General features: G+C 41.0%; 2 protein-coding genes across 5 annotated transcripts; one reads left to right on the plus strand and one right to left on the minus strand.

The window, feature by feature from the left end:
• The first annotated feature begins 1,327 nt into the window (after positions 1-1,327).
• On the plus strand, positions 1,328-13,586 carry MFSD9 (major facilitator superfamily domain containing 9). 4 transcript variants are annotated; one of them, XM_062607015.1, is made up of 6 exons: positions 1,328-1,517; positions 3,719-3,806; positions 5,549-5,592; positions 7,130-7,259; positions 9,016-9,225; positions 9,737-13,586. In XM_062607015.1, exons 1-6 carry the CDS (start codon positions 1,353-1,355, stop codon positions 10,525-10,527), a joined length of 1,428 nt encoding a protein of 475 aa, XP_062462999.1. In that variant the 5' UTR covers positions 1,328-1,352; the 3' UTR covers positions 10,528-13,586. The 4 variants fall into 4 exon arrangements, with proteins under 4 accessions (XP_062462999.1, XP_062463003.1, XP_062463000.1 ...); XM_062607019.1 differs by lacking the exon at positions 1,328-1,517 and adding an exon at positions 1,660-1,865; XM_062607016.1 differs by lacking the exon at positions 1,328-1,517 and adding an exon at positions 2,181-2,455.
• A 3,895-nt stretch (positions 13,587-17,481) lies between these two features.
• SLC9A2 (solute carrier family 9 member A2) lies at positions 17,482-51,401 on the minus strand. The gene is made up of 12 exons (XM_062607034.1): positions 51,008-51,401; positions 44,992-45,455; positions 39,149-39,399; positions 33,739-33,956; positions 32,378-32,580; positions 29,574-29,663; positions 28,202-28,272; positions 25,702-25,863; positions 24,999-25,095; positions 23,969-24,100; positions 21,999-22,089; positions 17,482-19,945 (listed from the first exon to the last, which is right to left on the minus strand). The coding sequence occupies exons 1-12, from the start codon at positions 51,288-51,290 to the stop codon at positions 19,575-19,577; spliced, it is 2,433 nt and encodes an 810-aa protein (XP_062463018.1). The 5' UTR covers positions 51,291-51,401; the 3' UTR covers positions 17,482-19,574.
• Positions 51,402-63,606: the final 12,205 nt, after the last annotated feature.

Consider the following 63,606-nt stretch of genomic DNA (forward strand, 5'->3'; position numbering starts at 1 on the left):
GTTACCCTATCGCCAGTCATTGATTAATCATTCTCAAACTTTATCAACTGGGGGTAACTTTTAAAATGTGATTCATTATAATTTTTCAAAAGCTTTCCTGATAATTAAAAACAAATTAAAGCATGTTTCTTTTAAAAAAAGTATTTAAAACTGCAGTCCCTTCATTGATGCCCAGCTTAGCAGCTATATATAAGGAAAAAATCCCTTCCACCTCCAACATAAACTGCAGAATCACAGAAAGGCTTGGATTGGAAGGGACCTTCAAAGGCCATCTAATCCAATCCCCCTACAATGAGCAGGGATATCTTCAACTAAATCAGGCTGCCCAGAACCACATCCATCCTGCCCTTGAAAATCTCTCAAGGACGGCATATCCACCACTTCTCTGGGCAACCTGTGCCAGTTTTACCACCCTCACTGTAAAAAACTTTTTTCCTCGCATCCAGCCTGAATCTCTCCTCTTTTAGCTTAAAACCATTACCCCTTGTCCTGTTGAAACAGGCCCTGCTACAAAGTCTCTCCCCATCTTCCTTAAAGGTCCCTTTTAAGAACTGAAAAGCCACAGTAAGATCTCCCAAAAGTCTTTTCTTCAGACTGAACAACCCCAATTCTCTCAGACTTTCTCTGTACCCTCTCCAATGGGTCCATATTTTTCCTGTAGTGAGGACACCAAAGCTGGACACAGTATTTTGCATGTCACAATTACTCCACCTGTGCATCTCAGAGATTTAAGAATGTTGGTTTACTATTTTGGATGCTAATACGTTATAATGCACAATCCAGCTACCCCTGACTTTAACAACGTGAAGCACAGCTGTGCATGTGCCAAGGATAAAGAAGGATGCCCTTCTTCCCTGGCTCAATACAACAACTACCAACCACCCAACAAGGCAGGAGAACACTGCCATCAGAAACACCTGGCACCTGGCTGAATCCCATGAGGCCCAAGAGGCAGCAGTGAGGCATAGCCACTTTCCGCATGGATAAGGCAGGCTCGGCAATGCCCAGGTTCAAAAGTTGTATTTGTATAGCAACTAACAGAAAGGTGCAATGGGACAGTTACCACGCTCCCATTCCAAAGGCCCTCCACCCTATCTAGCTTTTCCTGCTTTCCTTCGAGCTCCAGGCCCTGAATACACAGGTTGCAAAACCCTCCACATAAGAAAACGCCAAGAAGGGCAAAGTCCTGCAGGGTAGCAGAGGAGGGGGCAAGGATCCTTATTCTTCCTCCTCGCCTGAAAAAGAGGAAACACGGAGAGTACGTCCATTAACACAACCACACCACCAAACTTTGCCACTTCCCCCCTACCCCATCACCTCCATGTTTACCCGCCGCGCCCCCCACACTGCGCATGCCCAGCGCCGCCGCTGCGGAGCGCCGGTCCGCGGCCGCATTTGGCCGGATGGAAGAGGAGGACGAGGATGGGGGCCGGGGAGCCTCGGAAAGCGCGGCGGCGGCTGCTGCTGCCGCAACGTCCGGCCGCTTTGTGCGGTGCCTTTACGCGGTGGGCTTCCTGGTAAGCGGAGAGGCGGGGTGCGGCTGCGGGGGTGTTCTTCCAGTGCGGCCTCCTTCGGGCAGCTCCGTTTGAGTAGGGAAATCCTCCCATCCCCACCTCGCAGGGCCCGCTGCTGGGCCCCGTGGCAGGAGCCGTGTTAGAGATGGGAGAAGGGCGATGGGCCCGTAGCTTGTTTCGGAGCCTAGAGGTCCCCTCGGGAGATGCTGCAAAGCCCGGGGACTGTCCCCATAGGCCCCCGTACTTTCCTCCCCGTGGCCTTTGCCGGGCTGAATCTCGCGGGCACCCTCGGACCCCGGCTGGTAGCGGTACCCCCGGCCCATTGCACGCCAGATCAGGCTTGGGTTTGAAGTACATCCCTTCACCTGCCTCCTTCTTGCAGTTCTAATGTTGGTAGTGGTATTGGTTGGTTGCTACTGTGTTGTCTTACCCGTGCAAACAGTCGTGCAGCTTCATACACGGATATGGTTTTCGTTCTGTAAATACAACGGAGTAGTTTAGCACCCTGACAGCTAAGTCTTGCCTTGTGCTTGTCAGAGCTGTTCTGTTTCCTTGAAATACCAGTGGCTGATGTAAATTAAAATAAGTTAAAAAGTCCATGCTTTTTCGGTGAGGGGAGGAGGGTGATTTTAGAGAAGGCTTGTATTCATGAGCCTCAGGAAAATGTTATTTAATGAATTTAAAACTAAAAGGTTTGACTTGGAAAATGAGTACAAAATGAGTATGACCGTGCACCGTGAAATGTGGATATATTGCCCAGCTTACCTTTAGGCTGGGACGTAGAAACAGTGCAGTTGATTTGTGTCCTGGAGCAAATATTCTAGGAAAGAGTGCATTTAGAATAAGCTTTGCTTCTTAGCTAACTTAAGTACCGTGGTTCTCCAATCCTGTAATAAGTGTGCTGACACTGAGCTGGAGTACACACTGAAATCAGTCAAGAAGTGAGTATCCTTTTAGAGGGTGCACCTTATGGTGAAATATCATAATGAAGAGCTGTTGCCTGTGACGCAAGCTTCCTGTAACCAGGCAAATACAGAGTATTTATTATTTGACCTAAGACATTATAGGTGAAATGAGAAATAACTACCCATCAGAGGATACTGGTTAGTAGGTCTTGCTCTACCTATATGCTTATAAAAGTCCAATACTGCCAGGATGTATTTGGAGACTTGGATGTCTCTATTGATGACCTGGACAAAGTCATTGAACCTCTCTTCAGGTTTGTAGAGGACACCTAAGATTGTGTCATTGAAGATCTTCATAAGTTGTGTGCTCTGTTTGCTGGAGCTAATATATTTAGTAATGATTCTAACCTTGTAAGCCTCAATTTCAACCATCAAAAGGTACTTAATGACAGCCTGTGAGAATTTACGTAGCAATGCACATTGTTACAGTTATTCAGGCTATGGGCTTTAAAGCCTTTTCAGCTTTCATACTTTTTCAGCTCAAGTAGTCCTTGATAAAAGGTGAGCTTACTCCACTAAGTCTGTAAGGTTCTGCTCTGATATAGGATATCATATACTGTGCCAGGTAATAGTAGCAAAAGAACTCCTGAGTTGATGTGGTTAGCTTAACAACAGTTGAAAAATCAAAAGGAGTAGGAGATTCTTCTACTGCTAAGGATGGGCAGTGACCTTTGCCCTCCTCTTACAAAACATTTATGACTTAAGCTTTGCTTCCCCCCCCCCCCCATGTGTCTGTCTTTTCAGTACATTTCTTAAATTATGCACAAAGACAGTAGGTAGGTTTAGATCTACCATAGCTTCATCCCATTGTGGATGAGAGCTAAAATACTGTAGATTTTACAAGTATACTGTCTTTGCCCAAATAAAAAACTATTTGTAGGCAATTGAAATTACAAACCACTTTGAATTTAAAATACTGGTACCAAGTACTTTTCTTGTGAAACAGATAAAGTTTAGTATATATTTAAGGAATATTTAAATATATATCTTAAAAATTACTGTATCTGACAGGGGAAAGAAGATTGCTGTTTCCATAGTTTTAACTCCTTTATGTGCTTTTGCAATTTTGTACATACTGAATGCATTTTAAAAGTTAGAACGTACCACATTGGCCAGAAAAGAATTCTTTTAATCTTCTACTGCTATGGAACTTTTTTAATATCGACTGTTACTAAGCCAGGTTGCCATCATCTTTGTAAACGTGATCATTTATGAAAACTTTTCCTGCCTTCTTTTCAGGATTTATTTGGTGTGAGCATGGTTGTTCCTTTGATGAACCTTCATATCAAATCTCTAGGAGCAAGTCATACAGTTGCTGGTATAATAGGTGAGTTGCAGTACTTGACTGATTTACTGAAGAATAAGATAATATGACCTGAATTATGCCTTACTGCAGTTTGGAAGTTGTAACATAATTCTTCCTTGCTAGTAGCATAATACAAAGTAAGGCCAATTTCCCAATAAAACTGCCATACTTTGTTAGATGCAAAGACCTGTCCAGACTTGCATGCTGACAGTGCTTGGGAAAGAGCAGTCTTGGAAAGAACAAGCAAGTCTTGCAGTAGTACTTGTGCAGGTGCTTTTTCAGCATCCAAGAATTCACAGCTCAGCAACTTTGTGAGCCAGAGGTGTTGCTTTTAGTTTTATTGTTATTTACAGGCTTTGCAAACAGTACTTCTGTAGCTGATTCTCCTGAGCTTTACAAAGCCTGTGATTGCTCCCTGTTTGATTAAATTTCTTGCAGCTGTCTTTTGGCAAAATATTTAATGTCTTTACTAGTGTTTACAAGTAAATTCTGAAAGTTTGGGATTTTATCTTAAAAAATAACTGATAATTTTTGTTGTTTGAAGTTCTTGTTTATATTTTATGGCTCTGTTGATGGTTTGTAATGATATTTTTTATAGCTATGTGGTTGACATGGGCTCTGTTATTCAGCTTTTTATTACCATCCTTTTTTATTTTGAATGAAATTTAGCACTTTTCATGAATAATTTGGGTTCTGTGCTGAGTTGAGTATTATTTTAAGCAGCAGTTCATCAAAAATGTGAGAAATAGTATGGCTTGTTTACTGATGGGTCTTGCCGTATCGTGGGAAAGCATCAGAGATGGAAAGTAGCTGTATGGTGAGCCTTATGACAAGTGCAAAAACTCCTGAAGGAGAAGGCATGTCAAGCCATTTTGCAGAGGTGAAAGCCATCCAGTTGGCCTTACACTTTACTGAACAAGAAAAATGGCCAGTACTTTATACTGACTTGTGTATAGTAGCAAATACCCTATGGAGGTGATTGCAGCAATGGAACCAGTGTAATTGGCAACGCAGAGGTAAACCCATTTGGGCTGCTGCACTGTGGCAAGATATCACTGCCTGGATGGAGAGCCTGGTGTTGAAGGTATGCCACATAGATGCTCATGTCCCAAAGAGCTGGGCCACTGAGGAACATCAGAACAACCAACAGGTGGATAAAGCTGCTGAGATTAAAGTGGCTCAAATGAATTTAGATCGGCAACATAAGGGTGAATTATTTTTAGCCCATGGTGGGCCCATGACACTTAAGGCCATCAAGGCAGAGATGCAACATACAGATGGGCTCATGATCAAGAGGTGGACTTAACAATGGACAGTATTGCCCAGGTCATTCATGGATGTGAAATGTGCTACAATTAAGCAAGCCAAGCAGCTAAAGCCTTTCTGGTGTGGAGGATAATGGCTGAAGTACAAATATGGGAAGGCCGGGCAGACTGACTGTATCACACTCCCACCGACCTGCCAAGGCAAGTGCCATGTGCTTACCATGGTGGAAGCAACCACCATGTCATTCTTGTGTCATGCTCAGGTCTCTCAAACTTACCCAGAAAGGTTCTGAGTTACTGTCTGAGCTTAAACTGTGAGAGTCCTTGGTTATGTGCTAAATTCTACCCTTGGTTTGTCCTGCTCCCTCTTCCTGTTATTCTAGTAAATTATTTCCAGAATGTCTTTCATGTTGCCCCATTTAAAATTTTGTGTGGTTTTCATTTTCTTAAAAATGAAGTTAAATTTTTAACGTTGTTAATTTTACTTGCTTGTTTTAGGATCTCTCTATGGTATAATGCAACTATTTTCCAGCACATTTGTGGTGAGTTCTAACACAGCATTTCTGAACATGTTGGTATTTCTATGGATTTTAAAGGGAAAAGGGGTGAGGTTAATAATAGCATTTCTTGATGTTTTGAAAACATTTATAGTCTTCATCTAAGCATTTTTACTTGAAGGATCTAGGTTTTAGTTTGCATGGAACATGTTTGTTTCATTTCTAGGAAATTGCCAGATTTTTCAGAACTAAATAGAATACGATCTTTGGTCAAAAACTAGAATCCAGATTTGGTCTCAAATACGTTACAGAGTATGTTGCAGTCACACAGGGTTCTTCTTCAATGTTGGTGCTAGTAAAGCTGGAGTTTCCTTCAGTGTGGTAGCCTGTCCAAAAAGCAGTCTCACAAGTCAGCTGTTCATGAGCTTGTTACCTAGAGTTTGCTTTGCCTGCTTGACAAGCAATGCCTTGTAATTTGTCATTTAAATTAATGTAATACATCTTTGAGCTTTGTTTGGTTTTGTTTTCTGTTAGCTGTTGATTTTTTATATCCTAATCTAAGCAAGAGTGCAGAGACTAAACCTCCTGAATGTATGCTTTACCTATCAATCCCTTAGATCCCTCCTTAGCCAGGAGCACCTTTAATATTGCCCTGATACCTCCTAGCCTTTTTAAGAGAAGAGACTTTGAGCATCTCATGAAAAAACTGTTTGGTATGCCACCTGTAATAATTTGCTTCTATGATCTTATGGCATTTTCTTTTGAACTGCAAGACCATTGCCTTCTTTCTCAAAAAAACCTGTTGCCTTTTTGGTATCAAGATGATTTACAAGAATCATAGAATAGTTAGGGTTGGAAAGGACCTTAAGATCATCTAGTTCCAACCCCCCTGCCATGGGCAGGGACACCTCACACTAAACCATCTCACCCAAGGCTTTGTCCAACCTGGTCTTGAACGCTGCCAGGGATGGAACTTTCACAACTTCCCTGGGCAACCCATTCCAGTGCCTCACCACCCTTAACAGGAAAGAATTTCCTCCTTATATCCAATTTAAACTTCCCCTGTTTAAGTTTGAACCCATTACCCCTTGTCCTGAAGAATGTTAAACGCAAGTTTACTGTTTGCCCTTCTCTTAATTACTCCCTGTCTGCACTCAGCTGACAAACTCCTCATAGCTAAGATCATTCGTTTTAGGATGCTCAACAAGTATCTAATACATTGCAACCATTGATGCAAACAAATATTAGTGGTTGGTTGTAATAACATTTTCAGAGTGCCCTTACTACTACTATTTCATGATGTATATTGCAGGACTGTACTTTTAAAAGAGGAAAATTATTTTTTAAAAAGCTCTATGCATGACATTAAATGGAATCATAGTTTCAGCAGGTGCACTGGTGGCAGGACAGAACTCTGCTTGTGACTTCAGGAATTTAATCACTTAGTTGTGTAATAAACTTATTAAGCTTTCATTGACAGTCCTTTCATCTCTTTTCTCAGTTTAATTTAGAAGTATTGGTTGTTCACTGTACATAGTTAAGTGTTTTAAAAAGCTAATCTTAATTTCCTGATTTGTGAAAGGGCTGCTGGAGTGATATAGTAGGAAGACGGTATTCCCTGCTTGCTTGTATTCTTCTCAGTGCTCTGGGTTACTTCGTTCTTGGAGCATCCACCACTGTGTTCCTGTTTGCCATTTCTAGGGTGCCTGTAGGTGAGTAAACACATGGGATTTTGGAGTTTAAATTCCCCATAGTTGCAGTTTGAGAATTACTACTAGGAAAAACATGGTATGTAGATGGCTACATAGCATCATCACCCAGCAGTACCAACCTTAGTAACTGAAAAATCTCCACAAATCAAGTATTCTCGTGACCTTTTTCTGAAAGTAACTTGAAATGTTGTTGTGGTTTAACCCAGCAGGCAGCTAAGAACACCACTCACACACATAGCTGTATAGGGGAGAAAATCAGGCGGGGGGAGAGGGGGTGGGAGAGGAGGGAGAATGTAAAATTTGTGGGTTGAGATAAAGACAGTTTAATAGGACTGAAAAGGAAGCAAAATAATAATACACAAAACAAGTCATGCACAATACAATTGCTCACAACCAGCCGACTGATGTGCAGCCAGTTCATGAGCAGTGGTCCCTAGCCAGCTTTCTTCCTACTTTATGTCCTGAGCATGACATCACATGTTATGGAATATCCCTTTGGGCGATTGGGGTCAGCTGTCCTCTCTGTACCCCCTCCTAACTTCTTGTGCTCCTCAACCTATTCACTGAGGGGCACTCAAGGTGGGGTGAAAAGCTGAAGAGGCCTTTACTTAGTGCAAACTAAAACCTCAATGTGTTATCCACATTATTCTCATCCTAGAGCCAAAATACAGCACTGTACCAGCTACTAGGAAGAAATGAACTCTACCCAACTGAAACCAGGTTAACTGTATATTCAACAACTGTCACAACTTTTATGCCACCTTGAATGGCTGAATTATATGAGGAGTATAGCAATACTTTGAAAGAGGCTATTGTAAGTTTAGTCATAACAGGTACACAACATACCAGGTAACTGCTGGAAATCTTGACCTGCATTTGCAGTAGAGAACAGAATTACATGCATTACTGTTTCTTCTCTTGCTGAAAATATACCTCAAAGTGACACTACAGTATTTGGCTGAAATTTTATGTCACTGCTTCAACAGAATATGTTCTGCAGAAGTGTGTATGTTTGCAGCACAGTTTGTGCCAGGGTTCATTTCAGAGTTCTTAAAATAATCAAACACCTATTGCCTATATTCTGTCATAATAAGCATTGCTATTACTTCGAACACATCTACTAAAGGCCACTTTTATGGCCCATAGTTTTGATTCAGGAGCTGTTAATATTTAAAGACAATTTGCTAATGAATTATTTAATTGATACTTGACTGCTTAGTAGAAATAATACTTCTAAATCCTAGTAGCACTGTGACAGCATTGCCCTGGTCAGAGGGAAGGAATGTAAAAGATAGCATTATTAATATTCCTGCAGTCTGCTTACCCTTCTGTGCCCTTCTTCTGCCACCCACTAGTTTCCCATAGAAATTGGTGTGTTACAATCCTGGAAATCTTCATACTCAGCAAAGTTGGTACAGAGCTATGTTCATATTCAGGCAAGCTGTTCCTACCTCACCATTAACCATCCACAAGTTGCTATTGTAGTGGCTATTTTATTCCTAGTGTGCTTCAACACTCAGCTTAGTTACTTCTCCTTTCAGCAGGGCTGTAGGAGCATAACTTTGAGCAGAGGCATGAACTGGTTGCCTTGATCAAAATCACCTAAGCCAAATCCTTGAACAGCCAGGATGGCAGCTGCAGGACTCTAGCATACCAGTCATGTAGATTTTGACCACTGATATTTCAGATAGCTTCTGTCATTTTTAATCTTTTGGACTGAGCAATATATGTTTATTTTGTTTATATTACATTGCAGGTATCTTCAAACACACACTCTCAATCTCTAAAGCTCTCCTTTCCGACTTGGTTTCTGAGCGAGACCGCCCTTTAGTGATGGGACGCTTCAATGCAGCCTCCAGTGTGGGCTTCATTCTGGGGCCTGTTGTTGGCGGCTACCTGACAGAGCTGAAAGATGGCTTTTATCAAACATCCTTCCTCTGTGCCTGTATCTTCCTTCTGAATGCTGGTAAGTTGTGTGCCATATTTTGCATCTTGGGTGCCTTCATTCCTCACTTTTGTGTTTTTACACTATTTCTAATACCTTGTATTCATAGTGTGTTTATCATATATGGCATACATGTTCTGTCTACCAGTATTACCCTTTGAATTTGAACCTATGTGGAAGGGTGGCAGTTTTGAAACAGTTAACCTCCAGGTGCTTCTCCTTTGTATTCTATGTATCACTTTTACATTCAGATACAGGAAGACCAGAAATCAGCTTTAGCCTTTAGATCTGTTTATATGTTGTGAGTGTGGCATCTTGGTGTATTTCTTCCTTGCTTGCACTGCATTTAAAATTGAACTGATACTGTGAATAGCACTAGACTTAATCTTTGAAAATTTTTAAAGTGAAATGACTGTTAAGTCATTTTTAAACTTTGATCTTTACACTGAGTACATGGTTACAATCAAGCTAATGTCTTCCAAGTAAAATTAATGCAATTGAATAAAATCAGCTAATTTCTTGATCTGTATAGGTCTTGTCTGGATGTTACCCTGGAGTGAAGAAAACACTGGCAATAGGGAATGTCAACAAGGAAAAAAAGGAACAGACAGCTTCTCAGCAAAGGCAAATCATGACCTGCACTTGAAATCGGCAACTAATGGAGCCGTGGCAAGCAACAGTCTTTTCCAGTCTCCATGGATCCAAGTTACAGCAGTGCTGAAGAGGATTAAAGGAATCGCGTGCTCTGATCTGTGGGATATATTTTTAGTGCGGTTGCTGATGTCTGTTGCTATACTGCTGTACTACAGTAATTTTAGCCTGGCCTTGGAGGAGAGATTTGGGCTGAAACCCTTGTTTGCTGGATACCTAATGAGCTATAGCAGTGCACTTGGAGTCCTGGCTGGTTGTCTGCTCGGACCAATAACAAGACTCTATCAGCACAATACATACAGAATTTTGTTGCACTCTAGCACTCTTACCTGCACATTGATTCTCCTGTATGCTTCAGCACGGAGCATATGGTTGGTCATTTTGTCTTCCACATTCTTAGCCTTTTCAACTACTATAGGTCGTACTTGTATCATTGATCTTGAGTTGACCATTGGTGGGAATGAGGCCAGTGGTACGCTCCTAGGTGTTGGACAGTCGGTGACATCAGTGGGACGTATACTTGCCCCACTCCTTTCTGGAATTGCTCAGGAGTTCAGTCCCTGTGGCCCTCCAAGTCTAGGGGTTGGACTAGCTTTAGCAGCTATTTTGATAATGAATGCAAACAAACAAAAATACTGTAGCCATGGAAATGTGAAGTTAAAAAATCAGTAGTTGCAAATTTGGATTGCATAGATGTACCTCAAAGGAGAAGCAAAGTGAATCAACCTGAGGTGGTGCTTAACACTTGCCAGACTTGTACAATAGTAACAGGATCTTTTAAGAGGGCACATTAAGTGCTTACAAATATTTCTGCTGCAGGAATGTTAAATCTAGACAAATGTTATTCTAACTGGTACCACTACAACACTTGTGAGGGGGACAGGTGTTGCTGTATTGTACTGGCTGGGATTTTTTTACAGATTTTTAACCTTTTTGGAGGGAAAAAAGGAATGACATGAAATAACACAAATCCTGCTTGTAGCTCACATTTGGAACAGTGTTTATATTGATAATTGTTGGAAGACAGAAATTGATTCTGATTATTTACTTGAGATTTTTTATTATTTAATCAGAAGGAAAACTTGTAATACAGCTCGTTAGCCTTAATTTCTTATGCTGTGGTCTGCTGCCATTTGTCTGCCATGACGGTAGCTTAATTACCAGCATGCTTGTTTATGTGATTTTATTAAGCATACTTTGTCTACAAAATTTGCTGCTCAGCAGGATTAGGCACTTTGGAGTGGCCATCTGACTGTGCCGATGCCTGCTCTTTCCCAGGTAACAGAGCTGGTTATATGCTAACTTTATATATTAGAAGGCCTAAAATGGATAATTTTAGAATAATACGGGGCCATTCAGGCTGAAACTGAGACCAAATGTAAGCTTTATTGAAACTTGAAGTGGTGGTTTCTGTTTAGTAATAACTTCTGCTGAACAATTTTATCATCAATTATTTGTTAGTATTTCCTGTGCAATTTTTCTACCTTCATTTTAAGAATAAATTTGCTATGACTATTAAAGGTGTACTGAAGCAACTAGCAGTAGTTTGTGGAACTAGATGAATGCATTTTCTCATATCTCTGGAAGCATAAGTGACATTTCAGTGACAAGAGAAAAACTGGTATAATTGTTGGTATTATGGTCTTCATTCGTCTACACCACTGAACTAATGAGAGGTTACTCTCAGAACTATACAATGAGTTGTGGCACTCTCCTGTGTTTAATGTTCAAGCTCACATTACTTACCAGTCACCACTGCTTGCATTGCATTTGAAACATAAAAAAAAATGTATTTTGCACTGATAACATTCCATATGCTTTCCCTCCTATTACTCAATGAAAGTATGAAGTCAACTATGTGTAATTTTGGGTTTGGTTTGTTGGGGTTTTTTTGTTATTAAAAATCAGTTATGTCCTTAAATGCATCCATGTAAATAATGTTGCTGCTTCAGAACAGTCATAGATGGTGTTTTGCATTTTTTTTATTTTTATTTTCTTTACCTTTTCCAGTGCATGTTATTATTTAAACTGTTGTTGAAACCTCAGTGAAACCAGTGGCAGAACCTTAGGGCTACATTTAGAACTCTGAGTTGGTTTAATTGTATATATTGACATAATAAGTATGCCTTATTAATGCTGTGATTTTAGTACATATTCTCAGAGTTCCTCATTATGATAACCTGTGTTTCATTTCTCCCTATGAATGTGAGGCATTTTCAAGTGTCTTATTTCTTCTTGCTTGGTAGATGCCCCAAGACATTCTTTCCCTAAATTTCCTAATTTTTTTATTTTTTTTTTTTTTTACCTAAACCCATCTTTATGTAAGTCAGGGACTTTTGTTTTGAAACTACAGAAGGGGCTAAAGGAGAAGGACAGGAAAAAAAAACCTCAAAAAATAATATATGTGAAAGATTGAGTAATTTTCCTTACACTTGTTGGTTATGTGAGGTTTACATTTACCCTTCTAAGTTGCTGCAGTGATTAAAGCTGAATTCTGTAAACACCATAAAATTCAGTTTATAGTACCATGTACAGCTGCCTGAATATTGCTTATAAAAGCTTCAAAAACTCACTGGTTTTGTTTATACATAACTGAAAAATGTGCTTTCCATGATCTGCAGATATTTTTGTTTTCTTTTGAAAAAAGTTCTCCATATAAGCTAGTTAAAAAATGGAATTAAATAATGAAATTAAGAAATCTATGGAAGGCTGGTCTAAGGGAGATGTTGCCACTGATGTTACAGAAGTTTTTTCTTGTAGGCCAGAATGATTTCTGAAGTGCTGCAGAAACATTTCTTCTTTGTTAAGCCTAAGTTACAGAGAAGTTGCACTACTTTCTTTCTCTTACAATTTTTTTAAGGAATAGAAATAAAACAAAGGCATTCCACATCTATAATTTTGTCTCTGTTTGTTGTCCTGTCCTCTGTTCAATCTACAGCACAAGTCGGTATGATATGCAGGTGTTTTATTTTTTTTTCTTCAAGCTGTTCCTTCAAATGATCATTTGAATCTGCCTGCTTTTCACATAAAAGGCATAGGAGTTAAGGATTCAACCAAGAAGTGGTTTGACAGTATATGAAAAAGAAGTGAGAGAAAATAGAGAACCCACCAGTTCTGAGACAGCATACTTAAAACTACTGTTCTAGTGGCTGTTTGGATCCCTTGTGCTGCCTCTTAGTTGCCATAACTGTGCAAGTTCTGAGAGTGATAAGTAAATGACATCCCTGGAGATGAGATGTGATTTCCCCTTTTAAATTGAGGGAGGAGCAGTTGCAACTATTTTTGGCTACAGTCTAGTGGGTTTTATTGAATTGCTCAGCAGTTCCTTGAATCCAGTTGTGGTATCTGAAGACTAACAAAACAGATCTGAATATGGACTAAAGAAAAAAGTTTCTATCTGCAAATCACTGCAAACAAAGGTTTTTCTCTTGCTTGCTGTTTCTGTTAAGTTTCGGATTGGTTTTCTTGAGCTTGTTAGGGTTATTTCTGCTTTTTACCTTTGGAAATTTCCACTTTTTTAACAGTGACTACTTTTCTGACCTTTATGATCAACTGATGTTAAAGAGGCTGTGAATACAATGTAATAATTTGTTTCTGTAAAACAGCTGGTAGCATATGATATGTACTGATTTTGTTGCTTTTAAATGATTAAGCAAATGTAAGGTTTATTCGTGTTGATGTATGCTGCATACATTTGAAGAGATCCTTTATAAACACACCAATTCTTGTCCTGCGTCTTGCCCTGTTTTCTCTGAATTTCCTCACCGCAGCACCATCACAGAGGTCAGTACCATTCTTGTTTTCTGAGAACAAGCTGACTAGTGAGCATATAATGAGCAACAAAACAGGACAGGTATTGCTTACTAACTGGCTTGCTCATAACTTCAGGCACTCCATAATGCTATATCTCACGTTCCAGCTGATGGGAATCTCTGTGCGTATGTTCAGGAGCTGCTAGCCCCCATTTCACCACAGGTGGAATTACTCCTTTGTAGATGATGCTTCGTATCTTGGCACTTTGGGATTTGAAAACCCATGACTCAACCGTACTGTTACTGCTAGAATTGTAAACACTTACAAAGAGCTGATCATTAATCTTGTAAGGAGTATATTAGAGCCTGAACTTTGAGAGTGAAATGATTGTGAGTAAAGCTTAGCTTGCCTTAGGAACCTGGGCAGGGCTAAGGGCAATGGTGGCTGCACGCCCGCCCCCCCCCCCCCGTATGGAGCACCAGTCCTTAGGGAGCACCAGCAACCAGGAGCACCACCCACAGGGTGGGCAATCAGCAAAGGTGTGGTGCAGCAGTTTGGGTGGCAGCTGAAGCCCTGCCAGCTCTACCAGGGAGCAGTGGTATCAACCTGGCAGAAAGCCATGACCCCTGAGCTCTGCACCCACCACAGCTGACACAGCTGCTCGGGCAGAGCTCTGGGGGGAACTGAAGGTTCCTGGCTGTGGTGTGTGCTCTATGGTACTATCAGATGGCAGAAGTGAGCACACCTACAAGGAGGCATGACAGGTACAGGAACTTACAGCTGCAGGAGGAGGTGAGTAGGTTGCGGAGTATCAGGGAGAACGAGACAGGGAGACTACTGGAATCACACTCTACTTTCCCTGAGACGTGCCCAGCAGCCAGACGGGACACGATACGGAGGATTCCCTATCTTTTCTCTGCCTGGTTGAACACAGTGACATAAGGGATAGGGGGCAGTGGTGACAAGTTCCTGCCTAGCACAGCAGGTGTATCTCCTCCCTCACTGCCCCACCTTCCCAGGGGCCCTTGCACAATAGGTATGAGGCTCTGCAAGTGGAACTGAAAAACAATGAGGACAATGGTTCATCTAGGGTGGAGGTGTCACCGAGGTTAAGTCAGTCTACAACCTGCTCCCATAAAGAAAAGATAGGTCATTGTCATAGGAGACTCCCTTCTGAGGGGAACAGAAGGCCCAAAACTCAGACTGATCCACTTCTTTGGGAAGTCTGCTGTCTCCCTGCAACCCAGGTTAAATGTGAGATGGGGAAGCTTCCTACCTTGGTACAGCCCTCAGATTATTATCGGATTTTTCAGGTAGGTAGCAATAAAGACTTGGAAAAAGAAGTCTGAAGGCAATCAAGAAGACTTCGTGGCCTTGGGACAACAGGTTAAAGAATCAGGAGCACAAGCAGTGCTTTCTTCTATGCCTCCAGTTGCAGGGAATGATGATGGGAGAAACAAGAAGAGCCATCAGATCAATGCCTGGCTCCAAGCCTGGTGTCACTGGCAGAATTTGGGGGTTTTTGATCATGGGTATCAATTTGCACGACACCAGGCCTGCTGGTGTTGGTGAAGGATGGGGTACCCCTTCCTTGTCTCAAAGGGGGAACAGGATCTTTGCACAGGAGTTTGCAGGGCTCATGGAAATAAACTAGATTTAAAGGGGGAAAGGGATAAAAACAGGCTCACTAGAGATAAGCCTGGGGGCACCACACCTATGTTTGAGGGACAACATGCTAGTGAGGCCCTTTGGACTGCTGTACCAGTGGAGGTGGGGGATGGAGATCCACTTGGCATCATAAAACACAAGGGTTATTGATGTGTCAGAAACCACAGAAGTGCCTGAGAATGATCACATAGGAATTAGAGCTTCTCCCCATAAAAAGGTGGTGGGATCCATAGCCCAACTGAAGTGCATGCACACCAATGCACACAGCATACACAACAAACAGGAGGAGCTGGAAGTCATTGTGCAGCTGTGGAAAACTATTATAGATGCCATCATGGAAACATGGGGGGATGACTGCTAAATTGAGGGATAACATCTGAGAGGAATAAATCTCTCCCAGATTTAAACATAACATGAATCAGGTATTCCATGACCTCTGTCCACTGCGTCCTGAAGCAGTTTCTCCTTCTCACGCTTGGGTTTGATACCCTCTGTTTTCCGGCCTGAGCCTCCCATCTATTGTTGGCCTGGCTGGGGCCGTGTATTGCAGATACCATGCTTTATGTACATTCACAAGCCTATCTTTATAGGATCAGACCTCTTGTAGTACAAAAAGCATTCCTCCAGCCAATTTCAAAACACTTCATCTTTTCTTCAGGATGTAGGGGATGTTGGTAGAACTTGGACAATTTTGGAAATAGTGTCCAGCTGAAGCATTTCTTCAGCAGTGTCAGCCTTACAATGCCGCTGGTGTCTGGATTTGGTGGACTTGGCATCTCTTGAAAAACGCAGTGCAGGCTGCAGTGTGTTTGCTCCCAGAGACGCTAACATACCCTTCATAACAGCATGCACGTTATTTTGGCCAAATTTTAAACTTTGTTTCTCCATGTGATTTCTATGTGGCTTCAGTTGAGAAGAATATCAAGTTTCTAAATTGCTATGCAGCATGGTTTTCTTTTGTTGAACACCTGTGGTTTCAGTAGAGTTTGCAGCATACTTTAGTACCAAGTAGTAAAGCCCTCAAGATTTTGCCTTTTATGGCAAGTTATTCTCATTTTCTCTTTCAAATATCTGCTTAAAACACATAACTGGATGTCTATCATCTAATCTGTAGCCCTTCCTGTACCTACTTTCTTAGGTATATTTATATTAACTTTCAATTTATAGGGCTTTTAGCAGGCGAAGGGTGAAAGAAATCCTTGGAAAACCCTAATTCAGTGTAACATATACATTCCTACTGCACCTAAAACTGGAAAATTGGACACTGTGCTTCCTTCAAAAGGCAATAAAATCTCAGTACTACACAGTGTATTGGCGAGTCCATCTGGAAACAAAAAAGAATTGTATGTGGATTTGGCAAGTTTCCCTGTCACTGTTGGAGATGTGGTTTCCTGAAAAACACGTTTCCAGTCAATACATGACTTTCTCCATCAGATGGTGCTCGAGGACAGATTTATTTGGCATTTTATTCTTCAGCAGACAAACTCTCATTAATACAACAGAAAGGAAGTCTCCTCTGAGAGCTAAAGTTAGATAGGCTTTTAGAAAGATCAGAAAGTGCTATTGATCTTGTTTTTCTTTTGCAGGATAGGAAAAGGCAAACCCCTGACTCAAACCAGAGCAAGAGTTGAATGAGGAGGGTGACCTGGGACACAGACTGCGTCACCTGCTGCTGTCATTGCTACTGAAAAGGAGAACACCCAGGAAAGCAGTTCTCAGAGGTGGTGAGGGTCTAGACCAGCGCTAGCGGAAAAGAGCCTGAAAAAGGTGGGAAGAGCAGAAGTAGGGAAGGGAGAGAGCACTTGCAAGGAGACTTGTAATTCTGCTTCACTGCATAACCATGCTGGATATCTGCCTTGATACTTGTATTCTGTGGATCTCAAAGTGCTCTTTAAAGGTAACAATGTGCTAGCGTGTTTCGAAGCACCAGGAACTTATGACCATATTTGATAAAAACAACCTCCAATTTGATCTGCTTGTGCTATGGGACATTCACTTTAAGTACCAGTGATCTGAGCATGCACTGTACTAATGGACAACCAGCAAAGCAGTAAGGTTGCTGAAACCTACGTTCGATATTTAAACTTGTGCCATAAAAAATGACAACCATTTGAAAAAAGGCAGCTTTCCCCAGATATAAGCCAATTGCTTGGTCATTGCCAGTATATGAATGAGAAAACTCCAGAGGGAGTAAAATAAATGCTGATGTACAACATTATACATTTATTTATTTGGTCAGATTTCAGATGGGCCTGATATAAAACATCTAAACAGTCTGATATGCAAGGAGGATGTGGTTTCAAAACTGAAATCCAAACTCAAGGTTTTTTTCTTATTCAGAAATTAAGATCATCCTGATAATGCAGTGACAGAGGACTTGCTGACAATTTTACTGATGAAGCATGTTTTCCTGTTGCAAGACAAATTTAAATTTGTTTTTAAGGCTTGTTGGCTTTGTTTGAACCCAGTTTTATTTCCCTACAGGAGATGAATATTGTCTTCTATAAAAATCATTTGTTGAAAAGAGCCATGAACATTTGACTGAGATTTCAAGGGTTCACACAGCCATCCCTCTGCAGCTCAGACTTCGCATTTGACACACAGCAGAAACTTCCATAGCTGGAACAGAGGAAAAAGACTAAAAGACCTGTGCCAATAAAAGAGTTTAGGAAGGTCTGACATTTCAAATACATATATGAAATAAATATTCTGGAAAAGCTGTTAGAAAAAGGAAAGTCTTAAACCCACATTATAAAACTAAGTCATCAACCCCACCCACAAACATTTGAAAGAAATCTACCCTGTGATTTCAAAAGGAAATTCTGATTTTTAATAGTTATTTCAAAACAAGCTTAAATAAAAAATCTTATTGCCCACAGATTTAGAAATGTGCTAATGAAAAAGAAAAGTTATGATTTCACAGTGTACATTCTTCAATGAAAGTTATCAATCTTGTAACAAATAGAATGAAAATGATTTCTGCATTCTGCTGAAATGTGTATCTGTGCTAAAGCAAGCTCAAAACTTAAGACAGATTAAGTGGGACAGAAAGTGCAAATTCCTGAGAGCTACAGTTAAGTATCATTTATTTTAATGCACCCTCCCTTCCCATATGCACTCAAACGGCAGTCATTTACACTAGGATGAAGAAGTCCGTGTTTCTTCTGGGTGTTATTAAGGTGCTCAGTGACTTCAACTGATTCCAGGGCCCCACTGTGCTACTTTTCTGTACAAACAAATCAGATGGAACACTTTTGTTCCTTAGAGTGTATAGCTCAGACAAAGAAAAGATTATCTTTTCCCTTTTACAGATGAGAAAACAAAAAGCAAAACAAGTTGACCAGGATCACAAGCGTGAGTTTAAGAGCTTTCTTGAGCCTCAGTGGTCCCTGACTCAAACAGACTGCTTGCTTTGTCTACATGCAGCACTTTGCAACTATTCTACTGCTGGGCTTGCACTGCAACCAAGAAACTAAGGTGCAAAAAGCTGTTTTTAATAAGTACATTATTTATCTGCTTGAAGTTTTCTCTTTTTAGGGCTTCTGGTGCCCTGCTAGGTGCTCTCAGCTTTTGTTGACATTACTGAAAGTCAGATTTCCTTTGGTGATCCTCAGTACCTTTCAAAGGTAACATATTGCCAAAAATTCAGGAAGTAAAAGTTCAAGCTATTCAGGTCTTGTCTCTGTTACAGCTCTTTTCTATAAACTGTATTTGCAGTCCTGCTTCTACAGCTTATTCCTTCTCTTCTTCCTCTTTTGCTGCATCACAGCTCTTCAAACAAACTGCACTTCAGGAATATATTTATTCTTCTTATGAAGTCTATACGATAGGTGCATTGTGCATTTTCAGTGTTACTCATAATAAAGCTCTGGTTAAAACAAGTATTATTTGATTATAAATAAAATCTGAAATGATACAATTTTTTTTTTTAAGAATCCATTCATCACCAGACTTTCAACAATGATTTTCAGTGGATAACTGGGTATTGAACAGCACGACTTGGTTCCACAAGAAATGATGTGATAAGGCACATTTCCATCCTGTCCTAATAGTGGAAATAAAGTAATTAAAGCATTGCCATAAGTTATTTATAAAAAGAGATTGTTTTTATATCTTCAGCTTTGCAGTTGCTCCAGTACTCCTTTCACTTAGTTGATGGCATTGACTTTACCCAATGGAAGTGGTCAGATCCACATTGAGGCTTTTTTTCTTTTTTAATGGCTCCCATAGTCTGATCAGATAGAATCCTAATTTGACACATCCGTGGTTTATTACCAATAGTTTTCTTTTTACCATGTTCAGTATGGCTGGTTCTCAGGCTTGTTTCTCTGCCTCTCCCCTTGCGATGCCTGCCTAACTAACCGCGGTGGTGGCACAGGTCTTGCTGACCCATGGTCTGCAGTCAGATCTTCCCTGCTCAAAGTGCCAAATCTTGGTCTCGTCAGCAGTGGCTGCCTGAACCCAATGGATGGCTGAGGCAAGGCACTTGGCTCCTGCTGCTCTCCTCGTCCATCCTGGCTCCCGTCAACTTCATTCTTCCACTCCACCCTAAACTCAGGCAGTGGCCTCTGCTGTCTCAGTCTCTGGTCTCTCAAGATTTTCCCTGCTCTGGGTCTTAGATTGAGCACTGTGGTAGCAGCATCCATCTCAGAGTCGCTGCTGTCACCCACTGTTAATGGAAAACAAAATTAAAGTTTTAGGTGCAGAATATTACTGTTTCAGGAATATCTGGAAAACAGTATTCTGAGCACTAGCAGCCATAGAAGAATGATTCTCTATGTTTCCTAAGTACAGTGCTTTCTGATTAGACTGGTAATAGGCAGTTAACTCTGCCAGGACAGAGGATAGATTTGACTTACAAATATCCTTCCCCTCAAAACTGTGCTCTTTAGAAAGCCCTTACTCAGCTGCTCCTTAATCACCAGGTGCCCCTCCCTGTTTGAGTTGACATTTCCCCAGTTCTGGCTCTGGACATGGAAAAACTGGACATGCCTCTCTGAGCTACCTGGCTTCTAGTCCCTGCTGATGTCCAAGCAGGATACAAAATTAAGATTTCTCACCCTCATATACCATGAAATCTAATCTGAGGCTTTTCCAGAGCACAACATGTACAGGGGATCTAGAAAGCTGAATTTGGAAAAGGAGTGTCTATATTCCACTGAGCAAAGGATCTCCCCAGGTCAGTGTACAGACGGGAGGAAACACCCTGTCCTTAATACCCCTGAATGTACTGTATCAAAGAAAATCCACAGGGCAAATCTCACAAGTTGAAAGTGCAGCAGACTCCTTCACCCCCTCACAGCAGGGCAGAAAATGGTCAAGAGAAAGCTGGCATAATCATTAAGCTGGCATAAAGGCTCTAGGGCTCTAAAATGACCACTATTGGGTAAACCAAGCTGACAACTTTCTGGATGTGCACATGTACATGTTTTCCACAACAGACTTATTTTAAATTGATAAACATCTTAACCAAAACTTGCACACTTCAGTCATTTGATATCCATTTTAACAATCATTTATGACTGCCTCAGTTCTATTCTTAGACTTAAGTCAGATATGATGTTTTAAATATAGCAAAGCAAAGACTTGTGTACTGTGCAACTGTCAAAAGAACGTCTTCCATTGGTAGCCTACATTTTATTTCTTTTAGAAAGGTGAGGAAGAGGTCAAAAAAATGTATCACCACATAATTGTCCATTCACCCAGATAATTATATATCAAGGAGGTTCTTTGTCAGATTGTTTTTGCAGGCCTTTTCCCCCTAAATATGTCAAATAATGTATTTTTTGACAATTGAATAATCTGGAGGCACATTTCCTCTTTAATTCTAGGTGACAGTAGGTGACCTCTGCAGACATAACTACAGAATAAAAGGCATTCTACATTGAGGAGAGCAAAAATGTAATTATTAACAGACAAAAGCATGGTTATTGCTCAATTAATTTGAAAAAGTGGAAAATATTGGGGTGGGGATCAGGAAATTTTTGTGACTGTGCAGAGATTTAATCTTCCCAGCAAGAGATCTTGATGGTTGCTTGTCACGAAAGGAAGCACTCCTGAGGAGTGCATGGCAATGCAACCAGTAATAATCAAAAGTAATATATAGAACTGGGCAAAGTTTTCACATCAAATGGTTGCCTTAGTTTTCTTTTTTGTTGTTGTTATTAGAATTCAAGAACTCCAATATAAAACATTTGTGAGTTTAGGCAGAAAAAATAATATAACGTGTTGGTAGTACACCACAGCATTTTGAGAATTTCTTCATGAGAACTACAAACCAGATCTCATGTCCTCATTCTCCTCTCTGGTTTGGTTCTCAGAGCACTCTCCTTTACCCTGACCCCTGTGAGAAAAGAAACCAAATAAGCCTATAATCCAGAAGGGAGATCTGGACATTATGGGATAAAGACAAGGAGAATGAGCCATGGCACTGTTTCTGGTGCTGAAGTGTGTCAGGCTGCTGCCTGCTCATATGAGGAGACGTGCTGGGAGGACTATACCGCTGCAGCATTTGAACTGGAAAAGCCCCACAAAGCTCGGCTTGCTGGGCATTTCTCTATACTCAAATACCTGGTTTAGAACCAATCGCTTCTAATGTTCTAAGATCCTTGCTAAACATCCAAACCTAGAAATATGCTATGAAGGTATTAACACTAGAATGAAAACATGCACACGTAAAATATTTTGTATTTATTTGAAAACAGCAGAAATTTTTTCATTACCTCTGGAAGATGTTTTATTTCTCACTCGTAGTTTCTCTGGGAGTTTAGTGTTTTTAGGAAGTGAAAGGAATCTTTTTGTATTTGCAGCAGCCTGTGTGGAAAGAAATATAAGAAATGTTAAGCTATTGCAGACTGAAGTAGCTGCATAGTGCATGTTAAAATACATGACTAAGGCTTGAGCAGGTTTATGTAGCTAAAGAGTTGGAGATTAGTTAATATGTGATCTTTTACTACACAGTCAAGTTAACACTGATTGCTGGTTGACATCTGTGCTAACTAAGGTAAAGACTGAATAATCTCAAGCATCTTAATCAAAGAAAAGCCTATTGATATGCCCTCTGAGATCAAAGTTTATAAATGTAAGCTCTCTAACCTCAACTTTACATGTACCAATTTTCCTAAGGAAGCAAACGCTGCAAACATGGCATTACTTCATGCAGTTCCAGTTTGAAACTTCTTATTAGTCAGCTGCAAAAATCAGGTTGAGACTGAAGCTCAGGCACTAATTTGTATTCTGATCCTGCAAGCACTTTATACATATAAATGACTTTATACAGTTGACTAATCACACTGATGTTGATGGGGAAGTTGGGTACCAGCATGATCATTTACCAGTTCAGGACATAAAATCGCTGTTTTCCCCAGACTAAGCTGTAAAGCTGTGGGAGCACACCTCATACTTCCTGGAACATGAGAGGTACTTTCCAGGACAGATTGCATTTTTTTTTAAAGCCAAAAGTTTCTCAAGGGCATTCTTTCTTACAAAGATTTTTAAAAACCTTTACAGTCTACCAGCTCTCCTCTGCTTCCACCATTCATTGCTGCACATTCAATGGGAACCTGAAAGTTATTTTCCATGAGAGATTTTTCCACTTCGGATATTGTTGTGCTGCTCAAGACCGCTCTGCTTCCCTCCATGGTGGATTTACACAAGGATAATTACTTTTAAAATTACAGCCTGTGCATTTTAAAAAGCTGATGGATACCCTGTTTCTCTCCCTGCCCCCAAAACGTCTCAATCCTGCTGAGTCTCTTCATTATTCCATAAGTAAGTAACTTATTTGTATGACAAAGACAAAATATGTAACTGTGGTTCAGAGATAAAAAATAATTCAGGAATAAATTTATTGTCACAACTGACACCATAATAGCCCTGATAATGATCACAAATGAGATATAGTGCCTATCAGGCACATCATTCCAGCCTCAGCTGCTGAAGAGCAACTCTATCAATGAGGACAACAGTCACTAAGTACTTCTGTAACAGGAAAATACATATTCATAGGGGGGTTAATTTCTCTGATACGCAAAATGGGAAAACAATTTAGGGGATCAGCTTCCCTTCTGAATCAGTGTGCTCCACTCAAATATGGTCTGAAGTTTACAGTGAAGGTACTGCACGACTGCATCAGAGAGCCAAATATTATCATACAATACCATTCCTTGTAAGTGGAAGCGGTTTTCCTATTCTGTGTCAAAACCTGAAGTCCTGACTGCATTTTATGAATACTGAAGAGCCCATAACATTTTTCAAGTGAAAAGCTCATTCTGACTCAATTGAAAGTTCTCTTTCCTGTATTTTAGAGCAGTAGCTTTGTGTATCTGAAAGTCATTTTTGACCCTGATCATCCACTCATCAAAATACTGATAGAGAATACTGACCATACCTTAGAAGTACACTATGTGCAGAGCCTGTTCAGCAACTCTGAAAATTATGTCAGCAGATACCTGAAAACTTAAAATTATGTCAGCAGATACCACTCCCATATCACATTCTACAAGACTGAAGCTTTGCTGAAGGGGTCAACAAGAAGTCCATGTGTGCAACTCAAAGTGTTAAGTGTGACATTGTATGTGCAGTTGTCTTCCAAATCCAGGATTTATTTTTTCTGCATTTCAGAAGATTTTCTTTCTGCATGACATTTAGCTATAAAGAACTGCTTTCTACGAAACAACCAAAATGCAAGTACCGGTCTTTCTCTTGACAGGCTGTTCGTTTTCCTCAGGCTCTCCCTGAGGCTGTGCCGCCGACGGATCAGAATTTCTTTGGCCTGCTTTTCATTTGCATCTGCAGCCAGACTGTGTCGGTTATATGACATTGTCTGAAAAATAAAAGCAGTGGTCACACTCTGAAAAGCATAATGTCAAATGCACTGAACTATGTACCCAGTGCAAAACAGGCTTTTTGCTTTAATGTTTTAATAAGCATCATAAATCCTTGTGAACAAAATCATACTGCACATGATTAAGAGCAAGAACAGTAATTACGCCAGCATTTTTTTAGTCATCCCGTTCACAAGCACCCTTTTTTGTTTGTTGCTTTTTTTTAAATTGCTGATCTTTATAATGAAAGAGAAATACGAAAAAGCTGGCTTCATACAGTGTTCACCCCCTAATCTCACTAGCTCATTCAGTATGTCAGTAGTGGATGCACCTTGGAAAGCAATGAGTCACCTAGGGGGAAGTCATTTTTACCTCCAGCAAACTGAAGCTCGCTCCACTTTTGAACGTTTTCCAAGGGCTCAGGCATTCAAACTCTTTAGCCCCAGGAGGATAAATGTGAAATGTCCTTTTGCTTTTATTTCACTATTTTTCCAGCTCATCACCTCTGCTCTTAATAAAAACAACTTCACCACTGGAGGCAAATGGAAAATCTAATCCCAAATCATGAAGTGACCAAAATATTGATGTAAGTAGACAGTGTTGGGTTGAATTTGCACCTATGATTCTCTTTAAATAATGTAAGCAGATTGCAGATAATATGACAAAAACATTAAGGTGTTTCAACAGTATAATATCAAGTAAGCTACTTACATAAAAGAGTATGAATATGTTTCTGTACGTATGAAAGGATATGGATTCATAGGCAATAAAGTAAGTAACAGTGTTAATTATTGTGATACGGTACAGCAGATGTACTAGCCCAAAGATACGTTAGGAAGGTCATCAGTATATTCAAAGAATATTGGGATATTTAAGTATGCAAAAATTCATTCTTACTCTATGTCGTATTTGGTAGAGATTCTTTGTTAGTATTTCCCGCATATTTTCCATTTCAGTAGGAGAAAGTGGCTTTATCTTTCCTTCATGATATTCACTGTGGTAGGATTAAAAAAAAGGTAAATAGAGGAGAGTGGGACAGAGAGAGAGAGAGGAAGAATTTTATTTTTATGATTGAAAACTACATTTGAACTATTTCCTTTGTTAGAGTTGGAAACAGCATTTCAAAGCAACTGAGGAACAGATGAAAACATAACATGTCTAGGAATGAAAGCTTGATCTCATTTGAGTCAGTGGTAAGGCTCAAAACTCAGCCTCCAAGATTTGATAAAAATTACATTCAATTGTAAATTTGATAAGGTACTTTTCAAAATGCCCCTCAGGCTTCCCTTGTAGCTATTCACAGCAGATGGGCAGGCACTGGTTCAAATCCAGCTCCGCTCAACACAGCAAATCAATGTTCCCGTGAGCAGCTGCCCTTGTAAAATTACACACCCCAGACGAGCACAGCTCACCAAGCATTCCATGTGTGAGCTGCAGGCAAAATGCTCTTGTTTCATATCTGCTTAATCTTCAGGTGACATTTGGACACAAGTGTCCCGAGTTAAAGTAATTATTTGATTATTCTGCCTACAGACTGGGCTGTGAAATATATTATGTGACATAGCTGAAATGCTTGGCCATGCTGGCATTGTTTACTTACCTGAGAGACACTGAAGATGGGACCTTACTTATCATTCCACTCTCTGCCATCTCAATGGCATGTTTGATTTCCAGCTTCTTGTATAAAGAAACAATGCTGGATTTGGGCTGGTTCTCCCGGATTAGAAGTCTTCGTAGGTATTTATTGTCAAACTTTTTAAACCTGTATGTGAGGCAAACCAACCCAACCGGTTAATTTTTATGTGCATATTAAGGAAAGCCAATATACTGTAGCTAATGCAATTGTGAAGGCTTTTCTTACCTGGGAATGTGTCTGTTCATATTAACAACCTACAGCTAAGTAACATAAAAAAAGGATCAAATTCATCTTTGTTTCAGATAGTCTTAACCTGTGTTTTGGTTAATACATTAATGGACAGTCTCCCTAGCTAACTTTCAGGTATTCTGTGTTATTAGATAATATTATTTTAATTCTCCATTTTCTTGGAGACAAAGAGAACATTAAATATTTACTGTAATAACAAATAGAAGGTCTAAATTTGCATCGCTGCTTTTTCTTTGAAATTTAGCTTGTTCTGGAAGTTCTCCCTTTCCCCAAAGCAACTGCAACCCTCTTGGATGCTTAGAGAAAAAACATTCATTACAGCCAGGGTGATTTTGTTTGTCAGAAAGTATTCTGCCCTCTGGACATTTTGACATTATTCTTGAATTTCGGTCTGAAGGTCATGAAGAGGTGGGACAAACTTTTGCTCCATAATCTGTTCATTAAAGATCTCACACAGACTGAAGAAGAATAAGGCTGAGTAAAGAAAAGTTGTACCCATGTCATGCACCTGCCAGGAGTGTCCTCACTGTGCTGCCCTCAAGACATTTGGAGAGGGTTCTTCTCCACCCTTCCTGATGGTGCTGTTTCTCTGCGTATAAACCACTTAATTCTTGTTGGAGCAGTGACTAGAAGGTGGGTGAGTAATGCCCATGCTTTGGGTCTAAAGGATTTGGGTGTTAAAAGAGTGTGCTCCTGAGAAAAGGGAGTTAGATCCAAACCAATGATGATGATGATTCAGCAACTAAAATGAAACATGAACAATTCAGGTATTGCCAGTAGTAATCTTCTTAACTAAGTGTTAAATAATACCATCAAGAACTGTGGAGCTGCCTGCCATTAGCATGTCTCATGTACCTCATGCCAGCTACTGCTTTATCTTAGAATCATAGAGTCATAGAATCGTTAGGGTTGGAAAGGACCTTAAGATCATCTAGTTCCAACCCCCCTGCCATGGGCAGGGACACCTTACGCTAAATCATATCACCCAAGGCCTCGTCCAACCTGGCCTTGAACACCAGCAGGGATGGAGCATTCACAACCTCCCTGGGCAACCCATTCCAGTGCCTCACCACCCTAACAGGAAAGAATTTCCTTCTTATATCCAACCTAAACTTCCCCTGTTTAAGTTTGAACCCATTACCCCTTGTCCTGTCACTACAGTCTCTAATGAACAGTTCCTCTCCAGCATCCCTATAGGCCCCCTTCAGATACTGGAAGGCTGCTATGAGGTCTCCACGCAGCCTTCTCTTCTCCATGAACAGCCCCAGCTTTCTCAGCCTGTCCTCATACGGGAGGTGCTCCAGTCCCCTGATCATCCTCATGGCCCTCCTCTGGACTTGTTCCAACAGTTCCACGTCCTTTTTATGTTGAGGACACCAGAACTGCACACAATACTTCAGGTGAGGTCTCACAAGAGCAGAGTAGAGGGGCAGGATCACCTCCTTTGACCTGCTGGTCACGCTCCTTTTGATGCAGCCCAGGATACGGTTGGCTTTCTGGGCTGCAAGCGCACACTGAAGCTGGCCCATGTTCATTTTCTCATCAACCAACACCCCCAAGTCCTTCTCCACAGGGCTGCTCTGAATCTCTTCTCTGCCCAACCTGTAGCTGTGCCTGGGATTGCTCTGACCCAGGTGTAGGACCTTGCACTTGGCATGGTTAAACTTCATGAGGTTGGCATCAGCCCACCTCACAAGTGTGTCCAGGTCCCTCTGGATGGCATTCCTTCCCTCCAGCGTATCAGCCGAACCACACAGCTTGGTGTGGTTCTTCCACATCTTCCTAGAGAAAGTCCCAAAGCTTTTGCATGTTTCCCAACAGACAGGAAACTAACCCCTCACTTAACACTGCAAAGACATACAATTTGTAGGAGGAAAGCTGGATGGGATGAAAGGCTTCACAGAAATACAGGAAACGCTCTTAAACAGTCAGAAAAAGGGAAAGGACACACATCCTCAAGAGGTACCATACTTCACCCTGGGATCAGAGGGCTGCCTTTCTTCCCAGCCGGAGACTTTGTTCTACTTGCTTGTGGTTTAGTAAAGGACATTGTTTTGCTGCTTTCCCTTTGTAACCCACATGTTCTAAAAACAACCATCCACTTTCAAGAACAAAATGCTGAAAATGAAATACGATGCCCAACAGCCTTTGTTTGCTGCTGCTGAGCCAGTTCAGCCTCTTTTGTGTAACAAAGAGATTTAAATGCCATTCTTACTTATCTCTCCAAAAGTTGTGACCCCAGTGTCCACACACATCTTCAATTCCAGTCTTCACATGGTCAAAGAACTAAAGGGAAACATTGGTTCATTACATAAACTTATAAACATCACCTGGCTTGCCCTTAGACATTATTAGTTTCTAATTTACTTCAAAACAAGCACCTGGTCAGAAAATTCAGGATAATGCTTCAGTTTAACTAAATACAGTCTAATCAAACTCAGACAGACTCTGATTTTGCACCTGGAGCTTCCTTTAGCTCACAGCCCCAGAAGGACAGAATTGAGCTGCTAATATCCTCAATGTCGATCTTGCTGAGCTTCTGTCTGAATCTGAAGGTTTTCCCCATATTTTTACTTCTTTTAAGTTCCCTAACCCCTCAAGGCTATGTCTGGGACCTCTCCAGGGACTTCCCCAGGCCTGACAGTGAACCAGGTATGACTTTGCAGAGGAGACAGCTTGAGTGGGCAGCAGCTCCCCACATCAGAACCGGCCCATTGGGATGCACAGAATAGGGCTGAGATATCCAGCATCCAGGTCCTGAGCTCTTATTTTAGGGAACCATGGTTTAGCCTCACCTCAAAGCATCCTCATTACCTAATATTTGAAACAGATTGTTCCTCAGCCTATTACGAATTACAAAAGAGTGAATCAGTTCAGCTAAGATCTTCCTTGATCCCCAGAGGCAGCTCATTTAATCCAAATACTATAGTAGGATCTCTTAAACTCCAGAGGAAATCCTGTACACAGGTCCAAAATATAAATTCTAAAAGGACAGACTTTTAGATGCCTAGATTAACTTCTTTGCTGAATACAGCTGTTATTATTCCTCATTTTTGGAATTCCAAGCCACCTGCCATAGTTATGCTGCAAGAAGACATACATTCAAGAATATACATAGCTAATAAACCTCAATAACTGGAGATGTACACATACCAAATACAAATCCATAAAGAGGCTGATGATGGGAGAGTTAAGTTTAAGAGTGTTTAGCAGTTTGCATTTGTTTAGTTAAACTAACTCAAATGCAAGGTAATGTAATTGCCTTGGCAAACGTTTCTTTGTGTAACAAATTTCCAAAACAACATGTACCTCATAATGTGAAACAAACTAGAGAAATTTAATTTACATCAAGAAGTGAGCAATTAAGAAACTGAAGATTCAAAAACAGTGATACGCAATAATGCCAATTTTAGTAATTGTCAAAAGTTAATATAAGCTTTACAGTTGTTGTGCTTATAACAGCTAGCAAACCTAAAAGAACATGTGTGTCTCTGTAATACTGTATAGTGAATCCTTGCCTTACTGAAAGACACCTGGAATTTCCTCTGTATGCGGGCTTCATCTATGACACTGAAGCTGCAACGTACCCTGTTATAAATTTCTTCACTGACAGCAGGCTGCTTTTTGTTTGACCTTTTGACATCAAGAAACTCCACCAGTGGGCGAATTGTTATTCCCTGTAAAGAGAAAAAAAAATACATGTTTTTTCCATAAACACAAATAAATAAATAAATAAATAAATAAATAAGCCTGGCAGTCTTTTCCATCTCTGCCAGAGCACTGAAAATGGCTGTAGATAGCTTTTTAGCTCTGGATACACTTTCACCTTTCTAACCCCAAAATCCAGCCTGGCACAGTAATTATAACAATGAATTTACTCTTGTCATCAGCAGGTATGCACTTAGCTAGGAAGTCCTTGTCGTAACACAGACTCCATTAATGCAACAGAAGGAAGGAAGGAGCTCCCTAGAGCTAAGTCCAAGAAGGGCAACTTGGCAAACCCCATGCAGGATATGTCACTTGCCCCATCCATTTTTAAACTTGGTTTGTTGGAGGTTTTTTCAGTTCTGTTATGTATTAGAAAAACCCTCACTTTTTTTCTGAATTAACAAATGGATCCCACATCATTCCAAAACAAGCATAGAAATCCCTGTTTTAGTGATTACTTCCAAAACAGGTACTCAAAGATGTGTCAACAGTAGCACTAAAATTTCTATTCAAGATCATGACGCTAATGCTTTTGTCTTTGTCTGACTATTCTCAGAGAAAGAACAGAATGTTTTGGCTATCCCAGAATGATATAATAGTTTTTAATAATTATTTGTGGAAGAATTGACATAATTCGTTTATTTGTATAGGTGCACTGGCACAAGGGAGGGGAATGAATCCATCATAGTGTTAAGATCAGTCCCTACTGTCCCAGACAACCAGGTCACATATTTCTTCTCATAACTGAATCCAGCTTTATCTTAAAAGTAGTTAGGTTTCTCTGCCCCATTGCTCATACTAGAACACTCATCCTGAACTTCATTGTTCTGGTAATCAGAAAGCTGCTTCTTAATTGCATCATGGTCACTTTGTACCACTTTGTTCTTGTGCCAGCATTTGTCTTTTTAGTTTAAATAGTGTTCCTCCTTGGGTGTTCACTCCCTCATATAAACATTAATTATATTGCCTCTTCTTCATTTTGCTAAGGCCAAGGCATTCTGGTCTTTCACGTGACAGGCCTACCAGTCCCACAATCACTCTAGAACATGACACTATTCTCTGATGGCAATACCTGTCTCAGTATGTCTTAAGATCAGCTATGCCTTTATTCTGCTCCCATGGTATTGGTGGCTTAAACTCTACCCCATTATCAGTTAGTGGTTTTTTCCCTATTTTTTTCCAAATGAAAAGGTCTCATTTCATAAGAGAAATCCCTAGTAAGAGAGTCCTAGCAAGATGTTTGCACTTATTACTGCTAAATTTTATTCTGTTTCTACCATATTATCTCTGTTATTCTCTTCTTTCTACATAACACCCCATCTCACAGGAACCCTAAGAACACCTTCCAAAGCCCGCACTCAAGAAACATGAGCAATAAAAAAATCCTGTGTTCATGTGCTATGGTTAGGAATGAGAATATTAAACTAAACCTTCCCCAGGAACCCAGGTTGAACTTTAGAGAAAATACCAGGAGAGGCTGGGGAATCTCCAACCATAGAGATATTCAGAACTCGACATGTCCCCAGGCACATGATTTAGCTTTGAAGGTGGCCTTGTTTTGGGCACAGGGTTGGACTAGAGATCCCCAGAGGTCTTTCTGACCCAAAGAACCATGTGCTTCTCTTTCCCTTTAAAAGAGAAACTGTCAGCCCCTTCCTCATTCACTTTACAATTATCCTAATGTCAATCTAAACCTCAGTTTAATGAGTAGTTAAGCTAACAATCTCCTATGTAGTCCCCTTCCCCAAAGATTTTACAATAGTGAAGTTGGATGAGATTACTCTAGAATATAAACTGGCTTATTAAAGAATAATATCAGGCTTCCCTTTGGTAAACCATGTTGCATTTCATAACGCATTCCATTTATGTCTATATTTTAAATTATTCTACCCTCCAAAATCAATTTTCACAGCTTACATGCTAAGGTCAACTAACAGATTTCCAGCTGCTCCAGCCACCTTTTCCCCTTTCCTAAGCATAAGCACAGATACTTCCCATGGCACATTTATCCATTTAAAAGACAGGCTAAAAATTTTTTTTCCACAGACCTGTAATTCCATGTACTCGCCCTCACATCACTTTCACCTCTCTGGATAATGACTACCCTGAGATGTTTATTTGAGGGTCTTTGCCTCCTCTAAGTTTTGCTGGTTTCAATCTTCCCTCTCTCCTGGTCACTCCTGACCAGGCCTCCATGGCCACATTGACACCAGAGTCCAGTTCCTTACTTTTTTCTGCACACCTGGTATTTTTGGATGGATGTCCAGCTGGTTTGCAGCATCACTGCCTAATACCTAGACTCAAACACTCCAGTTCATCTCTCAGTGCCCTCAGTGTCTTCAATCCCCTGCTCGCTGTGCACCATATCCAACGCAAACTCCTGAGAAATGCACAACTTTAAATATTCTAACAAGGAATTAGTGCTGGGGCTGTACCGAGATTACGCTTTATCTCTACCCCAACCTCACTAGGTCTTAAATGCTTAATGCTACTTACACGTTAGCACAAGTACTTAATATCTGGCATTCTTTTGCTACCTGTCAGCGGTCTGCATAGCATTTTCTTTTAAACTATGACCACAGAGAGTACCTTCAAGTATGTTCCTTCCAGTACATTTGGATTTTTATGCACTGCTTATTTACAAACTGTCCAAGAAGTAAGTCCGTAAGAGAAAGCACATTACCTGAATGAAAACGGTAAAGAATATCACCACAATAACAGCAGTGATGAACAATTTCTTCCTGGGAAACACAGCAGAAGGAAGCAGAAATACAAGTGAAAAACAAATAGCTCCTCGGAGGCCTCCATAGGCAATAATAAATTGGTCCTTAAAAGTGAGAGGAATTGTCCGGAACACATTAATGATCTGAGTCAGAACAAAAACACCTGAAAGAAAAAAACAAAAACAAACAAACCAGAAAAGTAAATTAAATTACACAGAGATCCTCCACAATGCTAACATTTGTTTTAAAACACTTTATTTGCTTCTTACCTATATATTATTGAAGAAATGAGATATTACTCAGAAGCTTGAAAACACCACGGAAGAAAAATTTAAAATGCCTACAGAACATCATCTTAAACATATTCAGTGAGCTAACCACCTTCAGTCAGCTGGATTTAGGACCTGAAGGAACTAATTAATCCCCACAAGACACCTATATGCTAGACTCTGTACCTCTAGAACGGCAATAATTCTCAGTGTCAGTATAGACCAAGACTCCTTTTTTTCTTTCTTTTAATAGGATTTGAGGTGCTTTTGAACCCTTTGGCTTGTCACCTCCATCAATCTGTGCTTTGAACCCTGAAAACTTCTATTCACTTATTTGATTTTACTTGCATAGACAAAAAGGATGCAGGACTGGGGATGGAGGGAAAAGATGCCAGAGCATGCTGGTGTACTGAAGGCAAAGACTCCAAGGCTGTGGTGGAATGGAGTAAAGGTATAAAGGCAGGTAAAGATTGGGGGCCAGGAAGTAAGGGAGCAGTCAGGCTCCTTGGCTGCTTTTCAGCCTAAGGTATTGCGGGGTTGCAGATGCAGGAGGGAAAATAATCAAGATTTCTGCACTGAAGGGAGACTTGGGAGCTGGAAGTAGGGGTGCAGAGGCAGATCAGAACATGAGCTGCCTTGACACATGGAAGGGACTGAGTCATTACAGATGAAACTGGGGTGAGGGGCAGGTTTAAGACCTATGAGCCTTAATTGTTGTACAACTGTTAATTTTTTTAAGCCAAATTTGCTTATTTTAAAATAAATATTTACTTAAATTCATATACTGTACTTAAGTGCATGTACTTAATGCACGTACAAATACAGCAGACTGCCTCTCACTTTAGATGGGCAGGGTCAGGACAAAACCAATTCTGGGGCTCCATTTTGGGTAGAAGGTGGAAATTGACTCTGCAGTCTAGGACACATTGCCAATACGAAAACCATTCTTATAACTGATGGGACTCTGTCTAATGTTTTGTATTTTCTACTTGAGAAGAGGTAAAAAGTTTCACTTGAAAAGAATACTGATACATGGACTGGTAATTGCTTACCTAGTGCCCTCCAGATTAAACAGAAAAGGAGGGTGAAGCTAACGAAGGCCCAGTTCCACTCATGGTTCTTTCCAACTGTAGACACGCCCATAAAGATGAAGATTAATGTTTCACTGACACTGCTCAGCATCTTCATGAAATATTTTATTGTTGTATAGGATTTTTGAGAAACATTTTCTTCCACATATTTATTCATGGTCATGGCACAAGCTGTAATCCTGAAAGGCAAACATTACCCTGTATTTCACTGTTTTAATGTTTTTTTTTGTCTTTCTCGTAACTGCAGAATATTATTCACTTTTCCATAGTTGTCTTTAAAATACAAAAGCATAACTTATTCCATAACCAATCTCAAATATATAGGTGTGGTGAACCTACAGTTTTGGGCACAAGAGTTTTTTCCACAGCGGGGAGTTTTCTGAGAAGACATTAGGTATGGAGTTTTGTCATAGTAAATCCACATATTCTCTGCAGATGTCACACTAACTCTGCATTTTGAATAAGGCAGAGGTGAGGAGAGCCAGGGGCAGCCCTGGAAAACGGGGTGCTGCTTCTCTTGCTGCTGAAGAACACCAGAAAGGATGTTCCTCAAAATTGCATGCCGTGGGGCAGAGCTTCCCTCAGTTCCCACTATCAGCTGTCTCACTAAACCATTCCTCTCCTCAGTGACAGTAGTCAGCTCTTCTTTCCAGGCAATCTAAGAAGCAAGGCTACAGATAATTTGTCATCCTCTGCCACTTCAGGCCACTGTTTGCTTTGCCTCTGCATAGGGCTGCAGATCTAGTCAGCACAAAATAAAATGGCCATTGCCATGCAAAAACTAGCTCCAACCCTAGGCAAACTCCAAGACTAAGAAGAAAGAAAGCTTGACTAAAACTATCGCAGAGCCCCATCTGCATTTCACAGAATCATAGAATCATTTAGGTTGGAAAAGACCTTTTAGACCACACATCCTCTGTGGCCCAAGAGTAGCATGCTGCATGTGAAGCAGAGCTCATTATGGTAACATGGGTCCCACCAGAGAAGAAAGGATGCAGATGATAAGATAAGCATGTGAGCTTCCTCCCTGCAACACTCAGTGGCTTTAGGTAATGTTTCTAGTTTGAGCATGTGATTGGGACAACAGAGGTCCTACATTTTTGACAATCCTGACAGACTGCCAATGTTCTTCACAGCTCTCCTCCTTGTTCTTATCTTACAGTTGCCCAAACTGGGTATTTGTCATAGATCCCGCAAACATATGTGCCTGCATATGTCAGGAAAGAAAGTGGGAGAGGACCTGGGCCATGCATGGATTTTGTCCTGAGGACTGATGACTTGGCAGGACATACACCCGAGCCCGGAAGCTGTCAAACATTCCCAGGTTCTTCGGTTTACAGATAGCTCTGGTGGCCAGCTTCAAAAGAGTATATAAAGAAGGGTCTCAAACCTACTTAACACTTTCACTGTCCAGAACTCACATATTCAGTGGCAAACCAGCTTTTCACAAGCCACAGGTTGCACTGATGATAGACTTACAAATATTTCCATTTATGTCATGACAGCTCTCCTGTGTATGCACTGCTTATCTGCACAAGAAGTCTGATGCATCCCAGCTACCTCCAGCCAACTGTGCATGCAGTGGAGCTGGCAAGTGCAGGGGCAGCAAATGCAATGTAGCAAGAATGTAGTGGGCAGGCTGCAAAACAGCCATTTCCAGACCCACAGTTTATGGGTCTCAAAGCTGCAGCTCACTGCCCAAAGCATTAGGGCTGTCAGGTCTGCATCAAAGGCACTGCAAAACGCTATTTATTAGCTTTTAAAATAAATAGTTTTCATGATTATAGTCACTTAGGAAAGCCCTGCAGCCTGGGGAATGGGGAAGCATGCTCTGGACATGGTTTGTTTTTGGATCCTGAGGTAATGGAGACACTGTAAATAGATGTCTGATAAGAATCTGCCACCAGATTAATCAGGATCCTTGCAAGCTGTAACTTAAAACATCTACTATGCTTAACCACTAGACTTTAAAGGGACAGCACTCTTATAATATTATTTTCAGACACATTTTGCGTTCATTAATTAGTGTTAACTAATTGATGAATTGGTTCAGCAGTGTAACAAATAGTGCTGTACAGTATTTGTTACTCTTCAGTTAAGTAAAATTCCACAGCTAATCACCGCTCACTTTATGAATCTGGTATCTTCTCAGAGTACTAATTTACATGAGAAAAAAAACCCTAACCCTGCTGAATTATCTTCAGTTTTAAAATAATATGGCAGAGTAGTGTTAGAGTTTAATATAAAATCAATTTCTTTGAATATGCAAGATTTTATGCACATTATTATAATGCATTCTTCCCAAACTAAATTTTTACAATCACCATAATCAAAACAAAAGCTTAGGTGTGTTTTATTTTACATTTCTTAACCACATACATTAATTGTGGCTTCTACTTCTGTAACCTGAGGTAGTTGCCTTGGTCAAGAATGGGGAGGAGGGGAACAGACAGTTAGTTGCAATTAATCTGCAACTTTGCGCTTCTGAAGAATAAAAGTCCTCCTGTGCAAACAGTACAGTTTCTGTCATGACTGCAATAAACTAGGCCACCGGGTTCAATCCTCAAGTTTCCTTGACCTACTAAACTTACAGTAGTTTCAATGTTCGTTCCTTTCAGCCTGCTAATTCACTGTTGAAACAAACAAACAACAACAAAAAAAGGCACATATATGCTTAGTTCTGCTGCATCACAGCCTTTATGAGAAATTAGTAAGCAGAAAATGCAGCATTGTAATTAGAAATGGAAGCAAGCAAATAAAGTTCAGAGTCACATCTGTATGTTTTACACCCCTGATCCTGATTCAAACCTGGCTCTAATTACAGTAGAAGCTCTTTCCTCTCTTTCGGAAAAGGATTTTCTCACTGCAGCTCATCAGGACATGGTTCAGTCCCTTCACTATTTCAGCCAGGTGATCTGGTGCTGGGGTTATACAGGGATGCTTCAGGAATTGTTTGTCCTCAGAATGAGTAAACAGACTTATCAGAAGAGGGACAAGCACCTTACATTCCCCTCTACTCCTCTGCCAGTGAATTCCTACTTGCACTTGGTGTATCTATCTTTCTTATTTGGTAACACTGTACATTCCTGCTCATATTCTCCCCCTAAAGTATGGTACAACATGTAACCACAAGATCTTGCTGAGTATCTTTAGAAACCTGCTAATGCAGGAAGTGGGAAATCAGTAGTTTAACAGACTCATGTGGATATGGGTGAGAAAGGGGAGATCAGGCAATTATTCCCTATAGGCTGAACTATAAATGGCCACAGAAGCATATAATGAATAAACAATCTGGGTTGTAAGGGACGCTCAAAGGTCATTTGGTTCAACTACATGCTCAAAGGAGGACTGACTTTGAAGTCAGTCCCAAGCAATCCTGATGTGAGTCACTCACTGCAGAAAACGACAGGGAACTCAATACTGATGCATGCTGTACTGTGACACAGAGCAAAATATTCTCTGCAGTTCAAAGCCCAGTGAAATGTAAAAAGCATGGAGTAGATTTACACCAAGTGGATGCAGAGATTACAGGCGCTTGGAACACTGCTAGGAGGGGGCACGCTTTACATCTCTTGACAGCTGAGACACTATATGGCTGCAGAGAGCCCTTCCTGCTCCCCCCTAAGGCATTACTGATGTATCCAGCTCTGTTAGCGGTTACAAAATACATTTAGAGTTAAATAACATACAGGACATTTTAAAGACAACTTATTTTCTATTGCACTGTTGGAGGGAAAATAAATACTTTGTGTTACCTTTTCAGTTTTGCACTCCCTCAGGATTACAAATGAAAACGACTAGGTTGTTAGTGCCATTGGAAGCACCAGCATACTGTTGCAGGCACTGGCATGCAGTGGGTCCACTGACCCACCAGCTGACCCAGTGTGCCCTTTCCATTGTATCCTGGGTGAAGCATGTCCAAATCAGTATTTCATGCACACTGCCACAATCTTTTTCCATGTACAGTTTAGCCACACGTTTTTGGTTTAGAAGCCCTTTAAGTATTTGATCATAGGATGTCAAGGACATTTGACTTAAGAAGTGGAGGAAACTAGAAACCACACAAATGCTATGAATAGAAGCTAGGGAAAGAGATGGCATATTTATGAACTTGGTCAAAGTGGATGCATATGCTGCTTTATTTAGACTTATATCAGAGAAAGAAACCCATGCAGTCTTTAGCTCTTTACGTATATTAAAGTACTAACCCCTCTTGGTTCATGGCATAGCTCTATTTTTATACCACTGAAATCATCAGCTGTAAATGGCCATGTAAATTGCTTCCCAGTCCCAGCAAACCTTATACTGGCACATCTATGATACCAAACCTCTCACTCGCTTTCCTAAAAGATAATCATCAGATAAGGTATTAACAGTATTAGTGATACTCAGAAGTAACATCTGAGTTTTCATAAAAAGCTGTGCTCCTAATTCCCGAATGACTCCTATTTGCCACTAGAACAATACAAAATCAGAAGGTTGGCCTTTAAAAATATTACTTGGAATCAGAGCAAATCATTTAAGTATATCAAATGTCATAAAGGCTCTTTCTAAAGTTGAGGTTGTTACAGTATAAACAGTATCAAGCTAGAGGCTGTGTTCTCTCTTGACTGAAGCCCAGGAGTGAAAAAACAGGAGTGAAAACATTTTTATCTGTTGGAAGTGGGAAGAATAATATTGTTTTATACATAATGATGTGTAGAGACAGCACTGGAACACACAGGCGCACGTACCAAGATACTAAAGGGTTATATCACCATAGGACTAGACTCTGGAAATCTTACATTCACTCAATCCTTACTGTGCTTGTAATCCAGCAGGAGTTTGCCTTAATGATATATGTATTGTCTTCATTGAATGGTACTTAGTGGATGCTCACATGACTAAGTGTTAAGAAGTAGTTTCACAATATGTAGTTTCACAATGGCATCAGAAGTGAAGCCAGTTCACAAAGTTCCCAACAACCACTCCCACTCCCTCCCAGTCATCGCTGCCCCTACATCACTGTGGGCTACCCCTCAGCCATGCCCTTATGACTAGTTGTAGGGTCACATGAGGACACAGGTCACCAAACTGATTTAAGAATAATTCCACTGAAAATACAAGGGATTATTTTTAACTTGGAGCATTTCAAAGATATGGTTTATGGTGTGATGCCATGACCAGTTTTAGTGACACAGCTGGTGTGGTGGCAAGCCAAGAAAATGGGATGGAAGCGGGAGGGGACAGGCCGGAAATCCTCAAGCCAGCATCACTGCTATGCATGGTGGAATGATGCCATATGGCAAAGTTTGCAAAACCTGGACCATTCTGCAATTTCCTTTGACATTCTTACTTGAGTACTATTAGTACTGAAGTTCAGGGTACTTACGCCATGATGCCTGAGAGATGAAACATTTCAGCTGTTATGTATGACAAGTAACTGTACAGGAAGACAAAGAGTGGCTCAATCACTCGGATTTTATGGGTGAAACGGGTGGTAAAGGCTGCTACAAATCCCAAAAGGATTCCAATCAATACTCCACCGATCCCCACTATAAAGAAGTTAGCAATCCCAGCGAATATGTCAATAACCTTAATTGTGTGCATCTGGCAGAAAGACTTGAACAAATTGTACAGGACCTATGAGGAAAAAAAAAGCACATTATGTTTCTGAACTTTTACATTCCTCTGCTTCAATGTTGAATTTTGAATTTTTCTGTCTATCTTGAGCTCACTTTTAAGATAGGCTGTTGTTTACCTCTGGCATATTACTTGTCCACTACAAATATCAGGGAGATACAGAATCATAGAATCATAGAATAGTTAGGGTTGGAAAGGACCTTAAGATCATCTAGTTCCAAGCCCCCTGCCATGGGCAGGGACACCTCCCATCAAACCATGTCACCCAAGGCTCTGTCCACAAAGAAGAGTAAATATAATTATTTCCATTTTTTGCAAATGGGACAGGTTTCTTAACCTGTGCCATTCTGCAGGCCAGGAGCATAGATCTATCTAATCTTTCTTTAAATCCATTTATTTGCAGAGCTTCTAATTTCTCCACAAATGGCCATTTCAGATTTTCTCCAGATAAAAATAAAATTTAAAAAAAGGAAAAAATACAGTTCCATAATCAGTGAAAAATCAAGAAATCAAGTTCTTTCCAAATTATTCTGATCCACATAAGATATTGAGAGCTGCAGAACTTAACCATACAGATTCATCTGGCATGGGGTGAGGTAGAGAGATGATGGACAGTGAACACCCCAAGGAGTATAAGAAACATGAAACAAGAAACAAGGCATCCATGAAGTACTCTTTCTCTAATTAATTTCTTATTAATTAACTAATTCCTAATTAACCACTAGGAATCCAATAGTTCAAAGACTTTTTGAACTTCAGATTACTTCTAGAGATTGGGATTTAGTTCCTATTAGAAGACCTGTTATTGTGTGTTTCCCCAGTTTAATTTTCAAAGTGTTTGTAACCATCCTCCAAAATAGAGTCCATAGGATTACCATATTTTCTTAGCCAGACAGCCTTTATGGTTTACACAGGAAACAGAATGATGTGAAGTCCACATTTCTCTAATATCAAGTATTTCAGTTACTACAAAACAGACAACAATGGAATCACTTACTCTTAAAGAAACCTTAAAGGGTCTCCCCATCTGCAGACTTATTTGGGAGATTTAAGCATTGCCTGGTGCTGCATGTATGCTCCTAGCCATGAGATAATGTGAGGGCTACGTAGGTCACTTGTACAGATTTAAGCTTGGTCGCAGGCACTTGCTCATGTCACAGTGGGTTCACAGGCTAAGCCACTGTGGTCACAATAAACACTTTAAACATCTTGGACAGCTTGCAGGAGCTAAACCTCCACTTTCTGGACTTCTTAGTAAACCTAATAAGTTACTTTATCAGAAATGGCATTTGAGAGAACAATGTTTTATCAGTACTTGCATTGTGGCAACAATGTAGGTGTTTGAATAGTCACTGGTAAGGATTTGTCATGTTTTCGGTCTTGTTCTCTCTCACGTGACAGAAAGTAAGTTGTGCGGCTCTTCTTGGCCAAAATTGGTCTTACAGAGGTAAAAATTCTCACTATAGACTACTGCAAAGGCATGGCCTATCATGGGTCCTTTGGGCTAAGTGAAGGGAAGGAACTGAAAGAGAAAAGAAAAAATATATTCCAGAGCAAGCATGGAAAAAGGTTAAATCAAGGGCAGCATGGCCACCAGTCATTTTCATTACAAAGCAACAAACAGGACAAGAGCAGGAGCATGAACTATTTAATTGATAATGATGCCCTCAGGACAAGTGCAGCTGAGCGTAGGTAGTGTCCTTTTTCACCTGCACAAACCCCTTCATCTTGCTGCTCTGAGGCAGACTCACAGTCTTTTTGCCCTGCTCCTTCTTACTATGTCCTGTGCAGGACAGGAAAGTAATGTCATAGGCTATGCTGTTTTTCCACCTTGCTTTGCTTTGTGGGCCTTATGGATTTGCATTAAGCAACCCAGAATTAAACCTATTGGGAACAGGTGTGGCTTTGTTGGTCACTTTACAAGGACCTCTCAGTCCACAGACTCCCAGGATGCCTTGAATCATAGACTAAAGAAAAAATACTGTTGAGTTTCATTGTTTGCAACGAGAGGAGTTCCCCTGAGTTACTTGCTGAAACCTGGGACCACCCCAGAATTATGCTGTTCTTCAACACATCTACAGAATTTGACCTGGCAGAATACTTCCTTGGTATGCATCATGGAAGATTATTATTTTCTTTAAGTGGAGTTTTAAACAGCCTTTTTTATATTTTAAAAAGTAACTATATAAATATATATAAAGGCAAGTCTTCAAAATAAGGCCACTAAGAGCTGCTTGTAAAGAAGCATATAATTTTGATCTACTCAAGCAATAGCCTTTCCATAACTTCAACCTCATAGCAAAGTATTCACCCTGCGAACAGAATGGAGTCTGTTGTGTCCACATCCAGACATCTTCATAAATCTCAAATCTGCTGTCGTAAATTATTTGAAAGAAGAAAAGCAATGTTCTCTTTTGTACTTTGGATCAAAACCAGATCGCCATGATAGAAGCAGCAGCTAAGGCTATGGAACGTCATGAACATGATTTTGATCACGTTCCTATTGTTCTTTATTTACGCTGCTGTAAATGAGATAAAAATCAGGTTCGCTTCCCTTTTACTCTATGGCAGTTCAGTTTTACAGCCCTCTCTAAACTTTCAGGTGAGTTAACATCAACTCTGGTCACAATTTGAAGTGCATTTGTTCTGAGAACGTTGGGGTTTTTTCCAGGCTCAAGATTTGCACTTACTCATCATCCTTCAGCTGAACTCACTGAAGGCCACACCAAGAAGTATTAGTCAACAATCACTTTTTAATCTTGTCTCACACTATCTCTGCTCTACCTAGACACTAACTGCTTATTTTCGTCAGCTCTCAGATATTAGTTTTTCATTTTGAAATTACTTTAAAGCACTCTAAAATAATGTTTTCAGCAGAGGCAGAATACAGTGCTCTGCTGTAATGTTTTCTAACATGGGAATAATATTATTGTAATTACACTGGCTCCTTCTTTGTGATTTTAAACCTAGAACTGGAATTTGAACTGATAACACTCCACTTCAAAATATGATCTTGCCATTTAATATCACTGACCCAGTCTTTCTCTAACACACCAACTCTGAACATGAAGCCAACTAGCAAGCATTGTCCTCAGCTGAATTCAAGCTCCAAAATTCCATCAGTGGGGAATAAGTATCATTCAAATGCACAGGCTTATCACAAAAGCTACCAGGCATGAAAGACCACATGAGAAACACAGAAGAGCTGAGATTCCTAAGAAAACACGCCTCGCTTTGCACCTAAAATGCAGAAGTGGTAGTACGTTTTCTAAAAAGAGAAAGCATAGATGACACTGCTATCCTAGTAAAAACTTTTATTAGGAGCAACCAGGCAGTGCAAGCAGATAGGAGGAAGAAGGGCTTAAAGTATTTTGAAAGCATGTTTACTAAAGCCACTGTTCTGCACTGCCCATCTGTTCAGCCCCTGGGTTTTTTGATACTGCAGGGGCTGTAGGCATTAGGCAGCTTCTGTGGATGGCCCGCCCGCATTCATCTCTGCTCCTGCTTTGCCTCTGCACCCCACTGGAGCCACCTGCCACGGTAGGTGAAATTCAAGGGCTCCAGCAGATGAAAGCTGGAAGGTTCTGCACTCTTCCTTCTAGCTGGTTTTATCAGCTGTCCCAGTAACACAACAAGGGCAAATAAAGAGACAGTATTTACAAAACATCATCTCCTTTGAGCAGATAGCTGAGTAACTCTGGCAGCAAGGACTGGTCTGGCAGCACTGCTATGGGCATGGGGTTCCAGGTCTTTTAAGGACACCCCACGGGCAATCTGTGTGACGGCCTGGATCATGTTCTGAGTATAATCACATGATCGCAGGTGTGCAAAATCATAACAAGGAACCATTAGCAGACCACTGCTTAGCATGTAGAAATCACTTGATCTTCTGCCAAGTGCTACCTTTAAGTGATAGCTAGGAAGTAAGACCAAAGGTACTCTAAATTCCTTTCACTCCCTCATGAACATATGTATGGCCAGTGCATTACTGGGCTGGCTCTACAGACTCCTCAGAGTACCACCCCTGTGCTAGGGCATCTGGGCAAGCGTGCCATCAGAAAGGACTACCTCCAAAGAAGGCAGTAATGACACCTACAGGAAAGCCATGCATCATGATTATCAAATTGCTATGCCAGCACCCATAAAAATGGTGTTTTGTAGTAATTTGCCATTGAATTATGGCATGCATGAATAATTCCATCATCAAGATTCAGTGTTTTCCTAGCAAATCCTGCTGGATTAACTGCTGCTCCAGTGGAAAGGTGACTGATTTTTGCAATTGGAAAAAAGTTATTTTGGTTGGAAAAATACACATATGCACACAGAAAACAAAACAAAACAAAACAAAAATCAAAACAGTTTTACATTCACATAAAAACAGACCTTCTTCCCCCAGAAAAACGTGTATGTAGAGCTCCACCGCAGAAGGGGCCATTAGGAGTGAGAAGACAAGGCATGGCTGAACTGATAAGTGTTTTGAAACCTGGTATTTACATTCACTAATTTTCAGGACTGGCTTAAGTACCAGGTAGTTTCAGCTGTAAGCTAGAGAGAAAAGCTAGGCTTTAAGGCAAGCCCATAAGAGAGAAGGTGATTCAGATGACTGGATAGCAAGAGAAACAGGTATAACATGAAGCCTAAGTGAAAAAAAAAACAGTACTCACAACAAACAGTACTCCCATGGGCAAACAAGAAATGGTCAGTACAAAGGCTCAAATTAAAGGATGAGATACACGTGTCAAGCACATGAGGCAAAGTCCTAGAAAGAGGGAAAACTGAAGGACAACAGTGCATAGAACGGAACAGGGTTAAGAAGTGAGTGCCAGAGACAGAGAAGATGCGGACCCAGTTAATAAATCTTTCTGATCCTTCTAGCATATGAAAAACTGAATCTCCATGTCCCACAAAACAGGAAGCATGCCAGGACATAGCTGTCATGGGCAGGTTTTCAAGTAAGGCATGGATAAATGGGAGTAATGTCTGACACACGTTGTCATCAGGTACAAATAAGGGGCACTGGGGTGTTAATGGAATGTGAAGATTGATGCCCTTAGGTCAGAACCACAAACCAAGTGCAGCTAGTTAATGATTAGAAATTACTGCTTCCAGATGGCCGTCCTATCTCATCTATAGCCTGTGAGGAACACATTGGTAGTCTCAGGGTACTTCCAACTGGATGGGCAGATGCAAAACTGTGTCCTGCGTTATCTCAATGATTTGCCCACTCTCCTGTGAACATGCTGGGACACCCCACATTGTGCCTTTTCCCGCTATTGTCCAAAGACATTTCTGCAGTTGAGGAAAACCTCCAGTTTCACTTTACAGAAATAACAGAATTCAAAGATACAGAAACTAAAGAGATCAGGTAGTAAAATCTGTAGAGTAAACATGTTACCGTTACACATTACTCTGGTGTAGTAAAATACCTTACTTTCTAAATCTGAAGTTTAGAGAATTACATAAATACATTAGCACTCCTTGACTTCTGTCTATTGGCAAACTGTAATAACCAGACACAAAGAGATATAGTGGAGTGGCATGCAAACAATCATTTATCATTTTTATCAACTAATCATTTATCAAGTAACTTACCACAGTGATAGCATCATTCAGCAAAGACTCTCCAAACACCAGGATGTAAAGCTGCTCATTGACATGAATATTTTCAAAAACGGCTAACACCGCCACAGGATCCACAGCTGAAATGAGGCTGCCAAAGAGCAAATTCTGCAGCAGTGTGATATCAGTCAAACCAAATGCACTGATCTGGCAAATTCCATAAAGTGACATCCCAATGCCAATGGCATTCCAGAGCGTGCCCACCACAGCATACCAGAATATGGTACCAAAGTTCTCAAAGAAAAGACGAGTTGGCATAAAATATCCAGCATCAAGTACAATGGGTGGTAAAAGATACAAGAAAAAAACATCACTGTTCATTACAGGTGGGGACTTCTCCTCTGCTCCAAAAATAATCCCACCAAGAAGCAATCCAACCAGAATAAGGAGACAGCTTTCAGGTACAATTGAGGGCAACTTGTGATAAAGATGAAAGCCTTCAAAGGAAATTCAAACACAAGAAAGTGAAATGGTTATTTATACAGAATCCAAAAGATTATTCTGGATTCTGCTACCTTAGCTTCTATCGTAAGCAAGCACCAATCACAGAGCAATTTCATTTTAATTGCAAAGACTGAACTGGACAGCCACAACAGGTCAAGGCAAATCTGTTGGCTAGGGTAGTTAATTCAGTTAATTTGGTGGAGAGACAATTTAGTAGATAAACGTTCCCGTTTATTAGCTAAGCTGGCTGCAGCAACTCTGCGCAAGTGTTCTGTTTGTGGAAGTGTGGGTATTTTGTAATGTGGAATCCTCCAGAAACACAATCCAAACACTTTTCTAGGGCAAACTACATCTAGATAGAGGAAAAAAATACTCATGCTAACCACCCCTTCCTCCATGCACAGCTTCACAAAGGAGTTTAAAAGTACATTCATTTCATTTTTAGAAGTCTTTTAGAGTCTCAAAGCTAGGGAGGGGAACTAGTACATGTGACCTGCACCCAGTCACCCATGGTCACTTCACCAGCCACCATGAGGAAGCATTTACAGACACAATTATTGTTATTTTAGAGGCGTCTCCAAATTAATTTCACAAGCAGCAGCATGTTTTCCATAAAGTGACAAAAAGCTGTAGCCTATGTTATTATGCTTATTCTTCTGTATTATATTCATTCTAGAAGTGTCAGGAGTCTCTCATAAAAATCTGTGCAAAGTACTGAAAAAAATGAATTGAAAAAAGGTTCTGAATGAGGACTTAGTGGTTGAATGTTCCTTAGCCTACTAAAATTCTCAAAGATATGCAGTTTTGACTTAAAGATTCTCGTTACTTGCAAAAGTTGGCTGTTGTAAGGATAATTTTGGTAATGAATGGGGTAAGTTTTGAAGGAACTTACTCTGGACAATCTAATGGAATGATGAACCTTATGCACCAAGGTCACATTCCAGCTCTTGGCGATGCCAATCTTTTCCAGGCTCCTCCTTATCTATATTTGGCCCACATAATTATATAGAAAACTATACACACCCACAAGATCCCACAATTCCTGCCTAACTAAAAAGCATTTAAATCATTTTAAATGAGAGCTGCATGGAAACACTGGGTGTGGTAATAACGGGCATCTATTTCAGTAAAACTATTTCAGTAAAAATCACACCTGTCATGGAAACAGTTAAACCAGTGTAAGTTTGGTATAGTTCACATCTAATTTCCCAATTTCAGGTTTCTGTATCTTGTAACACCTATTTTGTTAATTCTCCTTTCATCACAGATTTTTTCCAAGTAAAAGAAAGTCTGAACTCAGCCAAAACAAATGGCTAGGAAGGACCAAGGGGAAAGCTGTTTTAATCTACGTTTTTTTAACTTGTGTATTCTATAACTATTAAAGCTATTTTAAAAAGTAAGCAGTTCAAGCTGCATTTCTTTCCTTTCTGGTTGATACAGACTGCTTTTCAATATTTAGAAACATGGCCTATGTGACTCATTGAAAGCATTGCCAAATTGTCATTCTTCGAAACCGGAACCACCAATATGATATTGGCAGAACAGGCAGTGACCCTGGAAACACAAGAATTTGAGTTGAAGACTTGACTCTTCACCTTTCAGCCACTTCCACATAAAAATTTTATAGTTTCTCTTAGTTTCTGCAGTGGCAGGATGCCAAAATTTCCAATACAGTGACTGAAGTTTCCCCCAAGTAAACAGATTTTGACAAAAGTGTTTTAAGCCCTTCAAAATACCTTAAATCATTTTCTCCATAAAAACTGAAGAGGAGGAGATTTTTGTAAAAGCAGCTTTTAATGCAAGCAAACACTGTCCCATCCAGCTGGAACACAATGGCAATGAAATGTCTATTGAGAATATAAAAATAAAAATCTTTTTCTTTTCTTCTTTACAAGTCACCCTTTGAAAAGTTCATACCCTCTCAGAACTTTTGTGACTCCACCTCATCTTTAAAGCTAATGGAAAGGCTCCCACTAACTTAAATGTGCTTTTTATCCATGCAAGCAGGACTAAAACTCCTGAAAGACTGCCTGCCTCCACACAAAGCATTCAGAGGTGATGAGGGAGAGGCTGTGGTTTCCCATTTAAGGGCAGAGAGCTGGATTTAGAGTCCAGTGCACTTCCATCAGACTCAGGTGCCCTGCAAGATGAGGGACATCTTCCCTGCTCTGAAAGATGTACAGCCACATGTTCACAAGTGCCCTAGGAGCAGCCACATGGTCACAAGCACCTAGGTCACAAGCACCTGCAGTACATGAAAACTCAGACTTTTATGCTGAACCCAGGACTACAACTACTTTCCCCTCTTCTGACCCTGTTCTGGGGCTCCTGACCATTCAGTGACCCAGCTTCAACAGCATGGAAGATGTTTACCCTCAGGCCTTTGGGCAGAAGACAATCTGCCTAAAATGCAAGTTCTATATTCTTCAAGCTAAAAGTCTGCAGAGTCCTGGTATCCTACTTCTTGGGTGAAATCCAGTGCTCTCTGATGCTGGAAATGCCACTCAGATCTGTGCTTCTGATTACAAGGGAGTTTTCTAAGGAGCCTCTGAACAGCTTATGCCATTTTTAAGGAGAGAAGTGTTGGAAGGATATCAGCTCAGTTCCCAGAAGGAACACTTCTAATTGTGCATTTGTGATTAAATGTACAAATGATGGGAATCTGGATCTGCTATACCAATTAGCACAAGAATTAAGCAAAACTGGGAGGTAAATAGACTAGTCTCACTGCCTAGACACTGCAGCATACTTAGGGTGCACTGGGTCCCACTTAACACACTCATGGAATAACAACCATCTATACTGTATCAACACATAAGATAATAAGCAGACGTAGCCAGGAAATAACAAGGTTGTTCAAGGCAATTTCTTGAAAATTGATTTCAAAATGTGCCCGTGTTCTATGCTGGAATAAAAAGCACCATGTTTCTAATGTCTTCGCGAAAATGTACCTTGTCAAAATGTTCAAGTTCTGCTTGCCAGCTTCAGGTTTTCCTTTCTCATGCTGTCTTTCTTGCTCCCTCTAAACCTAGCCTACAATGACACAATCACAGCCAGAGTCTGAGAAACCTCTTAGGTAAACCCACTATAAAAATTAGGAAATGCTGAAACATTTCATCTAAAGTAAAACTGCCCTTCTGCAAAAACACATTTGTTCAAAAAGAGTCTTCAGGCAATAAGCAAGTTCTGCGATAAAGGGTTTTTTTGGGATCCTTCACGCACTGTGAGGGCTGTTACTAACTGTGACCCTATCTTCTGGGCTCCTTGCAGCTGAAAAGACCTTAGGGCTCCACTCATAAAGGTTTGCTACTTGGCAGTGCCAAGCGTAAGCGTTCAGTGCCTAGCCCCAGAAAGGAATTTGCGATGCCAGATTAAGCACCAAAGTTTCCTGGGCAGTGCATGAGTCTCGAGGTAGATTTCATGCTGCTTGGCATGAGGGGCGAGATGCCAGTGCTGCCCAGCAGGAAAAGCTGGGGAAAGGAATGCACTGGAGAGCCTCCTCTCTCACAGGGCCTCTCTCTTGGGTCTATAGGCAGTGAGATGGGCTGGAAAATCCCCCTCCATCCCTCTGAACTGAGACACACGGCTCACTCCTTGTAACAGTAGGAGGTGGCAGAGATGACATTTCTGTATCTATCTTGGTGGTCAGAGAGCTGCCCATCAGGGCTACCTGCAGTACAAACCAAAGCACAAGCGAGTAAAAAATTGATGCTGTAGGAATGTGGCTTAGGAGCGACAAGTCTGTCCTGGGAAAGTTTACCTGATGCACTCACTGGATAAGGAATCACAGACAGAGCTCCAGGAGAAAGAACTGGATGTTCCTAATTCCAGTCCCGGAGTTAGGGTGCCTGCAGATGGGTGTGGCAAAGCCGAGTACTGCCACACCTAGGGCCTCTCCTGGATCCAGCCCTCATTGGTTAGCGCATGCACACTTCTAGCAGCATGCCCTAGATTAGCCACATTAGCTGTAGTTTGGTACAACTGAAGGGATTTAAACATTATATGCACTTTTTCCTCATCTGTGCTGTTTGCTTGTTTAAACTGCATTGCAGCCAGATCAGAAAATTAAAGTTGTCAAGTAACTTTTTTTTTTTTTTTTACTTTTTAGATGCCTATGGACTTATGAAATATCGTAATAGTTAGAAAATACAGTCCTACAGAAAATTATATCCTATTGTGTATGTCTGTGTGTCTACACGTTTCAAATGGCTTCCCTGTAATCTTAAATAAAATAGATTTTTTTCAGTAGTCTTAGCTTATTCAAATGTTCTTACTGTATCCATGCCCAGAAGCCAGAGCAATGTTACAATACTCAGCTGGTTAACTTCTTTAACAAACTCTGTATTTTCTGGCTACTGGAGTCCATAATATACTTGAGTATATGATATTCTGATTTGCAAATGCCTAAATACATACTCAGGACTAAGCATGCATCTTCAATGTGTTATAATACATGTATCAAGATACATGTACCCTTAATGGGAGCAACATGCAACATTTCTGCAGAAAGTAGTAAAGCCATAGCATGTTGTTTGGGTAGAGCATCAGGCCCCCAAATACAGCACCGGCCTTGACAGGAGGTTAGTACAAATCTTTCTTCCTGCAGACTCCTAACTACCTGATCACTAACCAGAATGTGACACAGTCTATTTAACTATCACTATCATCAGAAGTCAAGGTTGCATGTTTTATGAAATTGTTTTACCAGAATGAGTATGATCATAATTTTTATGGAACTCTACTCTCCACTGCAAAATCAGAGTCCTGAATCAAACAACTGTAGTATGAGTAAACCTTTTTTGTTGCTGTTGCTCCCACGCCTTTATTTCTTACCTTAATATTACCTTCTAGGTAAGATACAAAGTACATCACTTACAGAGATGTGCCAATTTTTAAATAGCTCTCTAGTACGCCATTACCTGCCATTCTTTAGATGATTACATTGTTTCTGCTTGGAACATAGAAAGCTAATTGAAAACATTATATATAAGCTGCACAAAACACAGTGAAACTATGCAATACAAATATTTTCCACATGAGGGAAGAGGTGGCCTTCCTTACTCATGCAGTGCTTTTTTGTCTTTTTCGGGACATAAGTCAATGGTGGGAAAGTAGGACAGGGAGACTTACTCTAACCCCATAAATACTTGCTTTGCATCGATCTGCTTCCTCTGTTCTTAAAGTATTATTATATCCGGCGTTATTTTAAGAAAAAGAAGACAGTGCTCAAATGACAGCTCAAGGAAAAGGCAGAGGCGCACGGGGTGAGCGCTGGGGTGTAGAGTCTTCTATAGCCCGGGGTTTACGCCTTGCCGCAAAGGGCTGGAGGGAATCTCTTTTCTCCCCCGCGCGTTCCCTAACCGAGAAAACCCGGTTTCCTACCAGCCAAATCACGCCCGGGCATCCCGCCCCGCGCAGAGCATCACACTCCGGCCCCGCACACGGACACGGACCGCACCGGACCGGCTGCCGCTGCCGGCCGGGGAGGGGAAAGGAAAGCAGGGAGAGGGGGAAAGAAGGAGAGTCGCCTGACGGCCACGCTCACCGATCTTGGCGAGGGAGGCCAGTAGGATCCAGAGCGTGATTTCGAAGGGAATTTGCACGTGGGGGTAGTCCAGGGTGAAGACGTGGAGCCGCGTCTCCTCGAAAGTGGTGCCGCTGGGGCTCGGCGGGGTGCCGGTGCCCATTGCTGAGGCGCCGGGCAGATGGCTCTCCGAGGTGGCCCGCGCCTCTGCCGCCCCGGCCGCCAGCACCGCTAGCACCGGCACCAGCGCCAGCGCCGGCGGCCGAGGCGCGGCAGGGCACGGGGGGCCGCCGCGGCTGCCCATGGCCTCCCCGCTCCCGGGACCGGCGCGCCGCTGCCCTACGGCCCCGCGCCGGCAGTCGCCACCATCCCGCCGCCGCGGGCACCTGTCGCCGCCGCGGCCCTGCCGGCTCCGCCTCCTCCCCGGTGACTGGGCGAGGCCGGGCCCGGCGCCGCCGGCCGCCAGCGGCGTCCCGCTCCCCCCCGGGGCCGCCCCCGCGGGGCAAAGCCGCGGACCGGCCCCGCCACCGCCCCTGCAGTCCGCGGCCGCTCTCGGAGGCCGCGGGGGCGCCGGGCGCGGGCCGGGTCCCAGGCGCAGGCAGGTGCTCAGGCCGCGTGAGGGCCAGCGCCGAGGAGTGCTCTGGCTCCCAGGCACCGGCTCCTAACACCCGGTACATGCGGAGAGGGATGGGTCTGAGAATTGCAGGCACTGCCCGAGCGTACCCCTGCCTCTACAAAGTGCCTTGAAAGAGATTTATTTGTGTTCAGTCATATAAACGCACATACTTACATATAGATATGTGTTCATATAAACCAATGCAGCGAGTTAACACACTCTGTGTGATATGTACACGCCTGTATATGCATATGCATACATGCTTATGTAGTCTCTATATTTATCTAAAAGTAGCTTAGATATAGTCTCTATATACGGAGATATGTGTATGTATATTAGATAACTATTAGATACACAGTTTCTTTATACATATGTCGACATAGACAATATAGGCATGTATGTGTGTATATATATATATACACCTGTGTCTGAATGTGTGTATATATACATACAGATCTGTAGATGTATTTTAGTAAAGATTTTAATAAAGAAGTTTTACATACTTTTACACATGTATAGACATACGTATGTATATAGATGTAGATGCAGATATAGATGTAGATGTTGCCATTACCAAATACAGGAAAAGTGCTGCTACCAAATATATGAAAGACAATATTCTGTTCCCACTAATTAGTTAAAGTATAGCTATATATTTAATATATAAATATATAGAGTTAATGTTTGGAGCTAAACAAGTTAACTTCTGTTAATTTTGAGAGTGAAAAGAACTAACTGTATACATACATGTATATAGGTTTATATATATGTATATACATGCTATACAGTATCTTATATGATGATGGCTTGACTTCGCAAATGAAGATTTGGGAAGGGCTTTACCCATGCTTAATATCTTATATACTGTATAATAGACGATACATAATACATCCTATTTTATGTAATATAGTACTACATAGTATATAGTATATGCATATATGTTACCCATATATTGCCCCTATCAAACACGTGATAGGCACAATCCTGTTCATGTTAATTACAAGATTTACATTCTGTTAATTCAGAGTTAAAATAGCACACTGTATAAACGTATATGTGTTCATACATATATTCTTCTGTGTGCATATATAAATACATTACTAATAAAGTATTTACATGGGGGGGGGGGGGTGTTGCCAATATTGAACATGTGATTGGCAGAATCCTGTTCCTGAAGGCTCTGGGTTCTGTTTCCGTCAGATACTGCTGAGCACCAGCTTTCTGTATTTCCTGAGAGAATGGAATCTCACCCACGATTTACTCATGACTTCACTACTCATGAGTAAGACAGTATTCCAAACCTCAAACTCATAAAATCTTTATAGCACATAATTCTGCGTGCCTCTATAGCGAAGCATGTCTTTCTTGACATCAAATAAACCTAAAGCAGGTAGTAGGAGCTCTCCCTTTTTCCCCAAATGGCAAAAAGTAACCAGTGGCTACACTTTCTGTAGGGAATTAAAATTAAAGCTCAGAACCAAGTAGATAACATCTATAGCTGTCATTTACCTCTCCCCCTCCCTCCCAAGCCTGAAAATAGGGCACTAAGCCTATAGTTTTAAGGACAAATTTTAAAACATGACAGCAATAAAAGGTTTTTCTTTATTTCATCTACAAGTCAGCCAGAAAAACACATTTGAATATCAAACCAGTGTCTATACCATCTAACCCTCTACCTGCATGTGATAGCTTCACAGGTCCTTTTGTTTGTTATATTAGAGTCTCTGAAATAAGAGAAACAGATAAATATTGCAAATTCTGAGGATATTTCCTTCATATGGAAAGAAAATATGAAAAGAAAATGTTCTTTCTTTCCTGAATCTCCTGGTCCTGGTCAGAAGCCCGTCTGTAAGAAGAGAGGTGTAAGCCTTCCATGGAGGACACATCATTATCTCTCACATGCAAGTCAGACTGTAACTCATAAATTTAAATCAGTCTAAAATCATAACATCTGTAATTGTATTTGCATGTCTCATTTTATGATTTTCCTGCAGATGAAAAAAGCCATTTTGAAAAATACAGTTATCAAAGTGTCAATACCTGTTCTCCTAAAAGCAGTGTTTATAGATCCTCCCTAGTTATCTGCCTGCAGGATATTGCACTGGACTGAGAATTATCTTCAATAATGCCAATGAAAAAACATCGGCAAGAGAAAGCTGGCTGAGGTTCTTGTAAATATTGTTATTCATATACTGGGCCATTGACCTTTTTCTCTGATATCACCTCATAATCCCTCTCTGTGCTGGGATTCATATCCCCATTAATAGTCACCGCAGAAATAGGTTGTAAAGCAGGGAACTGGACCACCATCTCATAGCCCCACTGGCTGCCTGAGCACCCTCTGGAAACTGTGAACAAGTGGCTGGGGATTTTCAGTTTGCCACAGTAGGGGAAGGAAGACTTCGGGTGAGAAAGTGCTGAGGCGAGCAAAAGTGGAGGAAGGTCCCTTCTCATGGAAAATGTTCTTCATGGCTGTCCTTTTCATTGTAGGCAGTGAGGGATGACGGAGCCTGGCTGCTGCATACTGGCAGAGACAGAGCAATGCTTTGGCACCCAGGTCGTGCCTTTACAGTCACAGAGTTTCTGCCAGACAGAGGAATATGCATCCTTCATTGGGGCACCATCCACATATTTGCCATTATTTGTCCTCTTACTTTTCTCCTCTCCAAAACTTTTAAAAGAGCACATGCAACAGAAATCCTACTATCTCTGACACTGCTGTGGGTCAGGGAGCTAAGCTAACTTTTTTAATAATAGTATGAAAATAAGAAGTTAGTAAATGAGAAAAAAAAAAAAGCTGAAAAGACATCATTAATCCTGAGGCTGGTAACTTCCATGCTAGTAATAAAAAGGGAAATAATACACTGACACACACCCAAAAAAACTGTGAAACTGAAGAAATCTGGAGTTGAGATTAATTACTTGAGTTGATACCGTCTATTCTTATACCAAAATAATCTATTTATGGATGGAGTGGATAGATGAGAATATCAAACTTTTGAATAGGAATTGCTGAACCCAGGACAACAGGATAGCATGATGCAGCTGGGAAGTGGACCATGTTTGACTTTGGAGCTTGTTGAAATAGATGCAGTGAAGCTCAGTACAGTATAATGTGCCAAAGGTCTCATGGAGTTTCTCTTCATATTTGCAGCATGTACTGGTTTTCATTGCCACCAGCCCTGTGCAGCTGATCCCACAGATCCTGAAGGGTTTCAGAAGGGTGGAAAGTCTTTAAATCTGGGCAGACATTTGCCTGAGACAGCAGAGCAGGGTATGATATTCCCTTTATCTCTGCTTCACCCAGGCTGTATGAGACAGCAGCAACAGCTTCACTTCTCTCCAGCATCCCTTGCACTGCGCCCAGCCCTGCTGGTATCTGCACAAGCAGCAGCTCCTGCTGAGGCCGTGACCAGGGATGTTGCCATAAGGAGAAAAATATTCCTCAGTGTCAAAGCTGCCTGGGGAGGGGACGGAGAGAGGGGGGTCCTTTCAGCCACGGAGAACGACTGAGGAGACGTGAAGGTGTGTCCCTGGCGCCATGGTGTCTCGTCATGGCTCTGCCCCTGACAGCTCAATGCATCTGCTCCCACTTCAGAACAATTTTCTGTCGGGTCACTCCGCACCATTTCAATGATAGCACAAACAGAAAGCACGTACGCTGCACTTGCTTGATTACAACTGATCCATAGAGGACCTTCCCACAATGCCCCCACCGATGCCTCATTGCCCGCACTGTGCTGTGCCGTCTGCACCAGGGCGTAATTTCATCTCTTTCATTCTGCTCACAGGCATCATCTGTTATACCAGATACAGTGCTAACAGCATTTCATGTGACAAAGTGCATGCTATTTCATACATCAAGATGGTAACTCACATAATTCAGTTCATTTACCTTTTAATCCATTTATTGATTACTACTGGAAATTACTACCAGAGCAAGGAACTGCTCAGGCTACCCACAGTGTAGTGTTTGGTAAAGAAACCATCAGCCGTCATACCACACAGGTTTGCAGTAGCTCAGGTGGTTCATACAGGTGTAAAGACAATTTAATTTTGCTGTAGTAAGCATTGGGATGTCATTTGGGTTACAGAGTTGTACATAATCTGTTATTATTAATCCAACTTTATCTAAATAATATTTATATATATCTATATTTTATCATAGAATCATAGAATCATAGAATAGTTAGGGTTGGAAAGGACCTTAAGATCATCTAGTTCCAACCCCCCTGCCATGGGCAGGGACACCTTACGCTAAATCATACCCAAGGCCTCATCCAACCTGGCCTTGAACACCGCCAGGGATGGAGCATTCACAACCTCCCTGGGCAACCCTTTCCAGTGCCTCACCACCCTAACAGTAAAGAATTTCCTTCTTATAGCCAACCTAAACTTCCCCTGTTTAAGTTTGAACCCATTACCCCTTGTCCTGTCACTACAGTCCCTAATGGCTAATCCATCTCCAGCATCCCTATAGGCCCCCTTCAGATACTGGAAGGCTGCTATGAGGTCTCCACGCAGCCTTCTCTTCTCCAGGCTGAACAGCCCCAACTTCCTCAGCCTGTCTTCACGGGAAGTGCTCCAGTCCCCTGATCATCCTCGTGGCCCTCCTCTGGACTTGTTCCAACAGTTCCATGTCCTTTTTATGTTGAGGACACCAGAACTACTCACAATACTCCAGGTGAGGTCTCACAAGAGCAGAGTAGAGGGGCAGGATCACCTCCTTCGACCTGCTGGTCACGCTCCTTTTGATGCAGCCCAGGATACGGTTGGCTTTCTGGGCTGTGAGCGCACACTGAAGCCAGCTCATGTTCATTTTCTCATCAACCAACACCCCCAAGTCCTTCTCCGCAGGGCTGCACTGAATCTCTTCTCTGCCCAACCTGTAGCTGTGCCTGGGATTGCTCTGACCTAGGTGTAGGACCTTGCACTTGGCATGGTTATCTATGTGTATATGGATTTATAATGCCCATCTTTATCCGTAAGACCTATTTTTATTGCTATTATCAAAACTCTGCTTTTGTAATATTAAAAAAAAAAAGCTGATTGGAATAAAGCAGAATTTTCACTGTATCATAAATTTAGCTCCATTTTTAGGGATTCCCTAAAAATCATAGGGTCGTGTTTTTGTACTTAATTTTCTGACCTCTCTTTGATATCAAGGAAACATTTCTGGAAAATGTTACTCTTGACTATTTCAATAACTGGATTTCCTACAATTCCTAACAGGCAATTTTGTAGGTGTTCTCTAGTAAATATGATGAAAAAAACCAAAATGCTCAGGGAAAAAATGTTAACTATATTAATAAGAAAATTTCCATCATTCTCACTGCTGTTTTAGTTTGATAGATTTTTTTCAGCAGATAAAAAAAAAAAAGTTATTTTCTACTGATTTTTTTTTTTTAATGGAAATTAACTCTGTGCAGAGGAGCATTTAGTTTTCATATGTCTTACATTTTCCCTGACACAGTCCAGGGAAAAATCTCCATTGTAAAATCTCTATTCCTGGTTCAGAAGAAAAGTATAAATTTCACCCTTCCCCCTAGCCACCTCTCTAAAACAGGCAAAAATTTCATCCAACATTCCCTCAAAGTATAGTACAGGAGACATAAACATGGATCACCTTGCTGGAATACATTAGTGTTACTAAAATAAATTTGTTAAAAATTCCAGTGTTTCCATTAGAACAAAGAAGAAAGCTTTCAGGTTACCTTGGGTGAAAAGGGAGTCCTTCTTGACATCTGCAGCTGCACACTAATCACAATAACACAAGGAAAACCTGTGCCTGTGCTACCTGCGGCCAGGATGTTCAAATTGTTAATGGAGAACAGACATCAAAGAGGCAACATAGATCTTTTTCCTTATTTAGAAATAGCTTCAGTGAAGATTTAAGGGTTATAAAATAAAAACTCGCTTGACTGAGAATTGCTTTCTTTGGGAGGGGAGTTGGTAACTCACCTACAGGCATTACATTAACAAACGTTTCTCAAGATCTCTCTTCTGTTAGGGGTTAGACTCTTTTTCTGAGTGTTATGTCATTATGGCCTTCACTGCGTAACTCTGTCTCTAAATACATTAATTAGTGAAAGAATATCTCAGCTATCTAGTGATTTATGAAATCAATAGTCCATTGAGGATGTGTTTTTCCAAAGCCTTCTCCAGGGCTGCTTAGCAACCATCCCCATAAAACAGGTCCACCAGAGGCATTATGCCTTCCTCACATGGGCACTTTAATGGCAGCAATTTAGTTGTGCAGGTCTGAACTTTGGTAAGTTGTTTTAAGGCTCTTATGATGTTAAGTGTTATGTCTGCATGGGTTTTAAATTGGAAAGGGTTGAGAAAGGGCACAAGTACTGGCAGCTGCCTAATCTCCCAGAACTCAGCGAGTGGCAGAGCAGCAGGCTGCATGGCTACAGGGTGTGAAGCACAAAGGAGCATAGCTATGGTTTTAACCTTCAAAAGCAGACCCATGAATGAAGCAGCAATGAAGCCAAGCATAAGTTTGTGGTGCAGAGTGGAGACAGCCAGCACTGAGTTCAGAGTGACGAATTCTGTTTTTTTGAGGGTGGTCTCCTGAGGCTGCATGTAGAAGCTGCTGCCCTGCATGAAGCCCTGAAGGAGCAATATGCTGCTGCCTCCACAGATTATGGGCAACCACTTCCCCAGAGCCAATCTGGGTATCAGAGTAATTGCACCCATGTGAACACTCTCCCAGAGACTTCTCCCTAAGGCCTTCTTCAGCCAGTTGGGTGTGTGTACAGGCACTTCTGCTCACCATGAGTAAGCATCTCTAGCAGGTTCAGGTGCAAAGCTCTGGGAGAACATTTTGTGCCTCGTACCAAGTAACTGAGGTGTTTTTGAAGGGCTGCAGGGCACCAGCATTAAAGGTCATCCCAAAGAACAAAAAAGGGACCTGCCATCAGCTACTGCAGGAGAGTTAAGTGATGTTTCTAGCTCCACAGGGACACTTATAACCCAGAAAAGCTAATAACCCATGAAGTTAATTTTTGCCATTACTTGAAAGTAAACTGCAATTCTGCTGTTCTTAAGACAGGCAAAATCGAGAAGACCTGCCTGGAGAGGGGTTATGCTGTTTTTTTTTCTTCCATTACTTGTATTCCAGGTGATCTGGGTATCGCTGTAAAATGACATTGTTGGGTACATTTGCTGGAAACCCAGAACCAGAGATGACATACTGGTCTCACCATAAGGACTGGGCAGTCTAATTGTTTAATAGCTAAGCAACATGTTTAATGTTTAAACTGTAAATTCCCTCTTTAGCTCATTCTACAACAGGACACTTCATCGTTGAATGATTTCTAAGGCTGTGTCCCCAAGCTGGCTGTCAAACTCAGCCACTGTTCTCAAGCCTAGCACTTGTCACTGCCATGAATACAGAAATACTAATTTAAATGTTTAACTTTGGGGGAATAGAAGTTAATGACTAAAAGAATGACCCCAGTTTCAGCTTTACAGTGGCATCATAATCAACAATGAGAATTTTCCTTTGAAAACAGAGTTTGATAGGTTTATAAACATAGTTTTAAATGCTTTCCCAGGAGTTCAACCATTGGAGTTGGTGACTGAAGTGATTCCGTTAGTGGTATAGCCTATATTTAAAACTTTGGCAACCTTTAAAGCATAGAGGTGTAACCTCTGTTTGCAAAGGGCAAAGTAAAGGCTGACACAGTCCTAGAGTCCTGGGAGGCCTCCTGCTAAGCTACGTTTCCTACTTGGTCCTTGTCAGTAGATTAGTAACACAAGCGTGTTAAACAAATGTTGCTTTCAAACCGGTGAGGGGTTGTGTTGTTTTTTGGTTTAGTTTTTTTCCTGAAGAAAATTTCATTTCAAAATAAATGTTACAATGTTTTACAAGCAGATCTGGAGCAAGCAAAAAATGTGCCCAGGCTGCACTCTGTCTTGAATCAAACCAACTGCCTTATTCTCAGGCTTTCCTACCATGATCTGGTCCAAGAGATTTCTTCTCAGTGCTTGCACTCAGCTCACAAGCATAGCCTAAAGTCTGTTTTCCCCTTCACTGATATGAGCTGGTTTGTATAAGCACGGCAGGTTAGATTTGGGCCCTTAATAAGGGCTTTTCTAAGAGGACTCTGATCTTCAGGAAAGTCTGGAAATATCTGCTGGGGTGCCTTACAGAACATGATTCTGTAGTCAGTGATGCAGGTCAGCTTATAACCAGGATCTGGAATTGTTGTGTGTGTTTGGGTAATACAGGGAGCTGTTCACCCCATGGCCCCTTTCTCACCTGCCCTTTATCTCTGACATCCTCTTGTCTCTCACTTTTCATCAAGAGCCTACCTGCAAAATACGAACACACACACCCTGTGCTTGTTCAGTCAGAGCTGATCAGTGCTAGTCGTCACTGAGCCAAGAGTAACCATCCTTTAGCAATGGCATCACAAACTACCTTAGAACCTCCACAATCCTCAGAGCTGATGTTCTTTCTTCAGTGATGCTATATGTATCCTGCTGAAGCCAGGGAATTGTTCCTGACAGCTGAAGCAGAAGCAGCCCCAATACAAAGAGGGTGTTTTGCTGTTTGAGTTTCTGAATTGCTGCAGTGGTCAGCCAAAGAATTAATTGCCTGTATTCTGTGCTCACAAGGGTTGAATTGTGAGCATTTGTTATCTAGACAAAAAAAAAAAAAAAGAGAGTAGGTGATATTTTCTATACCCTATGTATAACTTTCTATAAGGGTTCAGGAATACGTATTTCAAGAGTTAATGATATCTTACTTCTTTTCAGTGGCTTGAGTTTATGTTTTGCATATCTTTCCCCAGTTTTCCTATTTTTTTTTTCTTTATCCAGCCTACTCCCTGAGGTTGATTAGCCATTGCTTGCATCTCTTATGTCACCATATTTTCATTGCAGAATGTTATTAAACACTTGCAAAGTCTTTAACTGTTGATCTCAGCTGCTTGGCTTTATGACCATTAGACAGCTGGTATGAACACAGGTTTTCCACTTGACTTGGTGGAAGTTTGGCTTTAAATTTTATACAGAACATTATATATGGCTTCTTTTCAATAAAAAATTAGTCCCATTCATTGTTGTTCCAAAGTCATGTGCAAAACCTTTCTCACCTCTTCACATAATCCTGTCCTTGGGAAACTTAACACGGAACAATCAGGTAAGAAACTAACGAAAACCACTCATTCATTCAAGAAGAAATATCACAGGAAAGTCCACCCTCTGCGGTGCTGTATAAAGGCAAAGTGTGTTTGGGAGAATACAGTCAGTGAGGCTGTGAGAGAAAAGAAAGTCTTTGGTTTGAGATTACCTGTAGGCATCATACCTATAGAGTCAAAAGGACTATGGCTGTTAAACTCTGCTCCTCTGGAGATAAAGGGTATTCAGCTGCACACAAACCCCTCCCTAATGTACATTCTCAGTTTTAGCACTTCCTAAGCGGAATGCATCAGTATATGGGGTTAACAGAGCCTCATTCTAAAACATTCAGTGTCACAGTGGTTAGAGCAAGCAGCAACCAAGCATCAAAATCCTTTGTTTTATAGAAAGACCTTTCTCTTGATCTCAGAGATGATATGGTTTGAACCCCATGCCTCATTTAACATTACAAAAAAGTGTAGAGAGAAATATGAAATATTTTAATTACCAGAATTTTCCAAATAAAAAATGAAAATTTGTAGGATTAATTGCTAATATTATGAAACTTTTCAAAGACTTTTAATGGCATTTTAAGTTGGAAAGATGGATACAGGAGCTTTCAGGAATTGAAAATGTGGACTCTTCATTGGAATAATTCCAGATGAGTGGAAACTTTTGTCAACATGGTTGCTGACTGCTGTAGAAATGAACTGGAAACACTGGCATCATGAGAAAGATGGTAAATTTTCTTTGTCTCAGTGAAATGACTTCAGTTAACTTCAACATTTGCTAAACTTTTTAAATGCAAGACATGTAACTTACACCACTGGAAAGATCTGATGGAACTTTTCGGTGGTCACAATCCTCACAATCCTTTGGTGATCACCAGTATCACTTTGACTCCCATACCCTCCATGTCTCCCTATATTCTAGGTTTGATCATAGTGGAATACTAACAGTTTAGTAGAGAACAAATTACTGCTTCTGCATGATCTAATGCCAGCCCCTTTTCTTTTTTGATATATAGATAGTTAATATTTATATCTATATATTTACATGCACACACACATATGTGTATATAATTTTATTTCTATTTTATAAATCCTCAATATAATTAGCTGTGATCAACAGTCCTATATTTTAAATTGTTTCTTTCCTAATTCATGCAGATATTGCAACTGGAATCTGGTCCTGTGTTTTTAAAGCATTTCAGCTAGACACTTAAATGTTAGAGTTCCTAAATTAATCCAAATCATTTACAAGTTATAATAAAAAGTAGTAGGATTTGATCTCACAATGATATATGGGTATCAAAATGTGAGCATACTTTTTAACTCAGGAAAAGGCTACACAGGGTAAAAAAAAAACAACCAAACAAACAAAAAGACTCTGAAGAAAACAATTTCAATAAGCATAGCAGGAAAGTGCAGAGGAATGTGAAGTGCCTTCTGATGCCTACAACAAACAAATCAATTCACAGAAGCCATGTCAGGGTAGCATTACTTTACTGAGATGATTGTACCCATTTCCTTGTATTTTAACCTGCTTCTGATTGCTTTCTTGTGTAACAGACTTTCTTGGAACATTACATCGTGGAAAAAAAGGTGGAGCAATGATGTTCATAGTCAGTAACTACAGTATTTTTTTTTTGACAACTCCTGCATGTCACTCCATCTATATTTCCTGAGGAAGGAATGTACTGCCAAAAAACAGAATTAGCAAAATTTATAGCAGAATTGGCAAAAGGGGGTGGGACCTCTTGATACACAGAAACAAGTAAATCCCCTTTTCCATTTGCAGGTACCTTGGAAAATGAGGGAAAGTAATTATGACAGCTCTGAGGAGAGGACCAGAGGCTGCATATCTGGCCTGTGCAATCAACATCCTCTTGTCTTGTGGTGAAGTAAGTTTGTCACATAAGCAGTTTGGTTCTCAGCTAGACCAGCATGCTGGTGCCAGTCCCGTAATGGCAGCAAACCCCATCCCACAGTGTCTGAAATAAACCAGAGCAGCTAGTTACCTGAAAACCGCAGAGAGGAATCAGTCTGACCTGCATTTTCTACTGTAGAAGTCAAATGCTTCATAACTTGAAGCTGCAGGAAGTTCAGCAGTGAGGGACTAAAAAATTTTTGATCCTACATGTAGTCCAGCCCTGGCTGGACAATGCACAGGTGGTCAGAGATGCTCTTGAGCAAAATAGCTGGGCTTCTTAGATGAACATGGGCACAGGGCTCATGATAGAGATGATGATGATACAGCTGATATGTAAATTGCTTTTTTTAGAACTAATGCAAGTGTCTGGGTACAAAACAACAGTAAAAAGTATCAGAACTGATCACAAGTTCAACCCTAGCATCACATAAACTGTGTACAGATGCTGCTCACAGCAAGACCAAAATCTCTTAAAACCCCTTCAACACCTCAGTAAAAGTTTGTCATTATTTTATTTTCAGGGTTGCTCATCTGACCTATATTTAGGTCTCTTGGAAAGCAGCAGGCACTTCAAAGGGCCTGCTTGTTGCTTCCCAGTAGAGGCCCATAAATCACCGCCTGTAGATGCTGCCTCTTACAACTGAGCATGAAAAGAGCCCCATATTGATAGGCTGGCACGCACAACTGAAGCCAGATTTGGTGTATTCCAGCCCCTCACTTGTCCTGCAGCTGATACTAAAATCACAGGCAAAGCTGAGCAAGGGGCCTCCTCCATCACTGTTCACTGCATGTACTTCTTCATGAGTTTTTCTTACAGTGCTGAGATAGAATATCAGTTTTGGACATTGCTAAGAGACTTGTAGCTGTGTGCAAATGACTCTTCACATGAAGGGAAAGGAGCTATGGATGAGGGGTTGGACTAGATGACCTTCAGAGATCC

Source organism: Pezoporus occidentalis, unplaced genomic scaffold (genome assembly GCF_034315485.1).
Source record: "Pezoporus occidentalis ecotype Australia unplaced genomic scaffold, CSIRO_AGI_Poc_V1 ctg99, whole genome shotgun sequence".
Taxonomy (NCBI): domain Eukaryota; kingdom Metazoa; phylum Chordata; class Aves; order Psittaciformes; family Psittacidae; genus Pezoporus; species Pezoporus occidentalis.

Coding starts and splice junctions, on each gene's coding strand:
- MFSD9 (XM_062607015.1), top strand. CDS start 1,353: ATGCCCAGCGCCGCCGCTGCGGAGCGCCGGTCCGCGGCCGCATTTGGC. Junction 5,593..7,129: donor TATTTTCCAGCACATTTGTG/GTGAGTTCTAAC, acceptor GATTTGTGAAAG/GGCTGCTGGAGTGATATAGT. Junction 7,260..9,015: donor CATTTCTAGGGTGCCTGTAG/GTGAGTAAACAC, acceptor ATTACATTGCAG/GTATCTTCAAACACACACTC.
- SLC9A2 (XM_062607034.1), bottom strand. CDS start 51,290: ATGGGCAGCCGCGGCGGCCCCCCGTGCCCTGCCGCGCCTCGGCCGCCG. Junction 32,581..33,738: donor TTTAATCTGGAGGGCACTAG/GTAAGCAATTAC, acceptor TTTTTCTTTCAG/GTGTTTTTGTTCTGACTCAG. Junction 25,864..28,201: donor CACAACTTTTGGAGAGATAA/GTAAGAATGGCA, acceptor CCTCACATACAG/GTTTAAAAAGTTTGACAATA.